The sequence below is a fragment of the Ixodes scapularis genome, unplaced genomic scaffold (genome assembly GCF_016920785.2).
Source record: "Ixodes scapularis isolate PalLabHiFi unplaced genomic scaffold, ASM1692078v2 PGA_scaffold7__128_contigs__length_106722199, whole genome shotgun sequence".
Taxonomy (NCBI): Eukaryota; Metazoa; Arthropoda; class Arachnida; order Ixodida; family Ixodidae; genus Ixodes; species Ixodes scapularis.
In genome coordinates this window covers 50,667,990-50,740,078 of record NW_024609882.1, presented here as the reverse complement: position 1 = coordinate 50,740,078, position 72,089 = coordinate 50,667,990, and positions in this window count along the sequence as shown.

The window sequence follows — 72,089 nt, the reverse complement described above, 5'->3', positions numbered from 1 at the left end:
GTGGAGTAGGGAACGCACGCTTGGCCTTAGTGACTGTGGAATGACGACTCGAGTGTTCCACAACACACATCCTTGCTTGATCGAAAGCTCGTGACGACGACTGAAGTATAGCCGGAAATTCTCCTCCGTTTCGTTTAGCCAGCCGCGCCACGTCATGTCCATAACTGCTCTTAGGACTTCATCCTTTTCTGTTTCCTGAGCCACCTCCCGGGCTGTGAAGGGAATTTCGGTTAACGGTGAAAAGAAATCACTTTCCTGATCCTCCCCGGCAGTCTCTTCCAACGGCAGTCGCGATAAGCCATCTGCATGCCCGACACTCTGGCCTCTCTTATACCGGATGGTATATTGATAGGCAGCCAACAAATTTTTCCAGCGCTGTACCCTGGCTACTGCCACTTGACTAGAATGCCTTTTGGGGTCAAACAACTGCGTCAAAGGCTGGTGATCAGTCACTACCTCAAACTGCCGCCCGAATAAATACTTGTGATACTTTTTAACGCCGAAAACTATGGCCAGTGCTTCGCGCTCTACTTGCGCGTAGTTTCGCTCTGCGGCGGTAAGTGTGCGTGACGCGAACGCTATTGGCCGCTCGTCTTGGTTTTCGTTGTGTGCGAGCACCGCGCCAAGACCGTATGCGGACGCACCGCACGTGAGGCGCAGTGGCTTACTACTATCGTACAGCGCTAGCACTGACTCATTACTGATAAGCCGTCTGCAATGAAGAAAGCTGTTTCGCATCCTTCCGTCCATTCCCACTTTGCTTCTTTGCGTAGTAGCCTGTACAGTGGTTCGAGGATTGTCGCTGTACCCGACAAGAATTTGGCGTAAAAATTTACCAATCCCAAAAAAGCTTTCTGCTCTGTGACGGACGTGGGTTTGGGCGTTTTCAGAATAGCGTCGACTTTCTCCTTAGTTGGATGAATGCCTGCTTCATCTATTTCGTGACCCAGATACCTCACGCGGCTTTGGAGGAACTGGCACTTGGCAACATTTACTCGAACACCATGTACGTTAAGTACGTACAAGTCAATACTAGACACTTCTTGTTCTTCTGTGAAATGGCTTCGTTTAGTGCTACACATCGACGCTACGTGTCCCAACTTCGAACAGTTAAAGCACTTTGCCTTAATGTGCTGGCAGTCCTGAAGTTGATGCTGTCGACCACACCTGAAGCACGACGGCTGTTGGTCCTTGGCCGGTGTTGGTTGCCCTGGCCCCGCTGTCCCCCGTCAAAGCTGGTCGCTGCGTTGCCAGTTGGCGTCCACGTCCGGCTTCCGTGAATGGGTTGCCGCCGGAACCATCTCCCTTGCGTGTCCCTCTGCCGCCTCCATCGATGTGGCGATGACACAAGCTTTTTCCCATGTCAGGGCGTTGCCGTCTTCTACGGCTAGCAGCTTGCACCGGATCCCCTCGCTGCGCACACCCACGACGAGGTGGTCACGCAACGCATCGCTCAAAAATGCACCAAACGAGCAGTTCATTGTCAACCGTTTCATTTGCACTATGAACTTGTCGATAGGCTCTTGGCTTCCTTGGGTACGTTTGTGAAAAGTGTACCGCTCCGTCACAATAGAACGTTTTGGCTTGTAATGCTTAAGAAGCACCTCTTTTATCTGCTGATAAGTTTTCTTCTCTGGCGTCTCCGGGAAGACCAGGTTCTGTAGGGTCATGTAGGCTTCGTCACCCAGTACTGTGATGACTACATCTGTTTTGCGCTGTTCGTGGAAATTGTTGACTCTTGCAAAAGCTTCAAACCGCTCGAGGTAGACTTCCAGGTTACCTGTGGCGGTGCAGAATTCAGTCAACTGACCGATGAGCGGGTGGGTGACGCTGGCCGATGCTCCCGTGTTGCTGTCCATGGTGCTTCTCACTCCGGCTCGTCTCGTTTACGCCCGGTAGTTCCGTAACATCCTCGTCGCCATTTTTAGCACACGAGACCCAAGTTGGTCGGAGACCAGTTTATTGAAACGGCCTGGCCGCTACACAAGACTGAACAACAAGTCACGCCCAGCAGGGCTGTTATATCATATCAGCACAGTGTTATCACACTAGCATCGGCCCCCTACCGGGCTAAGAATACAACATTAAGAAACGGATGCCTTGTGCAGTTAGAGGAAGGTCTTCAGCGCACGCTGAAGAATGTTCCAGTGAAATACGGCCACCCAACAATTTTCGAAGACGTGTTCAATCGGCTACGGTTTTTTACGTAGGATGCAATTTATGGACCATGGTAAACAATCGCTTTGTCCTTCAGCCAAGGCTTGACTGTAAAGAACCCACAATAATATATGAAGAAAAAAGAATTTATCGATGGCTTGACCGGCATTTTCTTAACTATTTTTAGCACAACTTGCCCCTTGCCCTCGCCGTACGATACCCGTGGAATGGCACTGGTAACAAAGCATCAACTAAATTTTTACGCATTCGTTTCTCAGTGAGTGAACTGAGGTATTCTAAAGAATAACGCACCTTTAGTATATCAAATGAAAGCACAACTTCACGCACAAAACCTTGGACACTGGAGTAGAATAAATTACTGGCGGGAACAACAAATTCCGGCAACGCATTTGGTAATCGCACCTGTAGCACAGTACGCAAGAATACATAATTCTGATCGCGTAAAAACATAAACCTTGACACAACCTGCCGAATAAACAGGTGGGACAGTCCCAGGCCACCACTTTGAATAGCGCGAAACAAATTTGTACGGGTAGAACGCTCCCAGACTGAACCCCAGATGAAGACTGCAAACACTCTGTGCAACTTCTTCACGCTAAGATGCGACAAAGCAATAATCTATAGTATATGTCACACTTTTGATCTTAAAAAATTATATACTGTAGCAATTAGACCATCACGACCATTGGTCTCGGCGGACTCAATTTTTTACCAGCTCTCCGTCTACTGTTTGTTTCGAATTATTTTAACTGAGTAGACACAACCGTTGCTGATCTAAAAGTCTGTTCACACGATGCATCTTTTAGGCGCGCAACAGTTTCGCGACACTCAAGTTTCGCGAAATGTGCTAGTTCACACGTACCGCTTCACGCGCAACAACAACACACACCGATGCACCGTTTTGAGTGAGCTCCGAATCAGATCGCTATTTATCTGGGGACCTGCTTTGCGCATTTTATGCAGTTAATTCACTTTAATTATTTTTTCCCACATACTGCACTACATGGAGCGATCTCGCGTGTGCGCTAAGCCGATTGAGGCGGAAACCTGTACGTGCAGGACATGTGCTGGCGCCCAGCCCGTACGCAGCCAATTCATTGCCAACGCCCCTATCAATGCACATGGTATTCATAGAAACGCTACGTTCCCAATCTGGTTACTTCTCGGCGCCCATGTCTGCCCCGAGTTTACTGTGCCTACTGTTTCAGAGAGCGCACATGGTTTCACGTTCGCGTGTAAACAAAGTAAACTTGATTTCAGTTTACTCGATGGTCTCTTATCCAGCGGTATCGTCGCGACAACAACACTATGAGCACTATTATAATCTCGCCAACTACCGCTAATTGTCTTCGTCCATCGCTGGATTTTTTTCCGATATGCTACTCACTTTTCCTTCAGTGGTGCTTGACGTGCTTGCGGAAGCGCCGGCAGTATCCATCGTTCGTGGTTTCGTTTTTTTTTTTTTGGATTTGGCTCCTCTACAACACTGGCAGTGAAGTGGTCTTCTCAAACAGCTCGCTCCCCCCTCAAAGGCCACGTGAGAGCGTTTCTGAGCGGCCATTGGCGGTGCCCTCAGGGTGATTGACAGGACTCGGCTAAGTTTCAGCAAAAGCTCGCTCCAGAAGCGAGGTGTGCGCGCAACTTTTTTTTAGATGCGCGCGTCCTTTCAAGACTCGTTCAGACGGCGCAACCCTTTCGCGAAACTACATTTCGCGACACTAGATGCGCGAGAAAAATGCATCGTGTGAACGGGCCTTAAGGCCCATGCTTGTCCCGAGTTTCGGCAGTGACGTAGCACCTCATATTCGCTGAACTCTGTAGACGACAGCCGTTGCTGACTTAAGGCCCATGTTAATTCTGAGTTACGACAGTGCCGTAGCACGCCTTTTCAGCTCGCAAATCTTGGAAAGCGCTGGTGTTCCTAGGTATAATGTCACGAATGACTAGGTGACGAAACGAAGAATAATTGAGGAAGCTGAAATGTTTAATGAGGCGAACTTGTGCCCAAAACAAAAAGGAAATAGAAGATAACAACAAAGCATCACGGAAGTCGAATTCAGAGTAACAGCAGGATCGAACGCTGGGGCGAGACTGACCTTGCTCGCCACCCTGAGCCCCTTATGTACACGCGTGGGCTTCTGGAACAATCGGAGCAGAAGGTTCGGCGTGTATTATATTTCGGACATCTAAAAAGCAAGAGGGTTCTCGATTTTGCAAGAAATCTAAATTGAGAAGATACAAAAAAGTCGCGTCGCTGCCAGGAATCGAACCCTGGGCTATAGCACGGAGTCAAACGCGGTAAACACTCGGCCACGCACGCACTCGCTCGCCAACGCGCGTGGCATTACTCCCCATTTAAAAAAAAAAGGTATCGTATCGATGCCCCGTGAAAGGAAACAAAAGAGAGCAAGACAAACAAAAGAATGGGAAAATACGGAGGCTGGCAAAACACAATCCTATCAAGCGTTGCACAAGATCACAGTTCAGTCTTATCGCGCGTAGTATGGCTTGAGGCGCACGACATGGACGACTTGCGGTCGTGGAGGGCATCGTGATGAAGTCCGTGCTCCATCGGGCATCACCTCGTAGTTCAAATCCCGAGTCAACGAAGCACTTTATAGGGTCCGATGTAGCGCTTCAGTAATTTCTCGCTTAGACCGCGTCGTCGTGTAGGGGTCCAAACCCACACACGGTCTCCCGGCTTGAAGCGAACGTCGATCCGGCGAAGGCTGTACGGGGTAGTGTCGACCCGTTGTTGATCTTGAATTCGGAGTCGGGCGAGCTGGCGAACTTTTTCGGCTCGTTGAGCGACAACCTGGGCGTTGGGGAGGTCATCGTTAGCGGTTCGTAAGGTAACATTGCATCGAGCATGGTCGTTACTTTTCTGCCATGCACCAGCTGAAATAGGGTAACTCCAGTGGTCTCTTGCACCACCGTGTTGTATGCAAACGTAACGTAGGGTAACACCTCGTCCCGAGTCTTGTGCTCTACATCGACACACATAGAGGTCATGTCGGCGATAGTTTTGTTTAGCCGTTCTGTTAGTCCGTTTGTGTGCGAATGCACTTTAAAAACAAAAGGTTCTCAAATGGGTGGAACAACTAACTTTTACACGCTCAATCGGGTGAGGAAGGAGATGTCTTGCTTATTACCTCCTCGAGGGAGATAGACACCAGAGCCCCTATCACTCTTAAAAAAAAAGTTGCCAAAAGGTTACCAAAAGGGTGGCATAACCAACTTTTACACCCTCAATCTGGTGAGAAAGGAAGGGTCTCGCTTATTACCCCCTGATGGGGACAGATACTAGCACCCCCTATTTGAAATGCGTTTTTACAAGGTAATGTTAGCCCCCACGTAAGAACTGCCCTAATCCTTTGAGAACTTGGAAGTTTTTTGTAGCACATTTTTGCTTCTGTGGCTCAGAATTTCCGTACGGTGCCCTCTGAAAAAGCTTTCTCCACAAGTGTGTGTTCTTTTTTTTATATGCCAGAGCAACGTGGGCTGCAGTTCTTCCAATATCTGGGCGTTCCTGGGCTGCATCAAGACAGAGCAGTCCTTGACAGAGATGAAGCTGGCTCAGGCAGGGGGCGGCGGGACATCTATGAGGGGGTCGAAGAAGCACGCCAACTGCAACCGGCGTCTTCAGATCGTTGTGAGCCGCTACGACGGCCGCAATCGCCTTGAAACCTTGAGGGCTCGGAATATCGCTTTCTAATTTGTTTTTATTTCGCTAAATAAAATTGCTGTTTTCTAAGTACAACGATGACTTGTTTCGATGTTCCTTCTCATCTGTAAAAATTAAATGTAGCGTACTACTACTTATTGCATGAAAAGCCAAGTGAATATAAGTTGGGCGAGTTCGAATATTCGGTTCGCACAGTGACAAACGTTCCTAGTGACAAATTCCCCTATGGCGAATGCTCCGCTGTGACGATCGGGCCTATTACCAGTTGGCCTATGACGAATGCGCACATGGCAAACGGGCCTACACCCGTAAAAAGTGTACAGGACTGTGCAATAATAAAAAAGTCGACATCCGGGACTCGAGAAGAAAATCCGAGAGTTTGTATGCAGCTAACTAGTCAGGGCCACCGAGGACTCGTCGAGTCGTAGTGAGAGCAACTGGTGGACAGCGTTGGGCGATGAGAATTAACGGCGAGCGGACTAATTCTCTCCAGGGTTGGTTTTATTTCTTCTGTGGCATTTATCTTATGAAGTTTCTTCAATAAATCAATATTTCTTGCAGAAATTTTGTAATTTTGGAGCATTTCTCGAATGTAAGCACCCGCACCCCTCCTTCCCTGCTTGAACATCGTGGGTGTGAACAGAAAAAAGTGCTGAGAATGGACTAATTACGGTAGCAATGAGAAATAAAGATGGAATGAAAATCGCCAGAGGGGTCCCAGTAAGACACGCTAGGACCCGCTGTGATACGACCCTTCCCCATCGCGGCTACGTCCGACGCATCACCCGGTTCCGCGCACGTCCGACATGTATCTTAAGGCTCCGTGGTTCGGATGCGTCCGACTTAGCTCAGGCTCCTCGTTCCGGGTAAGTCCGACGTACCTCGTGGGAACCCATCATATTTCTTTCCACCGCATCGTGCGCTGTTGACGCCATGTGGCGATGACAGATGTGGCGATAGCAACGAAGGACGTGGCAGAAATGGACAATCTCGCGGCCACAGCGGAGCTGCCCGAGAATGACAAGCTGCAAGAGGGACGGAAAGACGACGGTTACGGCTCTCAGCTGCGCTGGACGAACGAGAACGGCTGCCTGCAGCTCCTTGAGCGCGGGGCTCTGAATGCCGCCGCTAGCCGGCGACTTGCCAGGAGCTGCGGCTGCCCATGGAAGACGACTGCCTAGCTTTTGAACCGCGGGGCTCTGATTGTCTTCGCATGCCGGCGACCTCCCAGTAGCTGCGCCCCCCCCCCCCCCCCCCCCCCCTGGATGACAGTGCCCGTCGAAACCAACGCTGCTACTTGCCCGGAAACACAGCTTGCCATGTACGACGATTGCGCACCTCCAGAGTCCAGACCATCGGGAAGTCGACCCAGGACGACGTGTGCGCACTAACCGCCGACTGCCAGAACAGTGACGTGAGGCTTGCCTCGTAAACATTGTTGTATTAATAAACAGTTAACCTAGAGCGTGTGTCGTGTCCACCCGAGGAAGGGTGGACAAAACACAACATTTAGACTTCTCGTTAAACTTCTCATTCCGGATACGTCCGAAGTACCATTAGACTCCTCGTTCCGGGTATGTCCGACGCACCTTTAGACTCCTCGTTCCGGGTATGTCCGACGTACCTTTAGACGTTCCGGGTACGTCCGACGTACCTTTAGACTCCGCCTTCCGGATACGTCCGACGTACCTTTAGACACAGCGTTTATATCATCACAATTTGTGTGTATTATTATGTCCACTTTAGTTTGATTTAACTATGTATTTCAGTGAGGGTAGTTTGTTATACTTTGCCTTGAAATCGCCATCCTTCACCCCACAAATGTTTCGAAATAACCGTTCTTTATATATCTAACATCAAGTTTTGCATCCAATCAAATAAGCATGAATTAATAAATACTGACTATTCGATTTATTTGAGCATTTTCTACCCCGCAAACAATCCTCCCGAAAGGATATAAGTTGGAGATAGTCCGCGCTCCCCCATTGCTCGGTGCCCCGTGCAAGACCGACTGCGTGAGCAGGGTAGCGAGCGGGCCCAATGGCAACGGAGGTGCGGCAGGGGGGGGGGGGGGGGGGGGGAGGGGTAGCTTGGGCATTTCGGGGGGGGGGGATTTCGACAGCCTCCCTCCCCCCCCATGCCTATGCCACTGGAAAGGGGTAAGCCGTAGGGATCGGTTAAAGCACGGCTGGACTGGAAGCGCGCGCTCTTTCTCTTCTTATGGCCTTTGCAATTGTGGCAATCGCCACTTCCCGCCGCAATTCGCGGGGGGCGCTATCACCTCACCCCTGGGCTACCTTTTGCCGTTTGCACAGAGCGTGTCTGACAGGGTATCTCAGCGGTGTCGCGACTTGCGGCCGAGATTTTTATAGCCTTTGACACCTGATCCTTACGTTTAAACCCTCAGCCACTATCTAACGCGCTTCTGAAGAGCCCAAAACAGCGAATATTTGACGCACATCTCCGAGAGATTCGGGAGTAAAAAGTAGTAAGTAGAGACAGCGAATGCAATTGCGGAAAAACTATACTAGTCTTTACCTCCAAAACTTCTGTTGCAACTCAAGAACAGGAGACGGATCCCTTCTACGTGGAGGAACTTTAGATGACAAATAATTCCTACACTCTTGTGAAATGTAAGGAGGCCCAATCTATTTATTGTCGTGGTCTGCATCTTCATTTCAGAGGCCGCACATGAAGTAGGTGAGCTGCTCTAGACGAGGGTGTAGCAGTCTGTAAAATTTTCGCACAGTGCATATTACAGCCTAAAGTGCTTCTCGAGGGCTTGTGCACATATCCAGCTGATTTTTCGTTCCTGTCCGCGACCGTCTTTCCATGGTTAATCAGAAGTATTCCGAGGAACGTTTTGAAAATTAAACCAGCCAAGCGCTTTAGTGACTGTTGTCAATGCCCTCTGGGCAACTTAGGATTGGTGCGTCCTCAAGATAGGGTGCAGTGAGTAGTTGCAGAACTTCGTGCACATTTGTACGCGGAAGGTGCTTAACAGCCTTTAAAAGAAAAGGCAACAATGTTGTCCAGAAGTGCGAGGAACCTAGGATTTGGATAATGAAGTCTGCTTTTATCCTGGCCTTTACAATAATACGAACAGAGGATCACCTCTGTTACTCGTAGTCAACAGCATAACACAGGCGGCGCACTTAAACTCACCAATGAGTTTCACCAGATAGCCACCGACGTACACCAGACCAGAGTATGTCACGGATGGAGACGAAGCGCAAGGCTTTTTCAGTTGTTTTCCGGCCATTGGTAACCGAGTCGGGCACAGCCGCTGCCAACTGCTCAGAATCAGTGTCTGACATCTGTATTTGCTTAGAATAGGCCTTTTCTTTGACAATGTTATCAAGGGCTGCTGCGACAGCCCTTGCAAGACTTAAATCGGAGCGAAGTTCAATAAACCGTTGCCAAAACAACAACCTACGAAGCTCGAACACCAGCGCAAAGCAGCTCGAAGGGACTCTCCGAGCAGGATGAAGTGGGGTGAGGTGGTTGCGCCCCTGGCGGCAAGCAAGTGAACTACATACGGAGAAAAAAATGCCATTGACTCCCGGGCGATTGCAAAGGCGTTATGAAGAGAAAGGGAGAGCGCGCTTCCAGTCCGGCCGTGGTTAAACCAGACATGTACAAATTACTCAAAAAAGGTAGTTAAGTTAAGTTACTGAGTATCGACGCCAAAAGTAGTTGAAGTAGAGTAGAAATTACGGATTTGTAATAGTAATTGAGTAAACTACTAACTACTGTAAAAAAGTAGCGAATTACTTTGAAGTTACTTTCGAAGTTACTTTTTTATGTTTTTGTGGCAGCACTAATGCACAGAAGTTTTGATCAGTGAAAAACCCTGCGAGCCGGAAATAAATGCAGTCATTTTATGACTTCCAAAATAGTTTATTCGCTCGCCGAAGCAATTGTCTTCCAAAGTTGTTATCGGAGAGTTTTCCTCTTTTCCTTGTAATGACGTCCTCGGTCAAGCTAAAGAGACGTTCCACCGTGGCGCTGGATGCAAAAACAGCGTTCAATTTCAGAAGCAGGCTGTGCAGGGTCGGGTAAGCGAGTGTCGGCATCTTTGGTGTCCATGACGAAACATGTGAGGCTTGCCTCGGCTAGAGGGTATTTTATAACAAACTCTCCTTTTTTTCTTCGGAAAGTTGAGAGGCCAGATTCATAAAAAACCTCTTACCTACGACAACTTAGCTACGAAGTTCGTAAAGTTACGATCATCGTAAGATGAGGCGAGAACGGTATTCACAAACGCGTTCTTAAGTGAGAGGAGGAAAGTTACGACCTCTTACGGAGAAACGATGACTTCCGGTGCTGTTGCCATGGCAACGGCGTCTTCGGCAAAACGAACAACCAATTAGAGAGCTAGGCATAGTTCGGAGCACGTGGATTTTTAATAACAAACACAGGCTAACGACTCGTTGATAGACAGCTCTGTGTATGTCCTGTCCTGTCTGTGTGTAAATGTTTAGTGTTCAAGCTGATTCTCATAAACACGGGCGGCCTTTCCACCACCGCTTGTCTGGGGTTCGTGTCCGTGCAGTGGTATATCAACGCTAACACGATTTAAACGCTTCGTTGACTGCTACAAACTCGATCGCTACGAAGTCAACACAACTGTCATTGTTGGTGAAAGCCCTGTGCCAGTCGTTTGCAAAGCGACGTAGATGGAAACAAACCGCCGCGGCGTTTCTCGCGGCCTCGGAAATGCAGGAGTGAGCCGACGTTAAAAAAGATATGTTTGAACTACGAGAGTGTCAGCAAAAGTCACGCAAATACTTGTTCACGCTCGGAGCGGACGCCTGCGTTTGATCGAAGTGCTGGATTCAGACTGCGTTTCGGTAAGCGCTTCGGGACCGATCTTCTACGATTGCAACTCGAAACTGACGTGACACTCGGCAAAGAAAGGTTGGACCAGCATAGCGTAGCTCCCACAAACTGATATAGCTCAACAGTTAAAAATGGCATACTAATGACAAAGTGTACATACCGTGTTGCGAAGGTAATCCATACGGCGTTTATTTGAGCTCTATATCACACAAAACAAGGAGATGGAATTGAGGAGTCCCTTTTCGACGACAGCGTTCGTCACCGCTGCCTCGGAAAACAAGGTGATCGAGATGATAAGGGGAATAGGTTGACCTCTGAAATCTAGTTCAGCTATCAAACTATTCATACAGGAAGGGTCCACAAGGGTGGCGCGGGCATATTCCATTCAGCAAGCCAGCCGGTCGTGGGCAGACGGTCTTGGCCAAAAACCGTCTGAGCAATGCTGCGCCGGAACGGGTCGGAGTGCCTGCTAGGCCTATATATACTGCCGAGCTCGCTTGGTCAGTGGAATCATTGCCTTTGTTGCCTTTTCCAGGTGTCTGTGGATCCAGCGTTGATGTTCGTCGTGGTCGGTTTCAAGTACTTCTTCATTTTTTTCTTGCTGCTTGAAGTCGGGACGCGCAAGAAGAGCAGGTAGAAAAATAAATGCCCGTTGGTCGTCGCAACCGAACAACTGAGCGACGCTGTTGGCCATGTTAATTTGATCGTAGAAAGTGCGTAAGACAGCTTCGGAGCTCTCGTAGGATTCTGTCGTAACCTGCGCAAAAGTTACGACAATTTCGTTTCGAGAATACGGATTTTCTCTCAAATTTGTCGTACGCATTTTTTTTGTCGTAAGTTCGCTTTAAGAATCCGGCCTGAGTTTGTTATGACTGGCCCCTCTTCATTCTCACGACGTTCGGAGATTTCGCCGAGCGAGTGCACCTGACCGTCAAGGGATCAAGTCTCGCGCCACGACGATGAAATCATCCGGACGACTGCGCGTCTCGTTGCAATGTTAAAGCTACGCCACTTAAAAAAAATATATATATTGTTTTTTGCAATTGACGTTGGGTCCAACAAAAGGATCTCCCAAGGGTGACTCGAAATCATCGCCGGCGACTACGGTATCCTGACGCGCCCTGACAAGTAAAACGTTTTCAACAAAGAGGAGGTCTCCCTGGCGTGGAAGGTCGGAAGGGCGCGAAGGATTACGTGAAGAAGCATCGGCGCTCGTACAGTTGCAGCTGGAAGTGGGAACGTGCTCCTATGAAGGGATTATCCGTGTCTGCGTTTATGCGCGGGGGAGTCCGGCTTTGCAAGAGAGTATGCGCCGACTACGAGGCGACCATGAGAACAGACGCCCAGTTGCGGGGTCATCCCAGTGGCGCCTACCGTGGAACCTACCACTTGAGTCAGAACTCACTAAAGGCACACCATGAAAACAACAACAACCCTCGGAGTGTCCCCTTCTTTCACGTTTGCAGCTGGAAACGCGGCGCTTGCGTGCATTACCGGATTAGGTCAACACCCGACCAAGGCTTGTCAAGCATCTCTGACTGCGTTCGTGCGCGCCGGTGTTATGTTTTGGCTGCTCGTCGTCCCCACCTTGGCCCAAGGACGCCTGTGATGCAGTTACTAGGGCTACCGAGTGTAAGTGCGTGGGAACGGAATGTGAGGGGGCCCCTTGTTCGTGAATACCACTTAATCTGCCAGCGTCTTATTTATTTCTGAACTCAAACTTTTGTGATGAAAAAAAAAATAGGATTAAATTTCGAAGGTAGTTAGTAATTTGAGTAGAAGTTACCTGAAAAACGTAGTTAAATTAAACTACTAATTACCCAAATAGAGTTGTAATTGAAAGTTACCAAGTTACTCGGAAAAGTAGTTAAACTACAGTAGTTTGAGTAGAGTAGTTGAACTACGTCCAAGTCTGGGTTAAACATGGCATGATTTAAAGCAAGCTAAATATAATTGTGATGCAACTTTTAAAAGCCGACGTGTTTTTAAGATATCAAAGAGCAGTTTTTCGTACTATAAAGTGAGGAGAGAGGAATATAAAACGGAGACTGTTCGGTAGCCTTAGAGCTTCCTCTTTTTCTAACCGCAACTTTAGGAAAAATCTTACTTTCGGCGGACTCTTGATAATCAGAAGTAAGACTACCATTCATACCTATGCACCCTTCTGGGAAACTACATCGAAAGATAATCGACTTCAGAAAATAAATTTTAATTCATTAAGCCAGGAGCTTGTGTGAATTTGTTTTTTCTGGTAGAAATTCCAATGTTGAGTACTCTGGCTTTTGTCAATGCAGATGTCGATAAAAGTAATTCAGCTCCTTTGGTAAATTAACAACCTTTAACGACCGATAAAAAAGGTAGTACCAATAAAATCTGAACAAACAAAATAGCTAGACATTTATTTTCTTAAAGCAAAATTCAAGACATTTGAAATACACATTACGCTCCTTAAGTAGAAGACACCAAAGGAATTCAAAAGGTTTACCTCTTACTGTTTCTGCAGTGTTTCGAACACAATATATATATATATATATATATATATATATATATATATATATAAACAACAAATAAGTAAATAAGGATTCTAAGATAATAATCGAAATACAAGTGTCAAAAGTGACAATTTAATTAGGCACCGTTTGTTGTCATAAAGAAGAAAAGTCACGCGGAACTAAACGATTTTTTTCTGATAAGAAATGTCTCTCTTGTTTCTTCCAGGCGGATGTGGAAAAACTATTTACTTTATATATCGCCACCTCTCACAGAGTCCTTTTTTGTTTTAAATAATAATAATAAAACGAATGTCCATTTAGTTCAAGTTTTTTTATAAAAAGGGGACCCGAACAAAAAGCAGAAGTGACAACTTGACGGAGGTACGGGGCCCCCGTAACTTCAGAATACCTATGGCATCACTCCTCCCAGCTTCACCTTCCTTTCCTACTCGAAAACGAGATACGGTGAAAATAATAATAATTAAAACAAAATTGAACTTACTCTAGTGAATGAAAATAGCAATGATACATATATAACTTGCTACCGGACATTTTAGGTCAATTGCAAATGCAACCGGGGGACTGCAATCGACTCCGAGCTCCGCACGAAGAGAAACCAGCCTGGCCGTCCTAATTTCGGCTTCACACTGCTAGAGGCAGGATGTCCGCTGCAGTCGGGTAGAGAACGGTCGAACGTACCAATAAATAAATACACAAAATAGAAAGAAATCGAGTCAGAAGATGGAGTTGCATGGATATTGATTATTACCGGTACGCAGCCGGCAACCCATCCAACAGTCCTCTTCCAAATTCATTCGAAGCTCCTCTCCCATTTTGGTCTCGCCCTCCTAGCCCATGCTTCTATTTGCGCCCGCCGCCAGCGCAAGAACACTAGCACGCTCGGCTGGGATAGAGAAGTTGGTGGACGTAAATATACAATGCGAAAGTGCTCGAGTGATTTCAGATACTTTGCAAGGACACCGGAGGGCGAGACTATACCCAACACGAGTTTGTGGGCATGCAGGCGATGCAGACCGAAAAATAAATAGGCCGCACGTTTTGAACAAATCGTTTGGAGGCGAGCTCGAAGGTTTTCGCTTGCATACACAAATATTTTCGGTGGGCAATGCCAATGTTCGATATTGAAATCTCGACTACTGTCAGAGTATTGTTTTTTTTTTCTTTGTTTTGAGCATTGCGGCGCAGAATTGTCGAATATTCGCGATCAGTAAAACTCTCGGCGTATTTTTTTTTGCATTATCATAGTTTTGTCTTGCTGCAGTACATTGCGTTGTGTGGTGGTTTGTCTTCATTCATTCTACCAAAACAATCTTTTTTGGAGTTTTGCCCCAATACACGCAGCTCTTATCTCTGCGACGTTTATGCGGCGTATATACATCATAGTATTACTTGCAGCATGAGATATGTTCAAATAAACTATAAGCATTAAAATACAACGAAATATATATGAAAATTTGTGTGTCGTCTCTCTTCCTAGAATATCTCGAATCTCATATATCGCCTAAATAGCACGCTAGAAGCTTGCGCCTCAAAAATCGATTCGCGTCTCTCTCAAACGAAAAGAAGGACTAACTTACACCAAGAAAAAAGACGAGATGCAAAATCAATGGTATTTTGAGGTGGGAGGAAGGGAATAATGGCCGAAGATAAAAAAGAGAAAGAAAAATTGAACCGATATTAAAGTAGGGGAAATGCAAGGCAGATAGCGTTGCTGCTTTTGGGTTTTAGAGATACCGAAGTTTTGAAATCAATATTATATTTAAGAGGGCCAAGTTTGTTTCTGGAGACACCGAACCTCTATCGGAATTAATATCGAGTTTACGAGATACAGAGATACTAAGTTTCCTTTGTTTCGGGAATGATTTTTCCTCGAACTAAACGGCGCATATCTTCAAGCGCTGGTGATTAGAAACTTACTTATAGCGCGTGACAGAGTCAACATTCCGATATCTTATTCTGTTATGCACAAAAATACTGAGCAGATCTGGTGTGAAACGTCGAAAAACAAAAACGAAAAAGCTTAGATTTAATAATACTGCATCATTACAACTGGAAATGATAGATAGGAAACTGGAGAATTTCCAAGGTCATCTAAGCATAGTCCAAGCTGAGTCTACCGGATGTGACATTTTACACTCGAAATGACCGCTGCCTGATGATGTGACGGTGAAAGAAACAAGCATTTGTACCCAAGCAGTTCTTGACGTGCTCCAGACTATACCTATCTGACGTGCATACGAAACACGTCATACCCTGTCGAACATCAGATGACGTTCTACGCATTTATGTTATTCGCGATTTCATTGACATAAAAGGGCCGCCATTCCCGACAAATGTGGCGACCGAAAACTGGCCGTGCCGCACCATGTGCCAGGTCAATGCACAGCGCTTGGGTCTCAGAAGGCAAGAAATAACTTCAATACGGTGTGCATCGATTTCTATCCGCTCCGTTCGAAACCTGTGGCGATGCATTGGCGTAAGCGAATTTTGGAGGCTTCGCCTTCCTCAAGTAACCGATTGAAGGACTACCTACTGTCCATCTACCGCACTGTTAAAATTTGATCAACCTCCAGTCGTGAGTTTTATTATTGAATATACGTACGAACGCAAGCGTGGTGCGTTCGGGCTAGCGTTGCTTGTTCCACACTTTCCTATTTGCGGTTTTAGATTGGCGGAGACCTAACACGGAGCCATACCTACGGTCATGGATTGGCGCATGGCGACGACACGCATACGCAGAGTGACGCACGTAGTGCTAATGCAAACGCGCATCACTTGCATTTGCTCCTATAGAGAATGCGAAACCTCCCTAATGTCTTGTTCACGCTGTTACGGAGGTCGAGTGCAGAGCAGCTTCAGCAACTAGCGTATACGACAGTATCGACAGAGCCATCGGGACAACTAACTTTTCGCACTATACACAAGGGCACCAAATGCGTTATTTCAATATGAGTCACGGTTTTTTACGACGGCACTGTCATGTCTACTGTTCTGCTTGGGCACAACAAACGCTACTTTTTAACCTTACTTTGGTGACCAAAGCGTGAACCATCGACAACGTGTTATCACAGAAGCTACAAGAAAAAAGCAGGAATCTCGAAAGGGCATGTTCAGACCGGTCCAGTGTTATCCCCCTTGCTGCCGTTCGTTTGAAGTTCTTGGGGGTTCTGAAGGGTTGGTGGGTTCTGAGGAGGTTAAGCAGTCAGAAGAGCTTCGAAACACATCAGGACTGAACGCTTGTTTTTTTCTCTGTATGTTAACGGATCGCTCTGCATAAAGCAACAAAGGATCTAGAAGGTGGCTCATGTTGTGTGTAAAAGTTTCAAGAAATAAACTTCTATGAGGAAAAATTTAAAAAAAGAATATATCCAAGAAATATTTTTCTTACCAGCGGCATCTGTCTGCAAACGACACACGTCTGATTGAGGCAACACCCCAACAGTTAGCGGTGGCCATACAAGTATACCCCGCCCCTCCTATGTGTGGCCAAAATAACCGAATAATCTATATTTTATAGCGCCGAACTTAGACTAAAGGAATGTCGGTGCTGTCCCAGTGGCTGCCAAATATGCACGCATGCGCCATCCTCGGTGCCACGCGATATATTTTTTGGTCTAGGCGCACTTCATTTCTTGTTTTTTGCCAGGCTTAGTACACCACAGTGCGTGCACTATTCAGGCTAGTGGACGGATAGGTAGGTTTTAGCATGCGTATTTTTTTACGCAAAATTACCAACTGCACGTTGCTTTTCAAGTTCTCCGCGTTCAAAAGCCAATCACAGCCGCACTTCCTCGGTCGACGAACCTTCTTTTGAAGTTGCATTTTAGGTAAACAAATATGTTCCCAAGCACGCCTTCGGTAATTCCGCATATTAACAAGTTATGTGTGAGACGATCTGGTGAGCCTAATAGATTCAATGACCATAACCGTGTAACCAAGAATAGAGTTGATACGAATGCGAGGTTTGTAGTATATGTTTTATCAAATAAAATAAGTAGCACTTAAAATATGCTAATGCAATTAAAGCAAACGTGCAATCTAGCTTGACAAGAATGACGATAATAATCCATGGAGAAGGGGAACAAGGGAAACAAAGGACAAACACAAATCTCCAAAAACAGCTAGGTGACTAGTGTGCGAATAAAAGAATCCGCCTGGTCCTGGTATCGAACCAGGGACCTCTCCATTTCCAGTGAAGCGCTCTACCAACTGAGATAACCAGGAGTTGTGCGTCAGTAGAGCAAACCGGTTTTGTCAGCTGCCACCAGTCTAACACCAACAACGATGAACGGCCTGCAATTTAAGGTAGTTATGATAATTAATTTAGTGCAAAGGTACAAGCGAGTTTGCTCATTTGCAAGCTTTATTGTTCTCCCCTCTGCCCCTTCACCAGGGATTATTATCGTCATGCATAAAATAATTAGTGATTCTTTTACTACGCAAATAATTATAACGTTGTGAAAGGTTTAGTAAGTACGCCCTTAAGTGAGAGCTGGAATAAAAAGGATTTCGGGTGCTATCGACCGATACCAATATTATAAGAAATAAATATATATATAGCTTGCGTTGAACTGCGTTTCGCTTATTACTTTTACTCAATACGGTTCTCAGAAAAAAAGCAAAATGACACGTCTGAAATATTTTTCTGGATGCAGTTTCTAAACCCTAGGTCAAAACAAAATTAATCTTGCTTGCTTCTTAGATATGTTGAAAGCATTTGATATCATAGCTTATTCGTTACTTCTAGAGAAACTGAACATGATTGGCTTTAGAGAATCGTCCCACTACTACTCTCATGACTACTTCTCAAGTAGGTTGTACCCAGGGAAAATACAAAGCAGTTTTAACAGCAGAATTTGAGTGCGCGATGGATATCGAAGGAGCACTCTGGTTCAATGTTCTATAACATTTACATAGATAAGTGAGGTACGTCAGAAAGATTATAAGAACATATTAGAATATGATAATGATACATTTCATTATTCCCACATAAACAACATTTAAATACATATCTTTTTCCCTCAAGAACGTGTACATGTTATTAAATTGGTTCCCTGCGAATGTAATTTTAGTAAATAATGAATAAAAAACTATACTCCTTTTCACTTTAATTGCAAGCGTATCAGAAGCTACAAGAGCGAGCTCCGGGCTTTCAGTGTCCCTGCCAAGCGCTCGCACTCATGCCGCGAAAGCGGTGTTCAGGGTCACATGCTCGCGCTTGTAGCATCGGCTGCATCTGCACTTAGTCTGAAACGAAGTATAATGATCTTAGCTAAGCCCCATAAATATGTCAAATTAACGTCTTTAGTTTATTTAGATAAGAATGAAGAGAATTCATGATAATGTAAGCCACTACTATGTGGACAATCCGTATTTTCTTTGCATATTTTGACGAACATACTGTTACAGTGAAAGATGAAGTTTAATACAGTGGGGCGATGAAGCTCAGTCCAGTCGAGAGGCACACTCAACGTCTTCTTCTAACTCCGACTGCTCGCCTTCTCCGCCTTTTTGACGTCTCCATGACATCCCGCCCCCCCCCCCCCCCCCCCCCCCCGCTTAGAAATGAATGCGACGTTCTCGTCCTTTCGGTGGTTGATCATCCAGTGCCCCTTTGCTCGAAGCCGGTCAACTTTAACCGCGATAAAAAGTTAAGTAATGAAGGCGGGGAAACATGGCCGAGAACCTGTGAGCGAGCGTCGCTCGCTTCGGAACTAATATGTCGTAGTAGCTGCAATTTCGGGCGCGATAGTCAGCAATGAATGGTGCAGAAGGCTTTCGCTTTGATTTAGCTCACTTAAATTGCAAAGCATGAGCAATGACCTTGCCGCATTTTTTTAGATAGTCTTTTGATTGTGGCCATACGTAAGCCTAAATGAACGCGGTAATTCTCGGCATGGCACCGTCTTCGGAATATTATAGTGGACCGCCTTGACTCAATTGGCCGGGTGCTGATAGCACGCAGAAGCAGGCAGCGTACCAGTTGACATTTCGAGAAGTTTCCGAAGCACCAAGGTGCATGCTGCGAGTGTAGTTACATGCGCTGCACGTGCTGGCGTCTGCAGTAGTATATCCTCCTATATACAGACGAAACCTGGCAGATCGCCACGAAAAGCGGCCGCCTAAATCAAAAAGTTGAAGCGGCAGACAGCGGACGAGAAGAGAGCCAGGTGACTGGCGCCCCGCGTTGGCGAGACGCCAAAATACACCTCTCCCGAGCGTACAAGTGTGTTTCGGGTCCTCGCCGCTGCAAAAGCTATGCGCGAACGTCCAGATTACCCGAGAAATGGCTCTTTGATGCTCTGTGCCAACAGATGCTTGCGCTCCAAATTTGAGACCGGGCACTCTATGGCTCCGTCGTCGAACTTACAGGCATTGTGAGTATAGAGGAGGCTATTGCAGTAGTAACTGTTCTAAAGCAAAAGCATAAAATAAAACTTTCCTTGCACGCGCGTTCGTCAAAGCCTTATTATGATTATTCTCTTCGACTATTTTAAACAAGGAAGGCCAGCGCGCAAGGAGCGTAGAATTACACTTTGAGCATTCTCCTAGATGCTTGGGTAATTTAGTAATAGGCCTATTTTCACTGGAGCCGAATTACACGCAGTTTGTAATTTATGATGGCATTATATACAGTTCTTACATGCTGGCCAGCCATGCTGCCGGTGTACCGCGCGCCTCTTACTGCTCACTTCTTCCTTGTCGTTTCTAGGACTAAATTCGTGGTCCTCTTTCGAACTTGCAAGGAAATTTCAGCGAGGCTTGTCTTCACTTCAGGCACCCAAACATTTAGACGATTTCCAAACAAGGGTTAATTTAGTTTGAACTTACACAATATTTGTACCCCGAGCAACAAAAAAAAAAATTTCTTAAGCTAATATGTGTCTAGCTCTGGCGTCGCAAAAAACCCGTAGCGCGAACTTGGGTCCCCCCTTTTCCACAGCCGTTCGAAAACGGCTCTGCCCTTTTCGGTAAATTTTCACGAAAGCCAATTGTATTCGCTAGAACTTGTAGGTGACACCAGCAAACACCTCATTATAAAAGACGGAGTTACCGCTCATTTAGCCCTCGTCAAACTTGGCTAGACAGTTGTGGGTACCTAGTTGGGAACGGCGGTTAACTTTTTATTGCGGTTAAAGTTAACCGGCTTCAAGCATACGTCCCAGGAGGGACATTTGTAGCAGTGCAAGTCTGTTAAGTAGGGGAAACTGAAATACACGCGCTCAGGCGTACTATCTGAACGGTGTCCTTATTAAGCTTACGACGACCATTCATGGGTAGAGAGAAGGGCTCAATGGTATTGGCGACGTGAGCGATTGAAAGTGTCGCTGTGATCGGCCTGCCACAATTGGCCGAATGTTGACTATGACGTCGGAAAATGATCTCTCATTTGCGGAAACAATAGTACGCTAAGAACTTCCATGTTGACTGTATTTGCATTGTTGGTTTCAAAGCGCAATGATTTCAAGCTTTTACCGTGGTCATTACGAACAATGTCTAATTTGTTAGCAAGATAATTACGTCCGGAGAGAGAACCACAGGAGGGAGGACTATGCTTAGAGCGCATGCTCAGAACTAGCTCGCATGAATAGGCTGGTAAGACCGGCAATATTGATCACCACCAACTCTGCTCTTGATGGCGCGGAATGCGCGTTGCAGAAGAACTCTGGAAGCTCGCCGTCAGCACGCCCTAAGCAGTCGTGCACACAGCCATGGCCTCCAGTTATTACTTCCTACTGTTGACATGTGGTTTACATTACTGATTTGTTGTACGATGCGGTAAGGTCACGAGAAGCGTAGTAGGAGACTCTCGAGCAGGCCCACGTGACGTTATGGTGTCGTAAGCAATACACGGTATCCAGGAAAATATACAACAGGCTTGGTGTGACGGTCGTAGTGAGCGCATTAACGTTCTGGGGAATCAAATGCTCGCATCGGGCTAGTCGGCGTGCACCTTGAGCGCGAGTAGCGGCTGCAGAACGATAGTCTGTCAATGTAGCGGCTGGATCATCAGGAAAAAGTGAGTTGGGTGCAAGTGCTGGTTTACGGCCTAAACGAAGATAAAAGGGTGAGTAACCGGTGGTGTCATGAAGAGGCGAAGTATACGCGAATGTAATGTAGGGCAGACGTGCGCCCAGTCTCGGTGCTCGGATGAGACATACATTGAAAGAATGTCGGTTAGCGTCCGGTTTAGGTGCTCTGTCAGACCTTTGGTTTGAGGGTGGTATGCTGTAGTCAACGTGTGGACGGTTCAAAATTATTCCAGGTTTTTCCAGTCACCCGCGCGATGGACGGTTGCCCACGTTAGGTGAGAATTAGACGCGGAATATTTTGCTCTAAGAAAAACTGGGCGACGTCGATGGCAGTCGAACTTGGAAGACCTCTTGTTTCAGGGTAGCGAGTGGCGCTGTCAAAGGCGATAGCAGTTTCGGGGTGCCTGCAAGATGAAGCTGGACACGGGCCTTCTGGATCCAGTCCGATGCGGTCCAAGGAATATTGTAAAGGCTAAAGAGGATGAAAGCCATCGGGTAGTGTGGAGAGTTTTATTCCTCCGATGACAGAGCTAGGGTGTACTAAAACTTTCTAGTACACCCTAACAGAGGTCAGATGATGAGGCGTATTTTTCACTGTTCGTAGAGGGCAGGCCAGTAAAGTTTCTGCTTCACTCGTGTGTTTCTGGGCAGAGTCCCAATATGTTTATATCACGGTGGAAGAAACACATTTAGGTGATGACTATGGCCGCTCTTCCCGCGGGGAGCGAGTGACCAGATCGTGTTCAGAGCTAGCCTCAAACCAGGACTAGTTAGTTCCGCGCCGCCGCGGTGGGCGCTGAGGTATGATATCCCTTCTTGGCGGCCACGGAGTCGGCGGCGTAGCGTGCTTGCCTTTTTCTTGGTGTGGTGGTGGTGTGCGGCCAGTGGCTGGCCTCGTGTTTTGCTTTGGTAATGTGCCGATCACCGGTGCCATCATCGTGCACGAAGGTAAGCCTTAACCTGAAGAAGGAAGAGAAACGAAATTTAAGGACTCTGGCGACTTGGTGGTGGCCTGGCGGCGGTGAGGTACAACACGACGCAGTGAGCGAGGGAATGCGGGACCACCGTTGAGAGAAACAAACAGAGCGTTCAGTTTGGGAGGGATCCCATACTTGGGCGCCATCTATTCCCGTACGAGTGAAGCGCACTCGGTGCGCCGAGCCAGGAGGCGTTTGGCCGAGCATAATGTGGTCGCCGCGTCGGACAGAGAGTCATCGCCTATATGTTACTTTCACCGTGGTCTAGATGAAGGGGCGTCGTGAGGTTCGTTCACTATACAAGTCCGTATGTGATGAGAAATGACGAGGCGTACTTTGCGACCACCGAGCGAAAATTCAGTCGTTAAATAATGTCTTTAATTATTCGGTAGAGCCCCTAGAAATGGCGACTGAGCTTGGCCTCTAAGGCGAGGATGCTTGTTCCGAAAGCTGGCTTTTGACGCTGTTCATCAACGATAGTGAGGAAGTACGAAAGGATAATAACGGAGAAGTCAATGTCGTGGGTGGTCATATCTGCCAGTTCTGCTGGGCGTCGGGATAAAAAAATCTTAATCTTGGTGAAGCTTGAGTGATTTATGTACAATTGTAATGTATTAATAAAGACGAAGAGCCCACTGGCCTACACGATCGACAGGGTCTTTTAAGATGGATAACCAGCAAAGGGTGTGATGATTTCTTACGGAAAGGAGGGGGCGGCCAAACGTATGGTCGGAACTTGGAAAGAGACCAAGCAAAGGTCAAACGCTCTTTCTGAGAAATTGTGTAGTTGCGTTCAGCTTCAGATAATACACGACAAGCATAAGCCCGGGGTCACACAGGTAGTACATCTTGCAAAAGACAGTCTGCAAACACAGGTCGCCGCAATATCCTTGTTTCAAATGCCCCGTGCCCAAGTTTATCCTTGAAGTCTATGCCATGCGGCATTCGAAGCGCAGATCTCGCGGTGACTGGCGGTCGAATCTGTTTACAGACTGTCTTTTGTATGATGGATGAGCAGTAGGATCCCGTCTTCAGAAATGACTACTTCTTGGCCGAGTTGGTGTTGTGCGAGAACAGCGCCAATACCATAACCACTGGCATCTGTGCGCAAATCGGTTGGTGCAGAATCGTGGAAATAGCCTAGAACTGGGGAGGAAGTGAGGGCAGCCTTTAGTTGGAAAATCCACGAGAATGGCTGATTCTTCTTTGAGAGATTATTTAATGGGCGTACATTATGGTTACATCGCAGTTTAAATCGACGAAAGTGCGAACAAAGTTCCAAGAAGCTCCGAACATCTTTCGAAGAGCGGGATGTGGGAAAGTCACGGAAAGCTCGTATTCTATCACAGTCTGGTCTGATTCCCTATGGGTCAATTAGATTACCTAATATCTTCATTTTCTTGCTACTGAACCGGCATTTAAAGGAAATAAATTTCAAGGAAATAAATTTCAAGAACTGGTAGTATTTACTAGGTAAGAGCTAGTAACCGCTGGTCACATATGTTACTAGATACTTAGTAAATGTAGGTAGTAACGGTCAAGCTAGTAATAGATACAAGGTCAAGAAGGTACTAACTATTACTAGCTTGAAAGTAGGACCCTTGTATTTTACCACCTCTAACTTGTAACTCGCGCTACCTCCTGAGAGGAGACCGGAAACGCAACGAGTCACGTGATTTCCGATCGAAAAAAGCGTACAATTCCGCCATTTTCTTTTTTCTTTATTCTTTGTTCAAAGATTAGGCCGCATTGACCTGACAAATATTAACACTGGAAATGAGTAATCCAGGTGGCGCTAGCCACTGCCCGAATAAAAGTACACACGTTAAAAGAAACATATCACATATAATTTATTTCAACGCTTCCACATTTGCACGTAGATACACCTCTTGTGCAAAGACATTTTCAGCGCACAATTGATACAATTTATTAGACACAAATCACATGCCAATATGACGAATAGACGTGGCACGCATGCTCTAATCACTTTAATAGCTAACTCCCTTGACTGCCCATGAGTATTTTATACGGACCATTTGAACGCTCAAACTTGTCTTCGTGTATCACCACTTCAGTGAATACTGTTGCAAATACGGTGCTCTTTTCGCAGCAGTATCCTCCCTCAAGATAGTTTTCATACGATTCATGGCTTATAGTAGTAGACAAAGTTAAACACTTAGATTATTTGCGACAGTCGATAAAACAATATCTCCCACCGGATCTCAGCTTCCATGTCTTCGCTTCCCCGCATAGCAGCCGCGAACTAGCTGTCTCGTCGCTTGAGGTAATCGAAAACTAAAACGAATGCGGTCGCAATTGGCGAGAAAATGCTTTTTTGTCGTCACCCACGGCAAACAAAGCTCGTAATTGCCGGTGAGTACGATGGCACCGGCACTACCTTTCACGCGTAGCGCGACCGAATACATGCAAAATGAACACCGCATGTAGTTCGGCTTTTAATTTGTGTATAGTCTACTGACAAATGCTCGCGTTTCTGGGGAAGATATAAGGAATTCAGAAAAATTCCCACAATCACAACACATTCCCTCATTAGTCCTAAAGCTAGATACACTATTTCCGACGCACGTATACGCTCGTGACAATGCACTGTCCCCACAGAAGACAGATCAATTATAATCATTCAGCCACCGAGCACACACAGACCGTAAAGAAGACGTTATCGTTGTCAAGTAGGAGCGAAGCAGCGAAGCTTCTTGGACGGCGAAACCCAATCTGGTAACCGAGCATCACCGGCTCGTTAAAACTATCCTCGGATCAGCCCACGTCCATGCACGCACTCGCCAGGTCTATTGCACGGACGTTAATTATGCACTCCAACACGAGAACACGAGAACAGCCCACGACACGGTGCGGAAAGGGCAGGTTCGGATCGCAGATATGTTCATCTCGCAAGCTCTGACTGATCCCAGCTAGTGCCACTAAATAAGCTACGCCTTAGAGTAACGACACTTACCCATTTGTGCCTTCAAATCATACTACGCAGTTATCTGAAGCTTTGTCTGAAATCACAAGAAACACTTTCCCGCCCTCCAGAAATGTTTAAACAGTTGGCGAAAGAGCAAAACAATATTGCATGAGCTTTCCAACAACGACTGTAATGCCGAAGAAGTCGCACTTTTGAATCGTCACACTCAGATGTTGCGTCTCCTCTGCACAAAGACCAAGATGGCACTGCCTACAACAATATCAGGGAACAGGGTGCCAATATTAGTACCACAAAATAAGCTGCGCTTCAGAGTAACGGGACTTTCCTATCTTGTGGCTTGAAATAATGAATGCCAGTTAACTGAATCTTCATCTGAAGTCACAAAAAAACGCTTTTCCGTCCTCCCCAAATGTTTAAAGAGTTCACGATCAAGCAAAGCAATATTATATGAGCTTCCTAACACCGAATCTAATTCTGAGAAAGTCGCACTTTTGAATCATGACGATCAGTTGTTCCATCTGCTCTGCGCAAGCATCACTATAACGACGCCAACAATAATATCGGGAACGGAGCGCCTATATTCTAAGATTAGCTTATATAGTTGTTCTACCGATACTCTAAGCGTAGCATATTTAGTGGGTCTAGTCCAAGCTAGAGTGAACTAGTAGAACTAGAGCTGGAGTGTACTAGAAAGTGCTTTCTGGTACACTCTATCCCAGCGGCTTATTGCACAATGTTGCAAAGCGTCTCTTGCGAAAGGGAAACACATATCTTAAAACATACAAGAGCAAAAAAAATACAGATAAAACCTTTCTTGTCCTTGGGTACGTTTTTAGCACTTGCTACGTGGCGATTACAGTTAAAACCAACATGAAAATATAAACACTCCCAAAATAGTTCAGACAACAATGGACACTTCGGCTAGTTGATAAACTTCCATGGTGAAAAACAGCGCTAAACACAAGGACACAGAAGAGAGAAATACAAACAGTACAAGGCGCGGACAAAGACACAGAGGAGAAAAATACAAGACAATGCGCTGACAAGGACACGGAGGATAGATATACGTACAGGGCAAGGCGATGTTTCAAACGAGAACGAAAGACAGAAGCCGCATGGCCATTTCATCAAATATGGGTGCTTCCAAGGACATTTCAATAGGGCACAACCCGGCATGACGTCATGCCCTGTGACGCCGGAAAAAGAACCTAATCCCAGACTGCCTTGCGCACCGACGCGCTCTCATCCAACCTAAATGCTACCAAGTCTTTTTCTTGTAAAAAAAAGACAAAGAAAAGGGATGTTCCCAATACCCGAAAGAATGAAAAGACATTTCGTGGCCAGGCCTACTTCCGTTATAGTGGGCTCCATGCATGTAAATACGGACGCCACCTCCTGCCCATTATAACCTCCTTGGGGTGCTGCGCTCGTGGCATCGCTGACTTCCACGTCGTGCTGGAAAGGAGGCTACGATCGTTTTAAAGTCAGCTCTCAAACATGCCCCCTCCTTTAACAACTGAAGCTACGACTGTGTGTCGATACCTCCCCCAGCGTTCTGAAAGAGTAAGTGCGTCGCTAGCACTGGCCATCGCGGAGGCAGCAGACGCCGCCATCTTCTCCGCGCCTTTGGGTTAGGAAATAGGGCAGTTTGATACTTTAGACCGATGTTTAAAAAAAACAGGACACGGGATGGCCAAAAAAAAACGCGTTTTTCGTGTAAGCCTTGTCAAATCAGGAGGCGCTGGAGAAATGCAGCCTTCTGGATTAAGTCTTTATTTTGAACTCTTTTTGTTCGCCTTCCACCCATTGAAAAGCATGCTGGAAAAGCCTTAGAACGCACGTGGTATCGCTGCGCCGCACCGTTTTTCCGCAACATAAAGTTCATCTGCTTTCCTCGCCGTCACCATGGCAACGAACGCCGAATGAATGGAAGCACGCACGGTACCGCCGCGTGAAGCCACCAACAGCTGACGCCATTCTACGAACGCCGTCTGCTATTGGCGAAGTGAACGATCGAAGGCGTCGGTGTGGTAGGCCTACCACAATTGGCCGAATACTGACTATGACGTCAGCAAAGGATTTCTCATCGACGCAAATAAGAGGAATGTAAGAACTTCAACTTTGACTGTGTTGGCAGTGTTGCTTTGAGAGCGCTACGATTTCGATCTCTCACCACGCTTGCTCATTACAAACACCGTCTAACTTGTTGTTCACAAGGTAATGACGTCACGAAAGGTAACCAAACGAGGGCGCCACCGAAACGACTCGCCGCTAATACTCCGTTACACCTTATGTTGTACCGCAGCGAAGGCTAGAAGCGCGAACTCATAGCGTTGGCAGCTGCCCTTGGCGCACGAGAGCTTGTGCCGCCGAGGTGTGCCGTAGAGCAAGGAGCTCGCAGATGGCTACTCGTGGAGATATGGTCTGTGGATGACTCGTGAGGTGCCCAAGAGAAAGCCGGTCAAGTTTCAGTGCCGGGACGAGGTCTCGGTGCGGAGCGGTTCCTTTTTCGAGGAATCGCACCTGACGCTTTCCCAAACATGAAAATCATCTACCTTTGGTGCCAGAACCGACCTTGCGCCGTCATTCAGCGGGAAACTAATCTCGCAAGTAAGACAATAACTGATTGGACGAGCCTTTGTCGGGAGGTTGTGGTTAATGCCGTCTTTACGCATTCAGAGATGATTGGCGGCGGAGGCGTGACTGTAGCTAGACGAGAGTATGTTAGGGCAGCGAAAGTGCCATCGCGGGTATTCAAGACCTGGCCAGTGGGTTTTCAGCGGTGTGGAGCGTGGCAGCGGGTGATGCTTTCTTGTTCCCGTGGAGACCCATGACGCTAAAACCCTGCAAGGGCTAATAGCCGAGTGGGTCCGCCCTGGAACAAGAATAATCACTGACTGTTGGGCAGGCTATTGCAAGCTTGCAGATGACGCTCGCTCCACGCACCTCAGCGTGAACCACAAGCTGCACAAGCTGCACTCGACCCGAACACTAGCGCGCACACCAGTACGGTAGAGGGACCCTGGGCCCACGTCAAAAACTCTCTTCCATCTGGACGGCGCGACAGCCATCATTTCACTGGTCACCTTGCAAAGTTCATGTTTTGGAGGAGAGAGAAGGCGCGCGGAAACACTGGTAGATTCCAGTCATTCGTCGCCGCGGCCGCCAAAATCTACAGCCCCGACGCAGACGGGGACCGTCCCTATAGTGCGGAGGACGAGGATTCTGACGGCTCCGGTGACTTCGAGTGATCCGCTGCGCTGAGCCTGTCGCCCGCCTGCGTGCATAAAGACAATTTATGCGCCAACTGCTTGTCAAGTGACCGTCACGTCAGTTATAGGTTCTGGTATCGGTCTAAATGGCCCTTTTCAGGGCCACCAATATTAAGCAAAGGCAGTGTCTATTCTGCCGGCAGCCGGCAGAATAATTTTTTCGAAATTCTACCGGCAGTCACCTCCGGCGCGTGTATCAGTGGGGCGCTCGTTAACATAGCCCCCCCCCTCCCCCTCCTTTAGCGGCGACAGTCTGCGGCTGCTCATTAGAAATATATTGACCTACTTGGCCCACCAGTACCACCGCATCGCGGCGGCGTGCCGGCCAGCCCAAGCCCCGCAGCCTTACATTCACCCCCAAAAAGGAAGTGTTTCGTCAACATTCGTGTTTTTTCTTTTTTTTTGCGTTTTTTTTTTCAGTGTTAATTCTAAAAGAGAGATGTCGTAAATATCGCCTAATACCTCAACAAAAAACAAAATTCCGAAGAAAAAAAAAATTTCTTCGGGGGATTGAACTAAGATCCTGCTGTGTATGAGGCGCACATCTTACCCACTGAGCTAATCCACTTTTTTTTTTTTTTCTTTATTTCCGGATAAGACAGAATGAAAAAGCACACAGTCATTCACATACGTACAGTTTGTTCAAGAGCGAATCAGCACTTAGCGGCGGTTGCCAGCACATTAAAACCTTTTTAAACATACCAACTCATCCAGTATTGGCAACCATTCAGGGGGTTCAGGGAGTGCACGGTATACCTCGCGAATATATGCCACACTTTCAATGAAATTTTTTCTTACAGTTTTGGTATTAACATCAGCATTATTAACACTCATTCTTGTCCTCCAGAGACTGTGGAGGCCGAGGAGCATGAACATATCGTAAGGGACTCCCCCCTCGTTTTCCAGGGGCAAAAAGCACACAGTCATTCACATACGTACAGTTTGTTCAAGAGCGAATCAGCACTTAGCGGTGGTTGCCAGCACATTAAAACCTTTTTAAACATACCAACTCATCCAGTATTGGCAACCATTCAGGGGGTTCAGGGAGTGCACGGTATACCTCGCGAATATATGCCACACTTTCAATGAAATTTTCTCTTACAGTTTTGGTATTAACATCAGCATTATTAACACTCATTCTTGTCCTCCAGAGACTGTGGAGGCCGAGGAGCATGAACATATCGTAAGGGACTCCCCCCTCGTTTTCCAGGGGCAAAAAGCGGATGCCGTGCGCAGTTATAGGTAGATCTTTTTTCAGTATGCGCTGAAGAATGTCCCAATGAAACACGGCGTCCCAACACTCAATAAATGCGTGCTCTATCGTCTCGGGTTTTTTGCAGAGTATACAATTCACTGACCACGGTACAAATATACCTTTCTGTTCCAGCCACGCCTTTAGAGGGAGTACGCCGCAGTGCAATTTAAAGAAAAAAGATTTTACCGAAGATTTGATTGGCATTTTCTTTACCCTTTTAAGCACATCTAGCCCTGGACGTTCACAGTATAATGACCTATAGAGAGGTATTGGCAACAGTACATCTATTAAATCTTTATACAATCGTTTTCGGGTAACTGAACTAAGATACTCTAAGGAAAAGCGCACCTTGAGTATTCTGAAAGAAAGCACAACTTCACGCAAATAACCTTGTACACTGGATCGCATTTGACTACTAGATGACACCACAAACGCAGGGAGTGCATACTGCAGTCGCACTTGCATAACAGTACGCAAAAATGAATCTTTCTGATCGCGTAAAAACATGAACCGAGACACAATTTGTCTTAGAAACAAATGGGACAATCCTAGACCACCATTACCAACAGATCGGAACAAATTGGTACGAGCAGAACGCTCCCAGCTCGAATTCCAGATGAAAGCAGCGAAAACTCTGTGCAGTCTTTGCACGTTGAGGCGCGGCATACACAGCACTTGCAAGATGTACCAAATTTTCGCAGTTAAAAATAAATTACAAACGGTAGCGCGTCCAAACATGGAGAAGTCCCTACCCCTCCAGCTCTCCGCTTTAGTCTTAACCTTCTCCATCTCTTCACTCCATAGTTGCTTGCTATCGCGGTAGTGCTGGAGTGGCACCCCGAGGTACTTCGCAGGTAAATTTGTCCACTGAACATTCACAAAGTTACCGGGTGCGGTAGCCCAATTACCGTGCCAGAGACCTACGCTTTTGCCCCAGTTGATAGCACTACCTGTTTTCTTACAGAAGGAGGAAGCAGTGCTGATTACCTCACGAACGCTGTCTTGGTCTACACAAAAAACAGCAACGTCGTCTGCATAAGAAAGCACTTTTACTTCGCAAGAGTGTAACCTAAAACCATGTATACTATCATTGTTAATCAGTTTTTAACAAAATGGTTCCAAGTAAATTGCAAACAGCAAGGGAGACAGTGGACATCCCTGTCTTACAGAAGATCGAACCTGCACACTTTCACGGACGTTCTTATTTACAATGATGGACATCGAACAGTTTGCGTACACCATTTTTAAACCGTCTAATATCACAGACCCTACATTAGCATGCTCCAAATTAAGAAAAAGAACCTAATGCGACACACGATCGAATGCTTTCTCCAGGTCTAGCTGCAACATAGCAACTCGTCTGTCAGAGGCATCACAATATTCTAGAATGCTCCTTACAATATGTACGTTAGTTAAAATGGTGCGGCCTTTAATACCGCAGGTCTGATGCGGTCCCACAAGGTGTTTTATAACATTTTGCAAACGTCTAGCCAGGACTTTTGTGTAAATTTTGTAGTCGACATTAGTAAGACTTATTGGCCTATAAGAGGAAACAGACAATAGTTTTACAGGGTCATCGACCTTAGGAATGAGGACAACATGGCTTTTCAAAAAGGATGGCGGTAACTTATTTATGGAATACGCTTCTGTGACTACCTCGTACAAAGCGTCCGCTGCCTCCCTCTTAAATGTCTTATAAAATTCGGCACTGAGACCATCCGGCCCGGGCGTTTTTCCGGCAGTTAATTCGTCTATGGCATCTTCAAGCTCGCGGACGCTGATCGGCGATTCTAAACTTTCTCGAACATTCTCTTCAAGCGTGGGCATAAGCGACAAAAACTCGGTGTCAAAACCGTTATCTCTTGCTAGGCTGTGACCCATCAAATCGTCAAAAATATTCAACGAACGCTCGCTCGATCGTTTTCTTATCGCGAGTTATCGTATTTCCGTAGCAAGTTTCTTTTATTTCGTTTCGCTGCGCATAGCTTTTCTCGTCGCTCAGTGCTCGCTTCGAAGGTCTTTCGCCCAACCATAGCCTCTGGGACCGCGCACGTACAATAGCCCCTCTGTATCTTTCACAGTCGATCACTTCAAGTTGGTTCTTGATATCCCTTATCTCTTGTACAAACTCACCCGGTTTCGCGCTTTCTTCGATCGAAAAGAAATTCAATTGGCGTCGTAGCTCTTTTTCCTTCTGTTTTTGATAGTTAAGGCTGGTGCTCCTTTCACTTGCGTTAATTTTTACCTCTTCTTTGAAAAGTTCCCACCTAGCACCCCACATTGTCCTCTCGTCTTCGAAAAATTTCCTAAATAAATCATCTACGTTAGATTTAAAAAATTCATCCTTCATGAGGTTAATGTTCATTTTCCAAAGCGACCATTCCCATCTTGCCTTTTTTAATTTTTTACCGAGGGTGAACATAACTAACGCATGATCGCTGAAAGAAACAGGTTGAACGGAGTAGTTGTCGCACAGCGGGACAAGACTAAGCGAAACGTAAGCCCTGTCCAGTCGAGCTTGACTAAGGCCCTGAAAGTGCGTGAAATGAACGCTACTTTTGGCGGTGACGTTTGCGACGTCCTCTAACGCATTTTCAGCGACAATGTCATTCAAATAAAGAGCACTTGAGTCGCGAACCCGGGTTGCATTAGCACGATCCTCTGGTGCGCAGACGCAATTGAAATCTCCGAGAAAAATAAGAACTCTTTCACTCCTAAGGAACTCACTCAGTCCCTCAAAAGTTTGTCTACGTTCACGCTCGTTAGTCGGAGCATAAACACAAATAACGCGCCAGTCAATACCTGAAAAAGAAAAATCGCAGAACACAAAACGGCCAGACGCACACGAAGCCATGGCCGTCTCAACGACGCCTAGAGACCGGCGGAAAAACAAACAGCAACCGCCGGAAGTTCCAACAGCGTGTGAGACACAAACATTGAATAGAGTTCGAAACGGTTGCACCATGCGGTCCGTCTGCTCTAGGCTTTCGATCTTCGTTTCCTGCACGGCCACGATGTCTATCTCGTTCTCGGCTAATAGTCGGTTAAGTTGATATTGCCGGCGTCTCGCCGCAATCCCACGGACGTTGATCGTGGCGACACGTAAAGGAGCTTCTAACGACACCGCCATCCAGAGGGAGAGGGACCCCATGGTGCTTACCTCGGGTCGTGCGTCCATCTGTTCCGCCAAGCGCGATGTTGGCTACTGCACTTTGCTTGCACAGACTCCGAGGCCTCCGTCAAACTCCGGCGCATGCTATCACGGGGGTGGCTTGGCTGTCTCCTTGTCGTCCACAGTTGCATTCGCATTGACTGTGGACCGCCGCATCCAGAGAGGGCCCGGCCCGCCTTTGACAGAGGCTCTTCCTGCTCCGAATCCTTGGGGCCTGCGACGTTTTCCTCCCGCGTCCTTTTCGCCGTTTTCTCTGCGTCGTTCATGGGGACGTCGACTGCCGGCTGCCGGTTGACTTTATTGGAGTTGATGCCCTCCACACCGGACGGTGTAGGCGCTTCCGTCGCCACCATATCCTGCTGCCCAGCGTGCTCCGTCTCGCCAGCACTTGGCGACGCATCACTCGTGTTCGTCTCCGCCACGTTCTCGGCCGCGGGGAGAGCGTTCGCTACAGGGCTTCTTTTGTCTGTAGAGCCCGCGGCAGCCTCCTCGGCGTCGTCTTCGTCCATAAGGAGCTCGGATTTCTCCAGGCCCCCCACAGGCGCAGCAGCCGCCGCATACGTTCGGACGCAGTGAGCGCCCTCGTGGCCGAAACGACGGCAGACGTTGCATCGTGGGACGCGACACTCCATGCGGATGTGCCCCGTCTGCTGGCACCGAAGACAAAGCGGAGCTCTTCCAGGTACGACGACGAGAGCTAGCTCTCCACCCACCCGCAACTGGTGCGGGATGTCGTCGCAGGTGATGCCCGCCTTCAGCCGAAGTACCGCCGTGCGCGTCATGGTGCCGACGCTTTGGCAGCCGTCGACACGCCACTTTTCTCTGGCCACTTCGATGACCTTGCCGTACGGCGCCAGGGCCTCTCTAACATCACCGTCGGCGACGCTAAAGAGCAGCCAATGAAGTTTGACGCGAACGTCCTGGTGGCTGGGGTCGATAACGATGCATCGGCGACCTTTAACTGTCAGCTCCGGCGTTGCCAGCATTTTCTTTTTGCCTTCGTCGTTCTTAAACGTTACTGCCCACACGTGATTCATCTGGTAAGCCCCGAGGGCCAAGACCTCGGGAAGCAAAGCCAGACGAATCAACGCGTCGCGAAAGTCCTCGACGCGGTACGGCCGCCCCTTCACGTCCGCATGAAGAAAAACGGTGTTTAAGACCACTGACCCTGTTGGCAAAGGAGGCAGGATGACGTTGTAGTCCTGGGTGTTGTCTTCAGCCCTGTTACCGCGGCCGGCGAAGGCCGCTGAAACCGCTCCACGGGAGCTCATGATGCCACGTTCGCTCGCCTCGGCGTTCGAAAATGGAATCTGAGCTAATCCACAGCTTAGAACAGGCGTGTTTACAATCCGTTATATACGAGACCCAATAGGCGACTACTGCCGGCACTTTTTCCCCCCGGTTATTCTGCCGGCTGCCGGCAGAATAGACACTTCCTTAAGCAAACGGAGCTGTTTTCTGAATGCCTCACCTCGTGTCTCTGTAAAAAGTTCACAGGAAAGATCCATCAAAGGTATGTGGTCCCCAACTTGGATATCGAGTGTTATGATTCAAATAAAAATTGTTCTTGCTTATTTCGCGCCTATAATCCCAATAAATGCCGCCGTTGCAGTCGTCCCGCGGTGCTGTTGCTTGCTCAATCGCCGTCGGCGTTTTTCAGCTTCGTCGTCTTTGCCAGCGGCGCACCGGCGGAGGCGGTTGATCTGACACACCGAGTTTAACTTTGGCTGGCAGACGGCGTTCTTAAAATGGCGTCAGCTGTTGCTGGCTTCACGCGGCGGGTTCGTGCGTGCTTTCATTCATTCGGCGTTCGTTGCCATGGTGACGGCAAGGAAAGCAGACGAACTTTATGTTTCAAAATTAACTGTTGGGCTAGTTGGCTACACATTGTATAAAAATTCAAAAGCGCAAACACCAAGGAAAAGAAGAGGGGACAGGACAGAGCGCTTTATGTTTTATGTTTAACTTTATGTTGCAGAAGAACGCTGCGGGGCAGCGATACCAGGTATGTTCTAAGGCCCCTCCCGCATGCTTTTCAATGAGCGGAAGGCGAACCAAAAGGGTTCGAAATAAGGACTCAACGCAGAATGCTGCATTTCTTCAGCGCCTCATAATTTGACGAGCTTTGAACGAAAAGTATGTTTTTAGACCGGAGTTTGGCGATAGTTTTTTTTACAACAACCTGGGTTTAAAGTATCAATGTGCCGGAAGTATCTATAGTCGGATGCAACCTAAGAACAATCTTTTAGGTCCACCCACAAGCGCATTGCGCCCATGTGAAGTGCCTCCGCCGTCGAAAAAGTAGTTCGCTAGCAACGTTGCTTTTTCTTCCTCCAGGAAACGTGTCCTAAACTACTACAATATTTATTTAATTCATTCAGGACATTTAAATAAGTTAGAATACGGTTAAAATCGCGCACAAAGAGATGAGGACAAACGAGGAAGGAACACAGAACACAGACAGGCGCGCACTCACAACTCTAGTATATTAAGGGAAGAAGAGAAAGATGAAGCACTATTTTTTACAGGGGTCCTCGTCTCTTTGTGCGCGATTTTAACCATGTTCAACGTTTACCAACTCGCCCAACTTACTACTCTTCTAAAGTTAGAATACGTTTTTGTCAACGAAATAGCTGTTTAGTAAAGAAAGAAAGCCATGTCCAATGTACCGTCTTCCCAATTCATTTTCTGTCCAAGATACTGTCTGACATACCGTCTAACATACCTCTCAGCAGTGCTAAGCCTCGCGCCCGCTTCGAAATTTTTGTTGGCGATAGCGTCGCTGGATTCTCACGTTTTTGCGCAAAAACTGCTGCAAACGCAAGCCGATACCATTAAGATTTCGTGGCGTAACCTCGGGTACGTAAAACACGGTGCAAAAAAGCAGAATAATTGTCACGAGAAATTAGCGTCGCGTTGCTAAGGCCAGCAGCCATGTTGAGCTTCTTTCTTTTTTTTTTTCAAAAGGATCGCGATTGGTACACGGAATCGTGACGTCATGAAAACGATTGGCTGGCGTTTCTCGGCGTAGGATTACATTTTCCTCTGAGAGGCATTTCCGTTTTTTTCTTAGCTTGCAACCAACTATAGTAAGAGGGTAGTAACGGTCAGGAAATTTTGTAACCGCTGCATTTACTAACTTTTTTACTATCCATCGCACGTTTAAGGTATCAAATGTTTAGTGAACGGTAGTAACAGTCAGAAAAAGGTAGTAACTGCTCCAGTTACTAGCTTTTTACTAGCTTTTTTTAAGATTCCGTTTTTTTTGGAACAGTCCGAGGACTTCGACCAGACGTTTAAGATGAGAGGAAAATATTCAGAAAAAAATTATACGTCATCGAGACAGGTTACCCATTTCAACCCTTCTAAAATCCGTCCATGATACGACCGAATGTAGCGGGACCGTTACGAAGACCGAAGGGCATAGGTGTGAACTCAAATAAACTGTCGGTGGTGGCCAATGCTTTTTTCTCTGTCGGTTTCATTGAGGGTGGCTTTTCAGTACTCAGAGTGGAGGTCTATGCAAGTGATGTGCACCGTGTAAGCAGTCGATCGTGTCGTTAATGCGGTGAAGGGGATACACGTATTTCTTGTTCTTCCATTTTGAGCCGCGGTAGTCGACGCAGAAGCGCCAGGATCTGTACATTTCCTTGATCAATGATACGGGCAACGACCATGGCCTTGAGAATGTCTGAATGATGGTTTTTGAGAGCATTTTTTCAACTTCTTGTTGCATGGCATTGAGCTCAGTTGGGAAGACGCGCGATGGTCGTTGTCGCACTGGCAATTTCGTTCCAGCTTTTATTCGATGAAATATTGTTTAGGTGTGTTCTAAGGGTATTCCGAAAGGTCAAAAAAAGTGAAAGCCGCTTACAACTCCCTGTAACGCCGAATTGGAGCGCAGCTCTTGAGGAGGAGGAGGGAAGGGCGCCGTCATCATCACTGATGACGTCACCGGTATCCACATCGTCATCGTCATCATCACTGATGACGTCACCGGCATCCACATCGTCATCGTCATCATCACTGATGACGTCACCGGCATCCGCATCGTCATCGTCATCATCACTGATGACGTCATCATCACTGATGACGACACCGGCATCCACAACTTCATCGTCATCATCACTGATGACGTCACCGGCATCCACATCGTCATCGTCACTGATGACGTCATCATCATTGATGTCATCATCACTGATGACGTCACCGGCATCCACATCGTCATCGTCATCATCACTGATGACGTCACCGGCATCCACATCGTCATCGTCATCATCACTGATGACGTCACCGGCATCCACATCGTCATCGTCATCATCACTGATGACGTCACCGGCATCCGCATCGTGATCGTCATCACTGATGATGACGTCATCAGTGATGATGACGATGACAATGTGGATGCCGGTGACGTCATCAGTGTCGATGACGTCATCGGGGGGGTCACGCGACATCGGCGGGGGTCACGGGACCTCGAGGAGGGGGTCACGTGACCTCAGGGGAGTCACGTGACCTCGGGGGGTCACGTGCCTCCCCACGAAGTCACGTGACCCCGGTGGGGGGCTCGCGCGGTGCATTATGGGATATTTCCCATGATGCACCGCGCGGTTACGCCGACGCCGACGGCGACGGCGACGGCGACGGCGACGGCGACGGCGCTCAAGCCGGAAACGGGCCCCTAAGAGCTGCGCTCTAAAAAGTGAAAGCCGTTTACAACTCCCTGTAACACCGAATTAGAGCGCAGCTCTTGAGGAGCAGGAGGGAAGGGTACTGGGGGGGTGAAGTGACCGGGGGGGGGGGGTCACGTGACCTTGGGGGGTCACGTGACGATGCCGATGATGTTATCAGTGACGTCACTGATGACGTCATCAGTGACGATGACGATGTGGACTCCGATGACGTCATCAGCGATGATGACGATGCGGATGTCGGTGACGTCATCAGTGACGTCACTGATGACGTCATCTGTGATGATGACGACGCGGATGCCCCCGAAGTCACGTGACCAACCCCAGGGTCACGTGACCCCCGCCGAGGTCACGTGACCTCCCCGATGACGTCATCGTCACTGATGACGTCACCGGCATCCGCATCGTCATCGTCATCATCACTGATGAGGTCATCAGTGACGTCACTGATGACCTCACCGGCATCCGCATCGTCATCGTCATCATCACTGCTGACGTCACCAGTGACGTCACTGATGACGTCACCGGCATCTGCATCGTCATCGTCATCATCACTGATGACGTCATCAGTGACGTCACTGATGACCTCACCGGCATCCGCATCGTCATCGTCATCATCACTGCTGACGTCACCAGTGACGTCACTGATGACGTCACCGGCATCCGCATCGTCATCGTCATCACTGATGACCTCACCGCCATCCGCATCGTCATCGTCATCATCACTGATGACGATGACGATGCGGATGCCGGTGACGTCATCAGTGACGATGACGTCATCGGCGAGGTCACGTGACCTCGGCGGGGGTCACGTGACCCTGGGGGTGGTCACGTGACCTGGGGGTGTCACGTGACTTCGGGGGGGGGGGGGGTCACGTGACTTCGGGGGGGGGGGGGGTCACGTGACCTCGGGGGGTCACGTGACCTTGGGGTGACCTTGGGGTCACGTGACCTTGGGATGACCTTGGGGGTCACGTGACCTTGGGATGACCTTGGTTACGCCGATGCCGACGGCGACGGCGACGCCGACGGCGACGCCGCTCAAGCCGGGAACGGGCCCCTAAGAGCTGCGCTCTAAAATGTCATAAAACTTGGAAAGTACAAGCAGAAGTAGCGCTTTCTGGCGGCAGGAAAATATTGTGTCATTCATTGCTGCTATTTCAGCGATATCAGGGCACGACGGCAGTGGGAATTGTTTTTTTTTTGTTTACATAATGTAGATACATGGGGATCAATCAGTGCGGAGCACATTGGCAATTAATTACTTTCCGGCAGGTCCTGTTGTTGCGAACTGATATTTGAGATCTTAAAAAAAGGGATTTACGATTTCATGTTACACAAGAATGTGGAAGCGCAAGTCTTTTTCTGGAGGAACATGTTCATAGTTGGTCAAATTCCATCGACTCCGTCGGCAACGGCAACGGTCGTCATAAGCTTGATGGCGGTAGCTGCAAATGGATGGAGTCTGGATATCGATGTACAGAATAACTTGAGTTGAACAAACTCTGAAGACTGGTCAGAGTTAGATGTGTGACGCTCAATGCGTCCAGCGGCAAAATCGATCAGGGCCACGTGGAATGAGCGTACATCTATTGAATCATCAAATAATGATTCCATAGGGACAGTGGGGAATTACTGTGAAAAGAACAAACACGGTGCTGACGTTACGCGTGATGCGAACGCCATAAATCCCCAGTGGTGAGATCGTTCTACCGTCAGCGCTATGAAATACGTTTGATGAAGCAGGGGCTCAAAATTTTCTTTAGGCGACGTCTGAATTCGTTTCTCACAAGGAAAAGAGGGGCTCCAGTGTCGACTGAAGGTAGTGTTAAAATAGAATTTATGTTGATTTATACTTTTTTACGTGAAAAGTTGTCTTACAGAAGATTTGTAGCTGAGAGCGGTGGCGTAGCTTCACCTTTTGACGCTGCAACGTTTAGTGATTTTTTTTAAGGTTGTTGGCCAAAGGATAAGCGCATGTAACAGCGGGGAGCAGGCAACAATGACTGGCGCGGCGATAGGATGAAGAATGCAGAATTCGTGGAGCGTTCATGAACGTTTCCTCTTCGCTTGAGCGTGGAATAAACGGAGAAGAGTCCAGAATATTCTAGGTATAAGAGATAGGGCAGAGGGTTGACGTTGTTTCTTGTCGAAGCGACATCAGCGGTCGGTATGGCCTGTCCCGCCGCACTGGAGACAGGTGGGTCTGTCGTTGGCATCCAGTACGTTATGGGGTCACGACGTGGCCAAGAGGGAAGTAGAGTGGTCGCTGAGGGGGGTTCTTCAAGTATACTTGTCCGTGTCTGGCGATTGTGGGATGGGAATGGACTGTGCAGAGGGGTCATATTTGCCAAGCCCTTGCCTAATAAAACTTTGAACCATAGAAATGGAAACGTAATAATTTTTATTCGTCATTGGTACAAGACTTTTTGTGTTTCGTTATACAGCAATATAGCATCTAGTTCACAGCGTACGATGTTTCTTACGTGCTGCGAAGTGGTTGCTGTGTCCTGGCAGTATGACGTGGGAGCTGTGTTAGGTAGTCGAGCAAAATGGTTGAAAACGCGACGACTTCTTGAAACTTTCGGAGCGTCGGCAGGCATTAAAAACTTGCGCAGCCATTGTGAAGTATCTAACAACGAGCTTTTGAAAGGCGTCGCCGGCGATCCATTTTATTTTGTGTGTGAACCCGGTCATTATCAGACATGTCCATGTTAGCTTTCCGGCAGAGAGGGAACATCTTGGATGTTCGACATGTATGATTTTGTCGATGCGTTGACTCGTGAGGCTAACCTATCTTTAGAAGCGAGTTTGTGGCCCGTCGGGAGGCCAAAGAGGTATTGTAATTTGGAGTTGCACGTGTCCAATTATGTAATTTTTCCTTTGTGAGTTAAGAACAGTGCTCGAGGATTGCCCTTTAGGTACAAAATTATTTCTTAACGCCACAGTACCATCCCAGGGGTTTTGGCGGCTTGTACGCTCGTAGAGATCGATCCATCCTTCCACTTTCTTGTCTCCACAGCCAGTGAAGTAGCCAGGGTCCCGCGGTTCGGCCAAGACAAGAGGGGTCGGAGGTGTCGCCGGCGTGCCCTGCGTGGCTGATAGCGAAATAAGATAATACTTGCCTGGGGTGGTAGCTGACGACTGCTGAGTTCCAGGTTGTGGGATGTCGGAGCTCCACGAAAGTCGTTAAGGTGAAAGATGGAGTTTAATATAGAATGGGGTGATGAAGGCTATTCGAATCAGCACCTCCGATACAAGTGATATAACTTACTAGGAGGCACTGGCCCGTCTCAACTATAAGCCGTTATCTTCCTCTCCCAAAGAATCATCCCTCGAAAGAAAAATATCAGGGGTTGGTTTAGCCAATTCCCTGTGCTGAATATGACGCCTCGTATGTGCGGGAAGCGAAGAACTTTCCCGAACGTCTGCGCAGACATATGTATTACGTGAGCAAGACATACATGGAGGCACCGCGCTGGCGGAAGGTGCTGAGAAGACCGACCACGTCATCGCCTTCGACAGCAGTTCAATCCTCGACAGCGAAAAAAAAACAATAAGAAACTCCTCTTATTAGAGTCTTGGAGTATAAAAAATACGAACAACCTTAAAGGATCCAACAGAACTCTTGCACGCAGGAATATACACGGGTTACAATTCGCAACACACAAGATCAGAAGAAAAGAAAACTAAGATAAAGAAGAAGATAAAAACGACAGATTGCGACCTTTGGGTAGAGTGTACTAGAATACTGGGTGGAAAAGACGACGAAGAAGTACAGCCAAAGGATATCTACGTACCTCGCTCCAAGGTATCTTGCATAATATTTCATTACCGCCGGCAAAACAAGACGAAAACCTTTTTCGGATCCTTAACATAATCAGCAACGAGAATATCCCTTCATCAGCACATAAGGTGGGCCACCCCGTCAAGCCGACCCAGGCTTGGGGTTCCACATCGACTCAACTAACATGGCCGACCAACCTGGCATTCGAATGGAAACCAATCAATTGGACGCAGAGACCAGTCATGACGACTCAGCTACAGAAACCTCGATGGACGAACTAATCGAAGAAGGCAACGCTCCCAACGATGCTGAATCTCTGGATGCAGATTTCAAAACGGTGAGCAGCAGAAAAAGCTTTAAACGAAAGAAAGGACGCCAGAACGGCAACAGCTCCAACTCAACCGATGACACCATCCTATCTCAATCACAACGCCAGACTGGTCTGACCGTTATGTTGGCGCCTAAAACTCCAGAAACGGTGCTAACAAAACTGAGTAGCATAAAACTTTCCAAAGCCCTCGATGAAATCATTCCCGAAGGCGTCATACTCATACGATATAACCTACGCCTAAATCTCATCGCTGTCGATACTCAAAATGGTCAATCAACCAACGCACTTCTCCGTCTTAGCAGCATCTGCGGAATTCCGGTCGCGCCTTATGAACCGCGGAATAGCTCCTCTGTCGTCGGTGTCATCAAGAACGTCTCTTCTGACGTAACAGACGCTCATCTCAATACATCGTTACAAGCAAGCTGCCCCATATCGAATGCTCGACGCCTGGGGAGCACTGAAGCTGTACGGATAGTATTTTTATCCCCATGCTTACCGACGCATGTAACGCTAGCACATGTAAGATACCCTGTGACGCCTTTCAAGGATCGCCCTATCCAGTGCTCTAAATGCGGAAGCTTTGGCCATCGCCCAGCGGTGTGTCGTCGTTCTGCAAGGTGCAGCAAATGTGCAAGCGAAAGCCACACCACGGAACAATGCAAAGAAGACCCTAAGTGCGCAAACTGCGGAGAAGCACATCCTTTCACATCCACAGAATGTCCGAACTGGAAGCGGGAGTGCGCAATAAAACAATATCAGATGGAGAAGAAAGTAGACTACATCACAGCACGTACAGTAGTTTGCTCTGGAATATACTCGAAACCTGCAGTGGAATACCCCCCCCAAGAAAAACGAGCCCGGAAATCGTAATGTCCAACAAACTAAGAAAACCCCGTCGATACCTGGCTCTACACGTGGTTCAAACCAACTTGCAACAACTCCACCGTGCGGCACTCCTCAGACACCGTCAACAACAGTTCTACAAGTCCCAACCGCTGCCTGTAGCTCCACTCCTCAGAAAACGTACACAGCAGCGCTACAAGGGGAACCAAGAGAAAGCAAGGGAAAACCTACTCAACATCCAAATCCCGTGCCAAACAACAGAGGTGTAGAACCCCCCAAGCAAGCAAACCTGCATCAGAGTCAGCCTTTCGGCGACAAGCCCACGCAAGCTTCCAAGGTATCTGCACCAGCCGAAAAATCCGAGGGCATTGGAGCTCTCCTTAAATCCATCTCTGAAGTAATCCGCAAAATTCTTCAGCGCTTTACATCCCCCTACGCGTTAATTGCCCTTAAGATCATGGACTCTTTTCTACCCATTATTGAGACATGGTGTGGTTAAAACACTTGGCCTTCGCATAATTTTTATTTCTTTTTATTATCATTATGTCATCCTTACAAAATTTTAAATCTTGCACACTATATCAGTGGAACGCGCGTGGACTTTGTTCAAAGCTGTCTGATTTCCGTCAGCTAATTAGGGAACATCAATTTCCTCTTATTACTATATCCGAGTCAAGAGTTGATGACTCATTTCGCCTAAATGGCTATCAAATATATCATTCCGAAAGAGGCGGGGAGCAAAGTAGGTTATTTCTCGGATGTCGAACTGACGTTACAGTAGTCGAGCACACTATTGCTCCCCATCCAACAAATGAATATGTCTGTGCCACAGTAGGACTTGGGAAAACCAAACTGACTATAATCACAGCCTATATCCAACCGAATGTCCCTTTCGATTCAGGAAGACTTGATCAAATTTTGCAAACTACTCCAACCCCTCACGTCGTCTGTGGAGATTTCAATGCCCACAATCAACTTTGGGGCAGCAGAAAAACAACGTCACGAGGTACAGCTCTTGCCGACCTCATGGAAAAATATGGGCTTCTCTGTCTTAATGACGGAAGTGTAACATTTCTAAAAAATGCGAAATCAGGAAGCTGTCTCGATGTTTGTTTCGCATCCAGCAACCTCTTCAACAAAATGTCCTGGCACACGGACCTTGAAATGCGAGGAAGTGACCATTATCCAATACTCATGGCATTAGAAGGAGTACCCTCAAGGAAGAAGCAACTACAATTCATCAACTGGGACAAATATAGAGAAATGGCAAACCAAGGCATAACAGCTGCGACAAGTGATGATGAATTAATTCCAACTTTATCATATTCCCTTACTGAGGCAACATTTTTTTCCTTTGTGCGTCAGGTTGAAAATGCATGCGATCAAGAATGCTTAAGACTACGTGCTTTAAGACGGAAAGTAGAGCGGAAAGCTCTTCGTACAAAAGACCCGGTAGATATGCGAGCTTCACGACGGGCACAATTACACATTCGGAGACATCTCGAAAAATTAGCGAAAAAGAGGTGGAGGGAGATATGTAGAAATCTCGATGTTCGTAAGTCATTTACATACATATGGAAAATTATCAGAGGTCTAAGGAGAAGCCCCCAGCAGCGATATCCATTTAAAGCACTCTCACTACGTGAAAATCAAAGTGAAGTCGATACTGCGAACAATTACTGCGCTTTCCTAACAAGTGGTGGCATACATAGTAGTACTATCTCGACTCCGGGACCTACCACACCTGCTGCAACAAACGAAAGTCTAAATTTGCTCTTCACTATTGATGAGCTAAATGCAGCAATTCAAGGTGCAAATAATTCAGCGCCAGGTAGAGATGGCATTACGTATAACGCCGTGGCACACCTATCCCAACATTCCAAACTCAGACTTCTTGAATACTACAACAATTCCTGGATCAAAGGAGCCTTACCACAAGAGTGGAAAATTGCAAAGATTGTGCCGATTTTGAAGCCCGGTAAGCCGCCCACTAGTCTCGAATCTTTCCGACCTATTGCACTCTTAAGTTGTGTAGGAAAGCTAATGGAAAAAATGGTACTCGGTAGAATTTCATGGTTTTTAGAACAAAACAAATGTTATTCAGAACAAATGAATGGCTTCCGCCGCGGACGGTCATCTACAGACTGCATCATTGATCTTACAACGAGTGTCGAAGAAGGTAGAGCCAAAGGTCACACGACCACTGCACTGTTTTTAGATATTACAGCAGCATTTGATTCTGTTCAGCATGAGGCAATATTAATGGCTCTCGCAGATCTAGGACTTGGAGGACGCATTTATAAATGGATATACGATTATCTCAAATGCAGAAAAATTTACATTGATACTTCAGAAGGAAGTTCCAACTATTTTGATGTTGTCAAAGGAGTACCTCAGGGTGCAATACTAAGTCCCACTCTATTCAACATCACACTGATAGCACTAAAAAAGCATCTTCTCCGAAGAGTTAGTATTAGCATATACGCTGATGACATCTGCGTATGGTCTACTTCCCGCTCTAGGCTAACTGTAAAGCTGCGGTTGCAAAAATCTCTCCATATATTGGTAAGTTTTCTAGGTTCCAAAGGCCTCCAGATCTCTCCCAAGAAAACAGTTGCCATGGCATTTACGAAGAAATCTATGAAAAAGTATCCGATCTTTTTAGGCGGACATACAGTTCCTTACGTCACAGTACATAAATTTCTAGGGATCAACATTGATCGAAATCTTTCATGGACGAAAGAAGTTAATTCTCTAAAAAAGCGAATCACGGGAGCAACCAATGTTCTACGCTGCCTTGCAGGAACAGCTTGGGGATGTAACTGCAGATCAATGATTCTACTGTACAAATCTCTGGTTGAAGGACTAATAAGGCACTCTATTCCACACCTAACAAATATAAGCCTGACGAGTAAACGACAGCTTCAAGGGACGCTTAACAAATGCATTCGAATCTGCCTTGGTCTACCAAGAGGTTCATCTGGACCTGGCACGGTAGCAGAAGCCAGATGCCGTCCTTTGGAAGTATTACAGAAACAAGAAATAGTACGAATTTATTTACGCCATAAAACTCAGCATAAGAATCACTATCTTTCTAAAATACACATAAAACGTCCAAACTCCAGCTATGGGGATACTTTAGGTCGAAATATTGACAATATTCCAAAGCAGGCAACTTTTACTGACTACTCCAAAATACCTCCATGGACGCTTCGAAAAATGGATATTAAACTAAACATCCCCGGAATCCTCGCAAAGCACCAACAGAGTAGCTTAGTTATGCTACAACTTGTAATGAGTTACATATATGAAACTTACACTAGAACAACGCACATATATACCGATGGCTCAACGACGGCGACAACTTCATCGTCAGCATTCTTCGTTCCATCGAGATTTCTTGCAAGATCTTGTCGTCTAAACCATCATACATCATCAACAGCCGCTGAGCTTCACGGAATTAAGGAAGCAATCAAGTATATATGCCAACAACCACCTGAAAAATGGACCTTATTTACAGATTCGAAATGCGCTTTACAGTCGCTCAGTCCTATTGGAAAGAAATCAATGTATTCGATTTATTCCCTAGAAATAGCTGAGTACCACCACCTAGCATTCGAATACGGTCACCAAATAACCTTTCAATGGATACCAGGACATTCCGGTATACGGGGTAACGAATGCGCTGACAAATCAGCCAAGAGGGCCCACCAGCACATCTCAACACGAATGGTTCCTTTTACGAAAGGCGATTGCACATCTCTGACAAGACAAATAGCAAAAAGTGCACGTGAAATGCTTTGGTTCTCACCAGATTCTAACTACAAATTTCTCTATGACATAGACCCTTTATTAACAACACAACTACCAAGCGATCTACCACGAAATTTAGAAACTCTTATACATAGACTTCGCCTCAACTGTGCGTACACGAAGAACTATCGCTTTAATATAAAACGACGCGCGACCCCGGACTGTGAGAAATGCGGTGCGCCGGAAACCATCAGACACATTCTACTCACATGTCAAGCATCTGAAAATGAACGCAAAGTTTACAAAAATTCTACGAATGCTCTGGACCTTTCGATCTACCAAAGCTCCTCGGACCTTGGCCTGCTAAGACACAACGAGCAGCCCTAAAAGCTCTCTTTAAATTTCTCGAAGACATTGACTTGCTGACAGTGCCTTAATTATTTTTCTCATCTTTCTCTCATATCCCATTCTGAAACTAGACACTATAGCGTGTATATATTTTAACGTTTCATCTCATCATCATTGACCCTTTGTCGATCGTCTTTCTGTCCCCCCTCCCCTTCCCTCCCACAGAGAAGCCTGTTAGAGCGCAAAGCTCAGACTAAACTCTCTGTTTCAATAAATATATTCTCTCTCTCTCACTGGGTGGTGTTTGAACCGGCGACGCTCGGCAATGGCAGCTTGTGAGGCTGCACGTGTAGTCAACAATCGCGGCGCTGCAGTGGACAGGGCAGCAGAAAGTCGCAGCAGTCCGCACGTGCCGCCGCACGTGCTAGGGCACGCGGTGCGCGCATGTTACCACCACCATATTGGTCCTACTGTCTATGCGCCGGTGTCGACACCATATGCAACTACACCACACGCCTCACGCGAGCCGCTCCGGTCCCAACACTTCCCCGTATTCTAGTACACTGTACTTAGAGCAAATTCCCAGTCACCCGTGAACAAGGAGCCAAGCCGGCTTGGAAACTTCAGGCACGATGACGAAATTGGATAGAGCTACTAAGTACACCTTTCGGAAAACACAACTAGACCCCTGGCCCTCTTATACCCTTGTTACACGGGCGCGCTTAACTGCAGTTACGCTAAGCCACAGTTAGCGCACAATACTTGCGGACAACATTCTGCGCCTATGCAGTCAAAGCTATGGGCGAACGTGCGCTTGAGCATCTTGAGCACCCATCGAAGCGGTGCACGCGCGCTCTTCACTTCTTCTGAAATAGCTGTCCGAGAGTATAGTGCGGTAACTGTGGTGCCACGTAACAGCAGTTAAAGCTGAGTTAACCACGGTTAAGGGTGCCCGTGTAACAGAGGTATTAGAGACCTGAATAAACTAGTCGTATATTACATTAAAAGATTCAGCGGATACATGAGAAGACTTGTTACGCGTCTGATGACAATATAACAAATTTGACAGGCGCGGGGCGAGGTGTTGATTCGCTACAAGAAAGAGGTCGACAAAGAAGACGAGTCAGCGGCCCCGAGCACGTCGTCAGAAATATTTGCAGAGTACAAGCCGACGGGTTTCGCTCGTCAAAATCCTGGTATTTAGGTGAGTGGTATGAATCGAACGGCAGAATTGTGGAGTATTTGCCCTTATGAAGCGTCACCCAATTTCTGCTTTTTTTATAAACGTATACTTAAGGAAGTCACTTTTGTGGACGCCTGAGGCTTACCTCAGCTTTTCTATCACCAATATCTGCGGTCTGTAACAATAAAAAGGTGTACGTGGCGTGAACTATTTTGTGCGTCATTGTCGAGAGCAGCGTATTTTCAACAGTGCAGTATCCCCGCGCTGCTGTGAGAACACGTGCCCGTGGTTGCGTTCTCACGCTTTCCGTAAAGTAGCTGTCCCCGAGCTGAAGTGCTACGGAAGCTACACTATTATATGTCAAGATGGCACAGCATAGTTCACGCCTTAATATATACTTAATCAATCGACATACTTTCTGAAACGACGCGCGAAAATTTATAAACCCGGGACATTCGGGCCTTTTTGACATTATTGTAGTATGGTTCAAAGAAAAGAGACCACACTATTCTGGTGCACGTTCTAGAGCTAAACATAGTCTTGCACATTCCGTGTCAAATGTACAAAATTGAAACTTATGGGACTGCAACTTCACAAAGTTGGAACTTGTGGGCGAAATTGTAACTTCTGAAAGTTGTTTCTCAATTCTTTTTTACATAAAGCGAACGCCTCGAGAGAATTTGTGTCACGCCAGAACACGGCCTCCCCCCCCCCCCTCCCCCCGCGTTCACTCGCAGCAAGCCTATCTCTGCAATTTGCCCTGACCATCATTAAATTATAAATTATAATTTTCTTACCCTATTTAGACGCACAGTTTGGCGCTTTGAACGGGAATTTTTATCTTTGAATGGCGTTAAGAATACAAACTCATCTTTCTGAAACTATTTTTTAAAACAATCCGTTTCAACCCAGAACAAAGAATTAAGTTGTTATCATCACCACCACAGGAGCGTCATGCGAAAATATCGCGTTCCTAATTGACTGCTGTCGCCTCCAACCTCTCCGAGCTGACCGAGCTGCTCGTCAGTTTCGAGCCGAACTCAATTCCAGCAATTTGTGTTGCAGCGCGATGATCTGGGGAAAGATCGGGAACAGCTCGCCAGCAACACCGAAATTGCCGGAAATATTGCCCCGTCTGAAGCAAACATAACAAACCACATTTGTGGTTTACGTGTATTAAATATACTAGTTCATTGCAAATTACCTTGAGCGGTCGACGTTTAGATGCTCAAAATTCCGTGCGAATGGTTATTACTTCTTGGGACACTGCGATCTATCCTTTATGGCTGTAACGTGTAAAAGGCTATCCAAGCAGGTCACTTCAAATGGCGTGAACCGACACTTCACCGGCATATGAAGTCAAAGTTGTGGTCTTCTGCTTGTACGTCAAGAACGCTAAGTGCGCGGCCTTTCTCCTCGCCTCCTCTGCTTATATGTGAGGTGGGTGCTTGTCAGACTTGATGTCAAACGCGACCTGGCAATGGTTTTCCCGTGCATCTGTTCTGCCGCTGTCCGCGAGAACCGTCACCACGAGAGAAAGGCCGAAGAGGTGCGGCCGTTCGGGTTCGGCTGGTGCGAAGCTTGACATACTCGTCCTCCTTTGCTTCCATTTACAGTTTTCGAGGGACTCAGGCCTGAAGAACAGCGGAGGGCTTGACTGACTGCCAACAGAGTGTGCGAGTGGCTATCTAGATTCACCTCATGAGCACACTCTAGGCCTCATCAAGGACATAAAAAGCATTCCCCCAGGCAAAGCTAAAAAAAATAATAAACAAACGAAAACGGATTGGATTTGGCACGCGCAAAATGGGGGTTAGGTGTCGCTTCACTCCACTTAAAGCTTCCTTTTTAAATAGGCGTCAATACGCAGGCCACATTGGAGATTGAAGTGTATTCACCGCTACTAGTTGATGTAACAACTTCTTTAACGGTATATTTATGTAGAGGACGGGCGTTCGTGTGTGCCCTGGGGCTAAGTTAGGCATTCGGCGCGGAGAAAGTCGGCGATATCAATGACCACCGAGATGGGGCAGCGCTATGTTCAAGCGGCCCGGGTGTTGGTAATCTTGCCGAATATCTTGCTGACATTCTCTCCAAGTATTCGACGGAGTCAATGAACAGAAGATTCTAGGGACACATCACCACGCGGATGCCACGGCGAACCTCACAAACACAACTTGACAAATCCTCATGACTCTTAATATTGAGTAAAATCGAGGATGTGTATTGTTCGAGTTTTGGGCCCATGCCACACACTATACAAATTGTTTTTAACAGCGGTGAATATGTGGGTGTACCCTATACGACCCGCAAGTCTGACGAAACGCGTTCTTTGCGCATGACCTCACGTAAATATTGTACTTCATGAATCAAACGTGCAGCGAAGAATGGGTTACAGTCGCCCTCCAGCACGTTTGCTTTCGGGCGGTACGACAGTCATTGGGTAGATTTAGAATAGGGCGTCAGAACGTTAGGGGGCCCCAAAAAAGTAAGGGCTCAGCACTGCCCCTCCGCCGCACCCATACCATATTTTGGGTTGGCGTTCGCCACTAGCGCAAAGCTCGAGAGGCCGCTACGGCAAACAACGATGACGGCTCGCATCGCTGGTTTCAGAGCAAAACCCTAATATTCTCTGCACTATAAGGCACGTCCATCAGCAATAAATGGTAAAGCAGGTTTCAACTTTGTCTCACCTCGCATAAATCACAAAATATGAGCGATAATTTATCCCTGTTCTCTAGACCCTCTCGTGATTTTGGCTGTTCTTGAGCCTCAATGGACGCTGTAACTGTCGGCATAACAGCGCGGCGCGAATCCTAGAGGCTTCTCTTGCCTTAATCCCACGCACGAACGAAGACGTAAAAAAGAAACGCAGATGGCAGAGATTAGCACTGATTCGCTAAATCACCTCTATTCTGGGAAAATTGGCGCCATTCATTTTTCTGGGAATGTTAGAGCCACGTGCCGCAGGCGACTATAAGGACATTCTCTGGGCGCCATATTTGTGGGTGCTCTCTAGAGCGCATGCTCAGAACGAGCCCGCATTAATAGGCTGCTAAGACCGGCCATTTCGACGTGTGGAATGCACGTTGCAAAAGAACCCTGGAAGCTCGCCATCAGCACGCGCTCAGCAGTCGCGCACACAGCTATGGCCGCCGGTGAATACTTCCTATTGGGAAGAACATGGCGTCTGAAATCTAGCTCAGTGCTGCGCTGTGCCGCCATGATCTTCCCAAGGGCTGCACGTTGCACGTGCCTCGTGCATCGGCGCACCTTGCGCTACTTGTGAAAGATGAGGGGACTTTAACCGCTCATTCACACCGGAGAGAGAAAGATTCAGTACAATTGCATGCGCATTTGACGTCATCAAATGCGCGTGCAATTGTACTGGATCTTTATACAACCGCGTTCGCAACCGCTTTGCGAACGCGGATCCGCTTCCAGTGTGAATGAGTGGTAAGGCCTTTTCACACATACAGCGGAGCGCTAAGTGAGCGCTACGTGAGCGCTCCAAAGAGCGCTCATGTGGCGCTTCCTATAGCACGTGACTTAGTTCTAATATAGCGCGCGATTAGCGCTTTTCTAGCGCCTTGTTAGCGCTTTAAGGACGATTCGCACATACAGCGGAGAGCTAAGTTAGCGCTACGTGAGCGCTCAAAGGAGCGCTCATGTAGTGCCTCCGTAGAGTTCGTTTAGCGCTTCAGCAGCGCTCTGTTAGCGATTCAGAAGCACTTTGCTAGCGCTTCAGATGCGCCCTGTTAGCGATCTCACGCTACTTGCGCCGTGCTTGCTGCTGCGGAGCAGCGCGTGCACGGGAGATTCTGTTGTTGTTTTTCCTTTGGTGGTGAAAGAAGAGGAAGTAAAAGCCGTTCTTCAAGTAAACGGTCCGGCAGATCATCCAGAGTTTTGGATTTTGAGCGACTAATTGATTGGGTACGACCTCATCGATTTCTATTGGTCTACTGGTTTCAAAAACACGAAGTTAAAGAAACGTTCACCTTCGAAAAAACTCTCGTCCCTCAGCCTGGGAACAAGGTTCGCCAGGTACCCATGGGTACCTGTCGAATTTTGTTTCCAGGCTGAGGGTGGCAAAAGATTTCGCGCACCCAGAAGGCTCTACTGGGCGTTAAGCCGTCTACACACATATGCACTAATTGCGTATGCAACAGCATTTTGTTGCGTTTCTATTTCAGCATCCCACATGTCCGCCATAGTGCTGCTGATGCACCCAACCACGGAAACCGGAACCGCAGTGGACGCGCTAATCCGCAGCAGTAACCGCGGTACAAGAAGCGCTAGCAAAGCGCTACTGAAGCGCTAACAAAGCGCTTTAAGGCCGGTTCACACATAAGGCCTGTTCAAACATACAGCGGAGCGCAAAGTTAGCGCTGCGTGAGCGCTCGAAGGAGCGCTCATGTGGCGCATCCTGGCGCCTGACTTTGTCCTAATACAGCGCGTGATTAGCGCTTTAGTAGCTCCTTGTTAGCACTCCAGTTGCGCCTTATTAGCGCGTCAGAAGCGCTAACAAGGCGCACACTTCGGCCTAATTTTCTTATCTTTTGTTAAAGGCGAAGCCCTCTTTCGTAAAAATAACGTTGGACTTCTGTAAGCTGAAGAAAATAGAAGACAGCCATTGCAAGGAGTAGGAGACGTGACGGTGCTCGGTGCCCGAAATCCTGACCATAACGCCACTGCTCCGTCCAGAAGAGAAACAGGCGACGATATTGCTCGTTTTGATTAAACGAATACGATGGTAAAGACAAATAGCCAGCCATTGTTTGTACATCTTATTTTTCTAGTCATAATTTGGTGTTTTATGTCACACTACCGATGAGCAAGAAGCAGGCGAACATGTTCCTCGTATACGTTGATAGTATTCCCTGGACGCCATTTTCGAGCCTGTGTTATACAGCACATGACTGGAAAAACTCCAACTTATTAGATGCTAATAACGACAGTCTTGATAGATTGGGATGCAAACAGCGATAATGAAAAATCTCGGCGTCACTGCGCCCGCCGCAGTTCCACTAGAACGACAAACAGAGTTTAACAACCACAACAGGCCTCAAATGACTTGTCGACAAGCCTCCAGTGGGACTCCGGCACGTGAAACTCAGCTCTTGTTGCGATGCGGCTTTGCTCCAAAACCCCGTTATCACTAAATCTGAACAATTAGCATTAAGGCCGCTAATTAAAATACACCTCAGCTTAACGTCACTTCAGGCAGCTTGTTAGTTAAAATCAGTGCTGCAAGTTACTTGGGGCTTTATTTGAAACGACAAGAAACATCCTTCCGTCTTCAAGAAGTGTTTATGGAGAACGCGACAGGGCCAAATGAAAAGCCCTAAGATTCCTCACATCGTACCAATGGGTTCGAACGAAATGCAAATAGTGACGGAACTTCGAGCCCACGACCGGCGCGGCTTCCAATCTTCGGGTGTGCCTGGCAAGGTGCAAATACATCGGAGTAGTACGCACAACCTCGCACCGCCCTAATTTGATGTGTTTGAATCTCGCAAAGCACAACCCTCTCTTGGAAGCTGCGCCGGTAGTGGATATGAAGTTCCGTCACTGTTGGCATTGCATTCGAACCCGATTGTACGTAAAGATAATAAAATCGCCTTGTTGACTCAGAAATGTCGCCAATTAAAGACACTTAAACACACCGCCATAAGATAGCTGCGTTTACAAAAGCATCAACGAATGTAGTGCTGATACTTTAAAAGTAGGTTATCCAGTGGCTCCACTTTCTCAAAAAATATCTGTGACCTAACTTTCCTGCAATCACGGAGATTGCAGATCACGGAGAAAAATTGAATTATCTCTTTACATTTATTTTGTTCTGTCTATTCATGGAGCAAAATAGAATTATCTCCTTTACATTTTGAGGACTCCATCAGATTTCGCGAAGCCTTTTACAACATTCTGTCTTATTACCTACCCAGGTTTCTAACTCCTCAGGCCCGTGAGGTTATTGGAAATAAATAAAAAAGGAAAGAAAGAAAGAAAGAAAAGAAGAAAGGAATAAAGGGAAAAAACACGCACCCAAATAGGTAAACAAATAAATAAATAAATAAAACTAACAATTGCGAAGACGCACAAATAAATAAATAAATAAATAAATGTATATGTGTATAAAATGCGACGTGCCCCAGGATGATGAGCAAGTGAAACGTCGAACTAATCTCTGCGTATATAATCCTAGCTTCTTCATTCTTTGGGATACTTCTATGGTTTATTATGATATGTTGTGGTCTTTTCTGCAGAAATGTAAAATCACTGAATTTGTTTTTCTATAATCTGTAGGACTGTCGATATTCTGAGCGAGGTTGGCGGCTCTCTATGTCACCGAAAACATAAGAGGAGCATAGCGTCCTGAGATCCTAGCATCGTAGTGTGACTCCACAGCCAATAAGATCACTGCACCAGCCCCCCCCCCCCCCCCCGCCCCCCCAACAAGAGCACCCAAAAACAAATCACAATTCATGAAAGGCCACGCGCGGCCTTTTTTTTAAAGGTGTCGGCGACTGTAATGCCTACAGTTACCACAAAGCAAAGTGAATAATCTTATTCGTACGTAAGCGTATTTTCGAATCGCAGACGACTGATGTCTGGTACTTTGGGCGCCTTTCAGGACCCGAGCGAAAAGAAATGTTTGGTGGACAACGGCAGCCGCCGGTCAACTTAGACTTCGCCGGGCTTTCGGCCGGTTTCGGTAGTTCCGACGTCCAGTGTGAGCGTGGCGCGTCGCCTGGCGTCGTTCGCCGATACCTCTACCTGGCGTCGTTCCTGCAGGGGGTATCGTGCGGCATCCTCGAGCCTTTCTTTCAGGATCAGGTGAGTACGGTTTTGCCCAGTGTGGTGCCTCTTAGGTAAAGGACGACAACAACCACCCAAAGTATCAAAGGAAAATACAAGGATTTTACGTTTCGAGGCCTATTCTTCGCTTCTTTAGGGGCCGCTATGGCGATAGCCGTTGAGGAGCATTTTTTTTTTGTCTTCTCTCAGAGATATGGCGGAGCCGTTGACAGAGACGGATGGGAAGACGACAACACACCTATCTAAGTTTACTTCCGTCGTCTGAATGAGCCGGGATTCAATGAAAAGCCTGTGTCAGGGGTTAGTCTCTTCGTCAATGACGCTGGTGTTGTTGAAAGCAATCCGATGATCCACGACAGCGCTGCGCCCTTGGTCTAAATTTTGCACGTCGCTTTTGTGCTTCCGGATTCTTCCTTTGAAGTTCTTTGTCTCGCCGATGTAGGTGCGTGGCGAATCGCGCAAGAGATCTTATAAACGACGCCTTGCGTTTTTTTTGTTTCTTTCTGGCCGGCGATTCTTTGGATTTGTTCGGGCATGGACATCGGCTTTAGGGCCGCGTTGGTTCCATCTTCGGCTAGCCCGCTTGCCAGCACCTCGCTTCTTGCTTTGATGTAGGGTACGCAGAAGTGCGAATTTGAACGGGCCTGCTTTCAAGCTTTTCGCGGCTGAAGTCGGTAATCTCGAGCTTCACGATTGTCCACGCGGTGGAGAAAGGTGATCGTCAATTCGTTCTTTTTCAGATCAGCACAGGTTTATTTTTTCTTTCTTCTGTTTGCTTCAGACAAGGTTATATTCTTTGCGTTAGACAGCACTGTTCTGTGCACCGATGATTTGTGACAGGCCGTGTGATTGGAATCAAATTGGAAATACCGTCCAGTATGCGCGGATTTCCTCGCTGCAAAAAACTTGTACTCTTTATGTTTCCTTCTGAGGAGTAAGTCGAGCAAAGTTATGGCCTCGTCCTTTTCACGATTTGCGGTGAACTGGATGGCCGATTCGAAGGAGTTCAGGTGCAGGAGGAATCTGTACACTTTAGACTTTTGAAGGATGCAGAAGTAGTCATCTACATACCGCCAAAACACTTTGGGTGTTGTGGTGAATGACTCAAGTGCATCTTCGTCAATGGCTTCCACGGAGATCTTGGCTGTGATGACAGAGATGGAGACGCCCAGTCTGTTTTTACTGGGTTTCTTAAAACGGTACTCCGACATTTGTATCATGGTTTCCGATTTGAATAAAAATTGCCTAAACACACAAACAAACAAAAATCGCTGAATTAGTAACCCAAGAATTAGGTCAAATATTTTTTTGGTTGCATAGTTATTGAACTTATAAATATATTCATAACCTTGTATTTTAAACGTAGAGTCTCTACTGGCCACAATCAGAAAGTTACGTGAGGGTAAGATAGGGGTTCACCGTTTGGGCCGTAGACTTGGTTCCCAGCAGATTGCAAGCCGAGAAATTGTGTCAAATGTACGCTTTGGAAGCTCGCTTCGGCACCCGCGCAACAGCATGTAATCAATGATCGGCATAGTCCAACGTTTAGACTACCCGCTCAATCCGCAAGCCGGCCTGCTACTGGTGAATTAGCACTGAAAAGTGCGGGTATATTTCAATGTTGGTTTTGTCATTTTTCCTATTGCCCACTTCACAAAATATTTTCTGTATTTCCCTATACAAAATAATAATAATTGGGGGTTTGTGGATATGTATACAGCGTGTAGTTTGTCAGCCATTTCAAGTTGCGACGAGTCACTCGCTGTAGATGAGCAATTTTGCCAGTGCAGTACAACCGCTAGCCCGGAGTCTTTAACGTGCACCACGCAGTAGTGATTCACGACCGCACGCCTGTACGATGTTCAGTCAGATCGAAACGGGCAGGGGTGGGGATTGAGCCCCGATACTAAATACCAAACCGGAAAGGGCAAAAACCGGAGAATCATTACATATAGTTAGTTGGGGTAGCTTAAGCATTCGCCGGAGTACCCCTTTAAGTTAGGAAACTCCTCCTTAACGCTAAAGTAGCCGCTGCTGAGACAGAACAAGACGAGGCAGTTCTTCCATGTTAAGGCCGGTCCTGTCATTCATTTCTTAGTCTTTTTCCGAGGGCCTTCCTAGCAGTGGTGACTGACTACCGGGGTAACTGGCACCCTTGTGAGAAGCGAGACGACTTCGAATTACACTATGCTTTTCTCAGCACTTACCTTCAGAATACGAGACGCGCTCCACGAAGTCGCTAGCGTTTCTCACATAAGTCATCGTTTTCTCGCTAGGTGTGAAAGAGAGTGGTTAAGATAGTTCGAGAAGGCTCGAAGTGTAAAGGTTCTAACGTATTCAATATGCCGGAGAGGAAGTCTAGGCTTATGCAAGTTGGGAAAACCGCAGAAGTCTGGCGTATGTTCATCCCACAAAAAAATCGCATAAAAAGGCTTTTTGAGCCGAGATTTTTTTTTTTTATATTTGCGGCGATCTTGTAGGTTTTGCCTAGATTTGGGGTGTTGGATACTTTTTTAAATCTTTATCGGTAGAGGTGTCGTGCAGATTTCGAACCTTCTGGCCGTATTCAAACCTTCTGGTTCGACCACGAGCGCAGAGAAGTCGCTGAGCACTTCGACGTCAGAAGCCACAGGATTGCTTGAAGAGAGATTCAACCGCTATTGATTTGTACCCTTTTCCTCATAGATGGAGCAGAATGTTTCTGGAACAAACGAGTTGCATGCTCGCAGCTGCGCATGCAGGTCGGGCGCTGGAGGTGGGCTCGGGCCACGGGCTCTTCGCCGCCGATCACGAGCTATATCTTCTTCACCCTGCCTCCGCCACTTGCGGAAGCGGCCAACGGGCGGCGCGAGATAGGAGCCAGCAGAGACGTATATTATAGTCGCTTATATAATGTAGAATAAGCTCTGATTTCCGACTGCATTCGAAGTTCCAACCTCGTTCGAAATTATTGAAACTTCAGGGTGCGGCGGTGCGGCCGTTTGGACCACCACATTTGGCACCAATGCCCATTTGCAAAAAAAGAAATATATATTTTGGAGGTCAATTTAGAGCTAGGGGAAAAAAAAAGAAATAAAGTGGCAGTTTTGAAATTCCTATGACCTATATCGGCCTGCTCTTCTTCTGAATACTGGTTTGCAAACCCGCTCCCAGGTTGTGTGGAGTAAGCCCCATCTATCCTGGAAAAAGTGGCGCCAATCACTTTTGTGGAAATGCTCGAGACACGTGCCGCGATCCACTTCTGGGAAGAACTAGAGCCACTAAATGAGCTGCGCTTAGAGTATCGGCACTCATGTTCTCCAACAATATTGTGGGCGTCGACATTTTGGTGCATGCGCAGAGTAGACGCAAGTGTCGATCGTCATGATTCAAAAGTGCGACTTCCTCAGAATTAGATTCGGTGTTAGGAAGCCCGTATACTATTGTTTTGCTCTGTCGCGAACTGTTTAAACATTTGTGGAGGACGGAAAAGCGTGTCCCAGGATTTCAGATGAATCTTCAGATAACTGGCAACCATAATGTTAAGCCACAATATGAACAAGTGTCGTTACTCTGAAGCGTAGCTTATTTAGTGGCACTATATACAGAAGAACATGGCGTCTGAAATCTAGCTAAGTGCTGCGCTGCTCCGCCATGATCTTCCCTAGTGCCACTAAATAAGCTACGCGTCAAGGTAACGACACTTGTCCTTATTGTGGCTTCAAATCATGGCTGCCAGTTATCTAAATATTTATCTGAAATCACAGGAAACGCTTTTACGTCCTCCACAAATGTTTAAACGCTTCGCGACACAGAAAAGCAATATTTCATGAGCTTTCTAACACCGAATCAAATGCCGAGGAAGTCGCACTTTTGAGTCATGACGATCGGCAGTTGCGTCTGCTCTGTACAAGCACCAAGATGGCGGCGCCCACAGCAATATTGGGGAACAGAGTGCCGATCCTAAGCCTAGCTCATTTAGTGGTGAGGTCCACATTCTGCGTGGCGAGGTCCACACTTCTGCGCGTCGAGTCAAAAGCAACAAGAAGCAACCGTTTACCACCCGTGAACTGTACCAAGGAGTTCTCTGTCCAAGCAAGTGGCGCGGCTCTACCACTAGTCCACAATCGCGCGCCAAGTGCACAGCAGCTGACAAGATTGGCAACGGTTTCCGTCTGTCTGCCTGTCAGCGAAAAAGAAACGCTCAAATAAACAAAGCTATGTTGCACTCGAGTTGTCCTCTTAAATTCCATCAGGTAAAGGCGCTGCCGGCAAGTGCAGACTAAATTCATTTGATAAAATTCACACTTACAAGTACCGCCAACCATTGTTGTGGAAACGCGCAAGACACGTGCGAGGAGCGTGTGCTCGGCTGTCATTCGCTTCCAAGGGCAGCTCATTTCAGTACTGCGCCGACAACCCCTTTCAAGGGCCGCTCGAGACACGAGCCTCGTGCACTGGCGCATTAGACGCCACTTGCAAGACAAACGCAAACACATCGAAGGGCTTTAGCCCAGACAGGTAAAGAGGGATTGGTGGTCAAATGCAATAAAAAAAAAAAGTATCGGGGGCTGAGTGGGCTAGACCACACCAGCTCGGAGCACGTAAAGCGAAAGCTCGCGCTGTATAACATAGGGATTTCGAGTTCAATCCCCACGCCTGCCCGTTTCTATCTGGATGAGCATCGTACCGGCGTGCGGTCGTGTATCACTATTGCGTGATGCACGTTAAGGACTCCAGGCTACCGGTTGTACTGCACTGGCTAAATTGCTCACCTACAGCTGGCAGACAAGTCGCCCGTTGAGGCAGACTATGTTTATACAAACACCTCAGTTTGTTTCCAGACAGGTAAGGTAGCACCGCTTCATTCCACAGTGACATAGTAAAATCACTGTTGAAAGAGGTGTTCGTAACGGACAATAGAATAGTAAATTCCCGAGGTTATTTATGAAGACACTAAAGTTATTTAGAGGTTCATTTGATATGGCTAAAAATTAGAAAGGTGAAGAGAAAAAAAAAAAAGAAACGTAGACCTCACTTTAGGTAGAAACGTATTTTCTACTTATTGATAGCCCGTTTGGTTTTCTTAGTAATCCGCAAAACGGGAAGTGTTAAATTAAGAAAACAATTGCTTCGGACGACGAAACGTTAACGTCAAAATTGAATTTGCATCTCAGAGTAAGCACCTGTTTGTTTGTTAAGAAAATATATTGTAATTGTTCAAAATAATACAAATCATGCTTTTTTATATCCACTAGCCACCAAACAAGGTATACAGAGAATGAAAATATCTGAAACAATGTTTCATAAAATAAATGTTTTTCGGAATAAGTATTTTAGCCCTCTTTGCAACTCATTCAACTATTTTTTTTTGTATTTCCAAATACATGTTAGTAGGGTGCCTTCATGTACGCTTTGCTTAGGGTGGAGATATCTGGCAATTTTGTCTCGCACTTTTACTTTTCTTTTTTTGTTCAGAAGCGTGTGAAAGAGAGTGTCCCGGCACGCGTTTGTGGCGCTGACTGTGCTACGGCGACATTTTGTTTTCTTTGATTTATTTGTATTTTACCCATGAGCGCGTGCTGTCGGCATCGGGTACCACCCTAAGCATAGGGGCATTGAGGCACCCTGCATATTAGGATATCTCTGTTGAACCGTGCACGATCTTAGGGCGCTTACGAGCCACGCTTGTAGCGTATGCAAGCGTTTGACCACGCGCGCTAACATAACACACACAAAAAATAGATCCAACAAAAGTATCGCCTTCAGAGCCTTATCAGGCCTTTCGCTAGGAGTCTGCTGATGACTAGTTACACTTTTTTGCAACGTTCAAAAAGCGCCGACCAACGGAGCCATCAATCGTAATTCTGGTGTGTCTATGTTTATACCGCGGGAAGTTAGTCAGCTCTGAGGGCATCTGGTGTCTTGGTTGGAGATGAAAGACAGTGCAGTATACCGCTGCTTGTCTGACGACTTTAACGTGCATCACGCAAAAGTGATACATGACAGCACGCCGGTGCGGTGCTCATCCAGATTGAAACGGGCAGAGGCAGTGGATTGAATCCACGATCAGTGAGCTTTACAGCGTGAGCTTTCGCTACACGTGCTACCGATCCACGAGCAACAAGACATCGCGGTCGAATTCGAGCTCGAGAGAAAAACAACAACCGCAACAGCAAGAAAATCTCGGGTTTGAGGCATTTAGTACTAGTGTCGCCATCTCGTTTAACAAGTTGGAAATAAAATTAACAGGGTGATTTTATTTGCACAAATACGCAAATACAACAATATTTTGCTTTCTCGTCATGGTCTTAAAATTAAGATTAGACGCACCCCTAGCACGTACGGCCAAGCGTTTTCTTACGTTTGTCTTCTAAATAATTGTATTTTCAAAAATGCCTCAAAACGCGCTAAAAACAGTCAAAACCGGTCATATATTTAGATCTTACTAAAAATCTTCAGCGCTCTAAAAGAAAAATCCTATGGCCGTACAAGCTCCATTACGTTATCATAAGTAACCTCCAAAGAATGAATACTATCGTGCATTCCTGAAACCCAGGTTTGTGTAGCGAAATTTGCCCATTGAGTGACGAGCGGTTGAATCCCCCTTAAACAACACCAGCATCATTTACACAGACTATCCTCCGGCATAAACCTTTCATTAAATCCTTGCATATGCAAGCGACGCCAGAAACATACATATATAACTCGGAGCTTTGTCACATTTCTTTGTGAAGGGGCTCTGCCATATTCATGAAGGAAGAAGATAAAAAGTTCTGCTCCTCAGAGGCAATTGAAACGTATGATCCCAATATTTTTAGGGTTCGGTTGGCAGTCTTCCTTTATTTAATTTTTTTTCTTAACCAGATAAATTTCTCTCAAATGTTTACTTTCCAGAACTGTGTAGGCTGGTCAATTTATCGATGGACCTTACGAATATTCAAGAAGTGTTTCAATTTCGATCGATAACTGTTACAAGTAAATCAGTTAAAGGGATACTTTAACGAAATTTGAAATATTCCCGTCGTGTTCAAAAATAGGTTGAATGTGATCCCCAATATCCGTAAATGACAATCGCACGTTTGTATTTTGAGCCTGGTGGCTGTATGTTTCGTTATAAACGGCCCACTCTGGCAAGCGCTCGGAGAAGGTCCAGCGGAGACCACGTGACATCCAACGCAATCGTGACTTAGGTCGTCTCAAGACGAGCAAAGCTACGGCGAGGCTGACGTCGAGAGGATGGCCTAGTCGTTCCAGCCACCGAAGCGGCTGCTTTTGTACGAATTTTGAGTGACGGGTTAATCTTCTATAATCTTGTAGGGGGACAATAGCAACTTCTGTGACACACAAAAGGCATGCTCGGGAAGAGGGGAGTTTCTCCTGCCCCTCTTCTCTCATCGTGGCCGGAGGCGAGACAACCTCCGTCACTAGCTGCCAAGGTTGCTAGACGCGCATTACAAGCGAGGCGTTAGCGACATCCACCAGGTGCTTTTTGCTAATCGTTTAATTCGTTTTAAAATTCCTTTTCGTGACTTTTTTAACAAGATATTGGTATGTTCGATTTGATGGTGCTTTTTTGAACACATATAGACTAAAAAATGAGCGCCGAAATTTCGTTGTAGTATCCCTTTAAATTGGAACAATTATACAAAAATAAAATATTTAACTTTTTTGTGTGGCCGGTGATCAAATAAAAACGCAATCACTCTCACTAAAATTAAGCTGATAGCTTCCTTTCTGAGGAAAAGGAAGACGCCTGGTGTATTTTGCCCCCATTGTGCTTGTTTATGTATTAGACACTGCGCAGACGTAGACAGGGACACACCAGTACGCAATGAAATCTGCTGGTCAAATTCGGATTTGAATTAACTTCAGGGTTTATGTCGGCGATGTCAAGCGAGGTCAAAAGGTGATATCTGTCCAGGCCACTTTAAAGCCATGCGAATGTGTAAAGAGCTCCCTCCTCCCGTATAATTTCAACAAACTGTTTGCTTTCGCAACTGGAGCAATAATATATGAGGGCATTTGGACTGTTCTCAACTCCCGATCAAAGCCGCACCCTGAATATATGTGGGCAATCCACCGCTTTCCTCGCAGCAAAATAAATCAACAAATGTAAGAGGTGCAGCTCCTACCATTTTAAAAATAGTAGAATAAAAATTTCTTGTAAAACAAGAAATTCGACTAATGCACGGCAATTAATCGCATTAAATATTCGATCGATTCCCAGTCCTAGTTCTTTCATAAAACGTTAAGGTGTCACTGGCAATACACAAATAATATGTTCTTTGCGAGCTGCGATATTTACGGCGTTCTTATGACTATTTTAATCCACAAATAATTTACAAATACTCCCCATTAAAAAAAAAAGTACCTTGAACATTTTACTTGTTTAAAGACGCACTCGACATCGAGTACATTTGCACATTTCCCTGCTCCTATGACCCAGTCAACTCCACCTGAAAAACTGCGAGACGTGTTCGGGTTCAGCGGCCTGCACGGCTTCTACGTGATTGGAGTCTTTCTAATGTCACCATTAACGGCACAGCTTGTAAGTTCACGTTTCACATCTTTGAGACTATAATCACTGACAGAGTAAGAACGGCTGCGCGTGTCTTTCGAACGCCCGGCCTCGAGAACGGGCTCTATACCTTTCGCCCTGCTTTGTGCTCGCTCGCGCGCTCAAGGTGAACAAAACGCCAAACCATTGTCAAAAGTACACAGCTCGAGCTAGAGGCGGGACAACTGAAGCTCTTCCCTGCCGTTTTCGCCTCTTCAGTGGCTATGCTATGCAATATGACGTTCCTCCCCCAGGACTCCCGTCTATTTCATGCGACAGGGCTCTCCTTCTGGCGTTGTACCTAACAAACCTGGATGATGGCTCAGTGAACTGATACAGTGAAGAATGCCCCACATCTATCATAAAAAACAACCCACCTATCTAAAAAAAAAAACGCTAAAAACGCCCTGAGAATGTAACAAAGATATTTTATACTCATGGCATTGCTGAAATACTTTCGGATGATTTACAAAGTTTTTAACTTCTTTAACGTGATTCATTGAAGCTTAAACCAAGCCCAACCTCTGAAATTGTGTCCGAAACTGAACATCAAATTCATTACCTAAAGCCAAATCTGTTACGTAAAATCGTGCAAAAAGAGGTAATTGCAGTGGTGATTAAAAACGGTTTAGGAATGCATTTCCCATGAATGTAGAAAACCTGTGGAGGCGACATGAGCCACCAGAAGTGTGGAGGGACACCCCCCCCCCCCCCCTCCCGCCCCCCCAAACGGCGCTCAAACCAAGAGACGCGTCCCGGGTGTGGCCAATACAGCTCTTGAGTCAGTACTCACTTTCGTCCGATTACGTCTATTGGCTTTGGTCATCGTTAGAGCGTGTCCCTGCAAACTGGCTTCGCCTCTGGTGGTCTCATGCCGCCTCCAGAAGTTTCCTACTTCCATAGAATTTTATCACCTGAATGCTGAGGCTTAGTCCTCGCTACTGGCAATACAGCGAGCTTTGGTGTCCCCCTGACATGCATAGGCCTACTGCTAAATTATTCAAGCATCAACGAAAATGCTGGCAATGTAGGTCCACGCGCCAGGGACGGGGGGGGGGGGGGGGGGGGGGGGGGGCGCGTTTGCAGTAGTGACTGCTGTAAGGAAAAAAACTTAAAACAAGTGGCATCTTGCACGGGTGCTTGTCAACGCTTCATTTTATTTATTTATGTCCAGTCTCTTTATGCGTAACAGGCGAGCTTGTGCGGCGCTTAGACTTACAATCTTATCATTCTCGTTGGTGCCTAGATAATTTAGCAATAGGTCTATTTCCCTTGTCGTGACATAATATATTGTTATCCCTGATACTCGTTTTCAGTTAGGAGCGACGACTTAGACGGTGTGTGTAAAAGTACAGTGGAAGTTTGAAGCAGTTCCGTTCCTAAATAAACAACTTCTAATTTAAGGCTGATATTGCGATTATTCTCGTTGATGAAATATTTAAGCCCACTGTACCCGTTACAGTTAGCGTTTCTCCAATCGCGAAATGCACTGCAAAGCCGATCACAGCGACGCTTTCGGTACGCGGCAGGACAGGATTCTCGCGCTTCTTTTTTATGCGGCCTTCTCTGTCACGCGAGAAAGCATGTACAACTTTCTGCATGGAGACGCTGCCCTCGCACTATTCTCGCTGTCCCACCCTGCTAACCCTGCTGCTCAAATGGGTATGTTTCTCGTAGCCCAATGTTGTCTTGCTGTGTCCCGAATCGCACGTCAACATCTTGGGAAGACTTATGGGATATCCTTCCACCAGCTGCCCAGCGATGAATCGCTAAGCAATAACAGGCTTGAGCTGAGCTAGTTGGTTGATAGTTCACTTACGGCCAGCTGAACTAGAAAAAACATACATATAAAGAAAAGACCATTCACGCCGCTGGACTAACAACTGATTTTCTTTTTCCTCCTCTTCTACTGCAAGCCACACTTGAGGGAACAATTCTCTTTTCCTCTTTTTTGCTTCCTAATTCACCTTAAAATCTTTTTTTTTCTTAATTCTCCTTAAAATGTTAACCCCGAAGAAATCTTTTTTTCTTTCTCGTGAAGCACGAGAGAAGGTGCACTGACGCAGTCATCGCCTTTTTCCTCAATGGCAAGTGCCTCTAGGATTTCACGTCCCAGTTTTGTTTTGTTCCTTGCGACGATGTTTACGTCGTAGAACAGTGCCGAACATTGACACGCACGACAATGGGTTGGCAAGTGTCCTCCTGCTGACAGGGTTTTCACTGATGCAGCATGCTCCGGCGTCCGATCGTTAATGCATCGGCCGGTTTGTCCGATGTAACTTCGGCCGCATGTCAGCGGAATGTGGTATACCACCTCCTTTTCACACAGGGCGTATGGAGACTTGTGAACTTTGCCCCACCTCTTCTCGTTGTCACTTCGCTCGTGGTTAACCCGGCGACACATGGAATAGGCTTTGTTTGGGGCCGAACACACCACCTGAACGCCTTGCCGTCCAGCTACCTTTTTTAACTTGTGGGTAATCCCGTGAACATAGGGTGCTAGCACCACCGCCTGTCGAGTCTTTTTCTTTTCTTTTGTGCTTTTATCCGTGCACCCTAATCCGCGCTTGATGGTCCTGCACACCTGTTCGCAAATCGCTACCAGGAGCGGTTTTGGGTACCCAGCATCCTGTAGTCTCGAGACCTGAGTTTTAAAACTTCGCTCAACTTGATGGTGACAGGTCTTTAGGGCGGATATCAGGGCTGCGGTGGCCACCCCTCGTTTGACATTCTTGGAGTGCCCCGAGTCAAAAGGTAGAAAGCCTTTGCACGACCTGGCTTGGTATCTCCAGCACACGTGGTTACCTTTGAATTCCAATGCCAGGTCCAGGAATCTGACGGAATTATCCACGGGGAATTCATGGGTGAATTTGAGTCCCAAGCAGCTCTGTTCAAAGCACCGCATCACTGTGTCTCGGCACCCGTCTCTTTCTTCATCTACCTTCGTGTTGCATAGAATTAAAAAATCGTCGACGTACCTGAAGATGCCTTCAATCCTTGGATCTTTCAATCTTTCTTGAATGGCACTTCCGCACGCCGCGAGGAAAACATCCCTGAGGTACGGAGCCACGCGTGAGCCAATGCATACTCCACTTCTTTGTACATATGACGAATTCTTGTGCGACACTACTGTTGCCGTGAGGTTCACACGTAGGAGCTCCAAGAAACTGTCCAGGTTCATGCCGGCTGCGTTCTGGAAAGCTATGACACCCTGCTCTTCGATGGTCTTTCGAAGAATTGATAGCAGGCTTGCTTGTGGTATGGAGTAATATAAGCCCTGAATGTCGATAGAAAACCCGGAAACAATGTCAGACCCCTTCTCCCGAATAAAGGCGATCACACTTTCGGATTTGGGAATCCTGAAAGGATCTTGCGTCGTACACTGGGACAATTGCTTTGCCAGATAGATCGACACCTGTCTTTGCCACGTGTTTCTTTCGGAGACTATAGCCCGAAAAGGAACGCCGTCCTTGTGTGTTTTGCTGAAAAAAACACCGACAGGTGGGTCTCCTTTGTTCCCTTGATTTTTGTTACGAGGCTTTCTTGACGGTTGTCTTCGAATATTTCCAGGATGGCCTTTTTTGCTGATTTAGTTCTTTTTTCTTCCACTGGAATGAAATTCTTAGCCACGGCTTGAGTGGCCTTTTGTTCATACTTTTCAGAATCCAGCACCACAAACCCTCCCTCTTTATCCGATACACAAAGCCTGAGGCCTTTCGTCCGCAATTCATGTACTGTTGATCCAAAGCTAAACGTTTGATGCGCTTGGCCCCTTAGGTTTTCTAGGCAGTCAATCCCTTCATTAATGATCTGCGAAACTTTCTCTTCGGGAGCTTTTGATGCAATGGACCGTACTAGCGCCACCTTGTCCACGGCTTCCATCCTTGGTGGAATTGCGAACTTTGGTCCTTTTTCAAGCACACGTTCCGCCTGCGCCGAAAGACGAACATCTCCAATTACTTGGATAGGGGACATTTTTGGACAAGCCTTGCTCTTTCTTGCCATGTGAACTTTCCGTATAGGAAGAAAGCATTCTTTCCATAAACACTCTGTCAGGCATCTTGTCTTCGTCATTTGGTTGAGGAATATGTTGTAGCTGAGACATTTCACTCGCAGGAAATCTGTGAGTAAGCGTACTTGGCGCCACGACTCTGACCTGAGGAATTTCGAGACTTGCTGGGCATGTCCCTGAGAGGGTTCAAATATCCCAAAGCATTGCTGCACCTCATCCACGAGGATCTTCTTTTTGATACACCTTGATAACAGCCTTGCTCGGCAGGTGATGGTGGCGATTAAGAGAATAAGCGTCTGTGGGTCGAGGAGGTTAAAACTTACGAATGGAGTGCTCAGAGAACTAGAAAGGTAATCTGTAACAGGCTTGAGCTGAGCTAGTTGGTTCATAATTCACTTACGGCCAGCTGAACTAGAAAAAAGATAATACACATAAAGAAAAGACCATTTACGCCGCTGGACTAACAACTGATTTTCTTTTTCCTCCTCTTCTACTGCAAGCCACACTTGAGGGAACAATTCTCTTTTCCTCTTTTTTGCTTCCTAATTCACCTTAAAATCTTTTTTTTTTCCTAATTCTCCTTAAAATGTTAACCCCGAAGAAATCTTTTTTCTTTCTCGTGAAGCACGAGAGAAGGTGCACTGACGCAGTCATAGCCTTTTTCCTCAATGGCAAGTGCCTCTAGGATTTCACGTCCCAGCTTTGTTTTGTTCCTTGCGACGATGTTTACGTCGTAGAACAGTGCCGAACATTGACACGCACGACAATGGGTTGGCAAGTGTCCTCCTGCTGACAGGGTTTTCCATGTGTCGCCGGGTTAACCAGGAGCGAAGTGACAACGAGAAAAGGTGTGGCACAGTTCACAAGTCTCCATACGCCCTGTGTGAAAAGGAGGTGGTATACCACATTCCGGTGACATGCGTCCGAAGTTACATCGGACAAACCGGCCGATGCATTAACGATCGGACGAGGGAGCATGCTGCATCAGTGAAAACCCTGTCAGCAGGAGGACACTTGCCAACCCATTGTCGTGCGTGTCAATGTTCGGCACTGTTCTACGACGTAAACATCGTCGCAAGGAACAAAACAAAACTCGGACATGAAATCCTAGAGGCACTTGCCTTTGAGGAAAAAGGCGATGACTGCGTCAATGCACCTTCTCTCGTGCTTCACGAGAAAGAAAAAAGATTTCTTCGGGGTTAACATTTTAAGGAGAATCGGGAAAAAAAAAAGATTTTAAGGTAAATTAGAAAGCAAAAAAGATGAAAAGAGAATTGTTCCCTCAAGTGTGGCTTGCAGTAAAAGAGGAGGAAAAAGAAAATCAGTTGTTAGTCCAGCGGCGTGAATGGTCTTTTCTTTATGTGTATGTTTTTTCTAGTTCAGCTGGCCGTAACTGAACTATGAACCAACTAGCTCAGCTCAAGCCTGTTAGAGATTACCTTTCTAGTTCTCTGAGCACTCCATTCGTAAGTTTTAACCTCCTCGACCCACATACGCTTATTCTCTTAATCGCCACCATCACCTACCGAGCAAGGCTGTTATCAAGGTGTATCAAAAAGAAGATCCTCGTGGATGAGGTACAGCAATGCTTTGGTATATTTGAACCCTCTCAGGGACATGCCCAGCGAGTCTCGAAAATCCTCAGGTCAGAGTCGTGGCGCCAAGCACGCTTACTCACAGATTTCCTGCGAGTGAAATGTCTCAGCTACAACATATTCCTCAACCAAATGACGAAGACAAGATGCCTGACAGAGCGTTTATGGAAAGAATGCTTTCTTCCTATACGCAAAGTTCACATGGCAAGAAAGAGTAGGGCTTGTCCAAAAATGTCCCCTATTCAAGTAATTGGAGATGTTCGTCTTTCGGCGCAGGCGGAACGTGTGCTTGAAAAAGGACCAAAGTTCGCAATTCCACCAAGGATGGAAGCCGTGGACAAGGTGGCGCTAGTACGGTCCATTGCGTCAAAAGCTCCCGAAGAGAAAGTTTCGCAGATCATTAATGAAGGGATTGACTGCCTAGAAAACCTAAGGGGCCAAGCGCATCAAAAGTTTAGCTTTGGATCAACAGTACATGAATTGCGGACGAAAGGCCTCAGGCTTTGTGTATCGGATAAAGAGGGAGGGTTTGTGGTGCTGGATTCTGAAAAGTATGAACAAAAGGCCACTCAAGCCGTGGCTAAGAATTTCATTCCAGTGGAAGAAAAAAGAACTAAATCAGCAAAAAAGGCCATCCTGGAAATATTCGAAGACAACCGTCAAGGAAGCCTCGTAACGAAAATCAAGGGAACAAAGGAGACCCACCTGTCGGTGCTTTTTCAGCAAAAACACACAAGGACGGCGTTCCTTTTCGGGCTATGGTCTCCGAAAGAAACACGTGGCAAGGACAGGTGTCGATCTATCTGGCAAAGCAATTGTCCCAGTGTACGACGCAAGATCCTTTCAGGATTCCCAACTCCGAAAGTGTGATCGCCTTTATTCGGGAGAAGGGGTCTGACATTGTTTCCGGGTTTTCTATCGACATTCAGGACTTATATTACTCCATACCACAAGCAAGCCTGCTATCAATTCCTCGAAAGACCATCGAACAGCAGGGTGTCATAGCTTTCCAGAACGCAGCCGGCATGAACCTGGACAGTTTCTTGGAGCTCCTACGTGTGTACCTCACGGCAACAGTAGTGTCGCACAAGAATTCGTCATATGTACAAAGAAGTGGAGTATGCATTGGCTCACGCGTGGCTCCGTTCCTCAGCGATGTTTTCCTCGCGGCGTGCGGAAGTGCCATTCAAGAAAGATTGAAAGATCCAAGGATTGAAGGCATCTTCAGGTACGTCGACGATTTTTTAATTCTATGCAACACGAAGGTAGATGAAGAAAGAGACGGGTGCCGAGACGCAGAGATGCGGTGCTTTGAACAGAGCTGCTTGGGACTCAAATTCACCCATGAACTCCCCGTGGATAATTCCATCAGATTCCTGGACCTGGCATTGGAATTCAAAGGTAACCACGTGTGCTGGAGATACCAAGCCAGGTCGTGCAAAGGCTTTCTACCTTTTGACTCGGGGTACTCCAAGAATGTCAAACGAGGGGTGGCCACCACAGCCCTGATATCCGCCCTAAAGAGGACCTGTCACCATCAAGTTGAGCGAAGTTTTAAAACTCAGGTCTCGAGACTACAGGATGCTGGGTACCCAAAACCGCTCCTGGTAGCGATTTGCGAACAGGTGTGCAGGACCATCAAGCGCGGATTAGGGTGCACGGATAAAAGCACAAAGGAAAAGAAAAAGACTCGACAGGCGTTGGTGGTAGCACCCTATGTTCACGGGATGACCCACAAGTTAAAAAAGGTAGCTGGACGGCAAGGCGTTCAGGTGGTGTGTTCGGCCCCAAACAAAGCCTATTCCATGTGTCGCCGGGTTAACCAGGAGCGAAGTGACAACGAGAAGAGGTGTGGCACAGTTCACAAGTCTCCATACGCCCTGTGTGAAAAGGAGGTGGTATACCACATTCCGCTGACATGCGGCCGAAGTTACATCGGACAAACCGGCCGATGCATTCACGATCGGACTATTGAGCATGCTGCATCAGTGAAAACCCTGTCAGCAGGAGGACACTTGCCAACCCATTGTCGTGCGTGTCAATGTTCGGCACTGTTCTACGACGTAAACATCGTCGCAAGGAACAAAACAAAACTGGGACGTGAAATCCTAGAGGCACTTGCCATTGAGGAAAAAGGCGATGACTGCGTCAGCGCACCTTCTCTCGTGCTTCACGAGAAAGAAAAAAGATTTCTTCGGGGTTAACATTTTAAGGAGAATTAGGAAACAAAAAAAGATTTTAAGGTGGATTAGAAGGCAAAAAAGAGGAAAAGAGAATTGTTCCCTCAAGTGTGGCTTGTAGTAGAAGAGGAGGAAAAAGAAAATCAGTTGTTAGTCCAGCGGCGTGAATGGTCTTTTCTTTATGCGTATGTTTTTTCTAGTTCAGCTGGCCGTAAGTGAATCGCTAAGCACCATATGAAAAATGAAGATACCAATAAAGAGCCTTGTTATCAACATGTACCCATTAACGGTGTGTGCGTAAGGCCTTTTATTGACTTAATGATGCATTTACCAGACTATTGCTTTAATGTCAAGCTAATAAATAAAAAGATAATGTTTATACCCTGCGATTGTTGTGGCCCGGCATTACCCTTAGGAGAGTCAGCATTCAATTCTGCGACCAGCGCTGTAATATGCTTTTTCTAGTGATTCTCAAAGTTAATACTCAAATCTAATGTTCACTGCCAGTCACTGAGAATCTAGCAGCGCCTTACGCGCATGTCACATTTCCAGCACAACGTAAGGAATAGGGCATAGCAGGCACCACGAAAGTTTCCAAACGATTTACGCGCTCATTTCTTTCTTGTCAGTTTCTCCAGTTTGCTTTGACCATAGTTTATACTTATGGACAATTTTTTTCAGTGCCATTTTCAAAGAGGGGAAGAGAGCTGGCGTGCTCAGCTTTGATCAGTGCTCAAGCGCGAGCTCCCATACTTTTGATTGCAGCCGCGCTTTGACACAGCTCCCGCCCGCCCTAATGCGCCTAGAGCCTACTTTGTGCCAGTGACGCCCCAGTGACATAGATTATATTATGCCTCACTCGGCAGGCCGTAAGTCACCGAGCGCGTATCTAGTCAGGGCTTGTTTTTTCGCGCTCGTACCCAATGGTCGCGGACAGGACAACAAACGCAGGGCGACGCTCCCTCGGCGCCTTCCGTCGTGCCTTGACCGCGCGTGCACGCTCGAAGCTCACGAAATTCTGAACTATTATAAATTGCTGGAAATGCGTGCTGGAGGCAGATAACTGAAACACCTCGCTGTAGTTTTTGTGGTGCGGGACTGTTAGCGCCGAGATGTTTCGGTGGCACCAAAGTC